Source organism: Mytilus trossulus, unplaced genomic scaffold, assembly GCF_036588685.1.
Source record: "Mytilus trossulus isolate FHL-02 unplaced genomic scaffold, PNRI_Mtr1.1.1.hap1 h1tg000373l__unscaffolded, whole genome shotgun sequence".
NCBI lineage: Eukaryota > Metazoa > Mollusca > Bivalvia > Mytilida > Mytilidae > Mytilus > Mytilus trossulus.
The window spans coordinates 1,571,829-1,643,917 of record NW_026963340.1 but is presented as its reverse complement, the minus strand read 5'-3'; the positions used below and the strand labels follow the sequence as shown (position 1 = coordinate 1,643,917).

Below are 72,089 nucleotides of genomic sequence, written 5' to 3'. Positions count from 1 at the left end.
AGCATTAGTTTGAGCTATAATATACATCAATGGCATTTCTGGGCGGTGCTGGGGGAAGATTTTCAATATAATTGATATTTGCCTTTATGAATGTTTTCTTGGCTTTTATGATGGTTTTTCGTGTTTCCCGCTTAATGAGGCACTTATTTATGTTGGAAAACACATGTTAAAGTTAGTCAAGGCCTTCACGGTAAAAATGACACCTTGTATAGACCAATGACATGCTCAATTTGGTCTCTAGGGTGAAAAGATCCGGGGTAGGTATGGTCAATATTGGCGTCTGGCTATCCAAAGGAGTAGGTCCGATAAGACCCCTTTTTGGCCCCAAAATATGGCAGTTTTACAAAATTTGTAAAAATGTAAACTTTTAGTTATTTATTGGACAGTTGAATACTTCTGCTACATAAATATGAGCTGTTTTTGACAATACAATGCAAATATATCGGGTTGTAGCACCATTAAGTCATGCTAAATTACTGAAATCTTGAAAATTCTATCATTTTAGTTAAATTTTAGACGGTTTCTGTGTAAAACGAAAGTGGCTGCATTCGTGTTCATCCTTAATATTGAAATGTAAGTTGTATTTTATAATAATACATAACATATATAAAGGTTATTGATGAACACGGTTGCGGCCACTTTCATTTTTGACAAGAACCATCTGAAAAGTGACGTGTTTTGACATTTTGAGAGATTTCTCATATTTGAGCTTGAATCGGATCGTTTTTAATGACTAAATTAATTAAAATCTCTCACAAAAACTAATTGATAGATTTACTCTGACGCCATTTCTTTTGGTCAAGGTATCATTATTGTTACAGGAAAAATCATCTGACTGTGATAGATTGACTCTGACACCATGTCTATAGGTCACAGTATCATTATTGTTACGGGATAAATCATCTGACTGTGATAGATTGACTCTGACATCATGTCTATAGGTGACAGTATCATTATTGTTACAGGATAAATCATCTGACTGTGATGGATTGACTCTGACACTATGTCTATTGACCACAGTACCACTAGTGGTACAGGATAAATCATCTGACTGTGATAGATTTACTCTGACGCCATTTCTATTGGTCATGGTATCATTATTGTTACAGGATAAATCATCTGACTGTGATAGATTGACTCTGACACCATGTCTATAGGTCACAGTATCATTATTGTTACGGATAAATAATCTGACTGTGATAGATTGACTCTGACACCATGTCTATAGGTCACAGTATCATTATTATTACGGGATAAATCAACTGACAGATATAGATTGACTTTGACACCACGTCTTTAGGCCACAGTGACACTATGTCTACAGGTCACAGTATCATTAATGCTATAGGATTAACCATCTGACTGTGATAGATTGTCTCTGACATCATGTCTATAGGTGACAGTATCATTATTGTTACAAGATAAATCATCTGACTGTGATAGATTAATTCTGACATCATGTTTATAAGTCACAGTATCATTATTATTACAGGATATATCATCTGACTGTGATAGATTGACTCTGACACTATGTCTATTGGCCACAGTACCACTAGTGGTACAGGATAAATCATCTGACTGTGATAGATTTACTCTGAATCCATTTCTTTTGGTCAAGGTATCATAATGGTTACAGGAAAAATCATCTGATTGTGATAGATTGACTCTGACACCATGTCTATAGTTCACAGTATCATTATTGGTACGAGATAAATGATCTGACTGTGATAGATTGACTCTGACATCATGTCTATAATTCACAGTATCATTATTGTTACAGGATAAATCATATGACTGTGATATATTGACTCTGACATCATGTCTATAGGTGACAGTATCATTATTGTTACAGGATAAATCATCTGACTGTGATGGATTGACTCTGATACTATGTCTATTGGCCACAGTACAATTAGTGGTACAGGATAAATCATTTGACTGTGATAGATTTACTCTGACGCCATTTCTATTGGTCAAGGTATCATTATTGTTACAGGATAAATCATCTGACTGTGATAGATTGACTCTGACACCATGTCTATAGGTCACAGTATCATTATTGTTACGCGATAAATAATCTGACTGTGATAGATTCACTCTGACACCATGTCTATAGGTCACAGTATCATTATTGTTACAGGATAAATTTTCTGATGGTGATAGATTGACTATGACACCATGTCTATAGGCCACAGTACCATTTTTGTTACAGGATAAATCCTCTGACTGTGATAGATTGATTCTGACACTATGTCTATAGGTCAAAGTATCATTATTGTTACAGGATAAATCATCTGACTGTGATAGATTGATTCTGACACTATGTCTATAGCTCACAGTATCATTATTGTTATAGGATAAACCATCTGACTGTGATAGATTGTCTCTGACATCATGTCTATAGGTGACAGTATCATTATTGTTCCAAGATAAATCATCTGACTGTGATAGATTAACTCTGACACCATGTTTATAAGTCACAGTATCATTATTATTACAGGATATATCATCTGACTGTGATAGATTGACTCTGACACTATGTCTATTGGCCACAGTACCACTAGTGGTACAGGATAAATCATCTGACTGTGATAGATTTACTCTGACGCCATTTCTTTTGGTCAAGGTATCATAATGGTTACAGGAAAAATCATCTGACTGTGATAGATTGACTCTGACACCATGTCTATAGGTCACAGTATCATTATTGTTACGGGATAAATCATCTGACTGTGATAGATTGACTCTGACATCATGTCTATAGGTGACAGTATCATTATTGTAACAGGATAAATCATCTGACTGTGATAGATTGACTCTGACACTATGTCTATTGGCCACAGTACAACTAGTGGTACAGGATAAATCATCTGACTGTGATAGATTTACTCTGACGCCATTTCTATTGGTCAAGGTATCATTATTGTTACAGGATAAATCATCTAACTGTGATAGATTGACTCTAACACCATGTCTATTGGTCACAGTATCATTATTGTTACGCGATAAATAATCTGACTGTGATAGATTCACTCTGAAACCATGTCTATAGGTCACAGTATCATTATTATTACGGGATAAATCAACTGACAGTGATAGATTGACTCAGACACTACGTCTATAGGCCACAGTACCATTTTTGTTACAGGATAAATCATCTGACTGTGATAGATGGACTCTGATACTATGTCTATACGTCAAAGTATCTTATTGTTACAGGATAAATCATCTGGCTGTGATAGATTGATTCTGACACTATGTCTATAGCTCACAGTATTGTGATATGTTTACTCTGACGCCATTTCTTTTGGTCAAGATATCATTATTGTTACAGGATAATTCATCGGACTGTGATAGATTGTCTCTGACACCATGTCTATAGGTCACAGTATCATTATTGTTACGGGATAAATCATCTGACTGTGATAGATTGACTCTTACACGATGTCTATAGGTCACAGTATCATTATTATTACGGGATAAATCATCTGTATGATAAATTGATTCTGACACTATGTCTATAGGCCACAGTACCAGTATTGCTAGAGAATAAATCACCTGACTGTGATAGATTGACTCTGACACCACGTCTATATGCCACAGTGCCATTTTTGTAACAGGATAAATCATCTGACTGTGATAGATTGACTATGACACCATGTCTATAGGCCACAGTACCGTTTTTGTTACAGGATAAATCATCTGACTGTGATAGATTGACTCTAACACTATGTCTATAGGTCAAAGTATCATTATTGTTACAGGATAAATCATCTGACTGTGATAGATTGATTCTGACACTATGTCTATAGGTCACAGTATCATTATTGTTACAGGATAAATCATCTGACTTGTGATAGATTGACTCTGACACCATGTCTATAGGTCATAGTATCATTATTGTTACGGGATAAATAATCTGACTGTGATAGATTGACTGTGACACCATGTCTATAGGTCACAGTATCGTTATTATTACGGGATAAATCATCTGACTGTGATAGATTGACTCTGACACCATTTCTATTGGTCACAGTATCATTATTGTTATAGGATAAATCATCTGACTGTGATAGATTAACTCTGACATCATGTCCATAGCTGACAGTATCATTATTGTTACAAGATAAATCATCTGACTGTGATAGATTGACTCTGACACCATGTTTATAGGTCACAGTATCATTATTGTTACAGGATATATCATTTGACTGTGATAGATTGACTCTGACACTATGTCTATAGGCCACAGTATCATTATTGTTACAGGATAAATCATCTGACTGTGATAGATTGTCTCTGACATTATGTCTATAGGTGACAGTATCATTATTGTTACAGGATAAATCATATGACTGTGATAGATTGACTCTGACACTATGTCTATTGGCCACAGTACCACTAGTGGTACAGGATAAATCATCTGACTGAGATAGATTTACTCTGACGCCATTTCTATTGGTCAAGGTATCATTATTGTTACAGGATAAATCATCTGACTGTGACAGATTGACTCTGACACCACGTCCATAGGTCAGAGTATCATTATTGTTACGGGATAAATAAACTGACTGTGATAGATTGACTCTGACACCATGTCTATAGGTCAGAGTATCATTATTATTACGGGATAAATCATCTGACAGTGATAGATTGACTCTGACACCATGTTTATAGGTCACAGTATCATTATTGTTACGGGATAAATCATCTGACTGTCATAGATTGACTCTTACACCATGTCTATAGGCCACAGTATCATTATTATTACGGGATAAATCATCTGACTGTGATAAATTGACACTGACACTATGTCTATAGGCCACAGTAGCATTATTGCTACAGGATAAATCACCTGATTGTGATAGATTGACTCTGACACCACGTCTGTAGGCAACAGTGCCATTTTTGTTACAGGATAAATCATCTGACTGTGATAGATTGACTATGACACCATGTTTATAGGCCACAGTATCCTGATTGTTACAGGATAAATCATCTGACTGTGATAGATTGACTCTGACACTATGTCTATTGGCCACAGTACCACTAGTAGTACAGGATAAATCATCTGACTGTGATAGATTTACTCTGACGCCATTTCTTTTGGTCAAGGTATCATTATTGTTACAGGAAAAATCATCTGACTGTGATAGATTGACTCTGACACCATGTCTATAGTTCACAGTATCATTATTGTTACGGGATAAATCATCTGACTGTGATAGATTGACTCTGACATCATGTTTATAGGTGACGGTATCATTATTGTTACAGGATAAATCATCTGACTGTCATGGGATGACTCTGACACTATGTCTATTGGCCACAGTACCACTAGTGGTACAGGATAAATCATCTGACTGTGATAGATTTACTCTGACGCCATTTTCTATTGGTCAAGGTATCATTATTGTTACAGGATAAATCATCTGACTGTGATAGATTGACTCTGACACCATGTCTATAGGTCACAGTATCATTATTGTTACGCGATAAATAATCTGACTGTGATAGATTCACTCTGACACAATGTCTATAGGTCACAGTATCATTATTATTACGGGATAAATCACCTGACAGTGATAGATTGACTCTGACACCACGTCTATAGGCCACAGTGCCATTTTTGTTACAGGATAAATCATCTGACTGTGATAGATTGACTATGGCACGATGTCTATAGGCCACAGTACCATTTTTGTTACAGGATAAATCATCTGACTGTGATAGATGGACTCTGACACTATGTCTATACGTCAAAGTATCTTATTGTTACAGGATAAATCATCTGACTGTTATAGATTGACTCTGACACTGTGTCTATAGGTCACATTATCCTTATTGTTACAGGATAAATCATCTGGCTGTGATAGATTGATTCTGACACTATGTCTATAGCTCACAGTATTGTGATATGTTTACTCTGACGCCATTTCTTTTGGTCAAGGTATCATTATTGTTACAGGATAATTCATCGGACTGTGATAGATTAACTCTGACACCATGTCTATAGGTCACAGTATCATTATTGTTACGGGATAAATCATCTGACTGTGATAGATTGACTCTTACACCATGTCTATAGGTCACAGTATCATTATTATTACGGGATTAATCATCTGTCTGTGATAAATTGACTCTGACACTATATCTATAGGCCACAGTACCATTATTGCTACAGAATAAATCACCTGACTGTGATAGATTGACTCTGACACCACGTGTATAGGCCACAGTGCCATTTTTGTTACAGGATAAATTTTCTGATGGTGATAGATTGACTATGACACCATGTCTATAGGCCACAGTACCATTTTTGTTACAGGATAAATCCTCTGACTGTGATAGATTGACTCTGACACTATGTCTATAGGTCAAAGTATCATTATTGTTACAGGATAAATCATCTGACTGTGATAGATTGATTCTGACACTATGTCTATAGGTCACAGTATCATTATTGTTACAGGATAAATCATCTGACTGTGATAGATTGACTCTGACACCATGTCTATAGGTCACAGTATCATTATTGTTACGGGATAAATAATCTGACTGTGATATATTGACTCTGACACCATGTCTATAGGTCACAGTATCGTTATTATTACGGGATAAATCATCTGACTGTGATAGATTGACTCTGACACCATTTCTATTGGTCACAGTATCATTATTGTTATAGGATAAATCATCTGACTGTGATAAATTGTTTCTGACATCATGTCTATAGGTGACAGTATCATTATTGTTACAAGATAAATCATATGACTGTGATAGATTGACTCTGACACTGTGTCTATTGGCCACAGTACAACTAGTGGTACAGGATAAATCATCTTAATGTGATAGATTTACTCTGACGCCATTTCTATTGGTCAAGGTATCATTATTGTTACAGGATAAATCATCTGACTGTGATAGACTGACTCTGACACCATGTCCATAGGTCAGAGTATCATTATTGTTACGGGATAAATAATCTGACTGTGATAGATTGACTCTGACACAATGTCTATAGGTCACAGTATGATTATTATTACGGGATAAATCATATGACAGTGATAGATTGACTCTGACACCATGTTTATAGGTCACAGTATCATTATTGTTACGGGATAAATCATCTGACTGTGATAGATTGACTCTGACACTATGTCTATTGGCCAAAGTACCACTAGTGGTACAGGATAAATCATCTGACTGTGACATATTTACTCTGACGCCATTTCTATTGGTCAAGGTATCATTATTGTTATAGGATAAATCATCTGACTGTGATAGATTGACTCTGACACCATGTCTATAGGTCACAGTATCATTATTGTTACGGGATAAATAATCTGACTGATAGATCGACTCTGACACCATGTCTATAGGTCACAGTGTCATTATTATTACGGGATAAATCATCTGACTGTGATAGATTGACTCTGACACCATTTCTTTTGGTCAAGGTATCACTATTGTTACAGGATAAATCATCGGACTGTGATAGATTGATTCTGACAATATGTCTACAGGTCACAGTATCATTATTGTTATAGGATAAATCATCTGACTGTGATATATTGACTCTGACACTATGTCTATATGTCACATTATCATTATTGTTACAGGATAAATCATCTGACTGTGATAGATTGACTCTGACACCATGTCTATAGGTCACAGTATCATTATTGTTACGGGATAAATAATCTGACTGTGATAGATTGACTCTGACACCATGTCTATAGGTCACAGTATCGTTATTATTACGGGATAAATCATCTGACTGTGATAGATTGACTCTGACACCATTTCTATTGGTCACAGTATCATTATTGTTATAGGATAAATCATCTGGCTGTGATAGATTGTTTCTGACATCATGTCTATAGGTGACAGTATCATTATTGTTACAAGATAAATCATATTACTGTGATAGATTGACTCTGACACTGTGTCTATTGGCCACAGTACAACTAGTGGTACAGGATAAATCATCTGACTGTGATAGATTTACTCTGACGCCATTTCTATTGGTCAAGGTATCATTATTGTTCCAGGATAAATCATCTGACTGTGATAGATTGACTCTGACACCATGTCCATAGGTCAGAGTATCATTATTGTTACGGGATAAATAATCTGACTGTGATAGAATGACTCTGACACAATGTCTATAGGTCACAGTATGATTATTATTACGGGATAAATCATCTGACTGTGATAGATTGACTCTGACACCATGTTTATAGGTCACAGTATCATTATTGTTACGGGATAAATCATCTGACTGTGATAGATTGACTCTGACACTATGTCTATTGGCCACAGTACATTTAGTGGTACAGGATAAATCATCTGACTGTGATAGATTTACTCTGACGCCATTTCTATTGGTCAAGGTATCATTATTGTTACAGGATAAATCATCTGACTGTGATAGATTCACTCTGAAACCATGTCTATAGGTCACAGTATCATTATTATTACGGGATAAATCAACTGACAGTGATAGATTGACTCAGACACCACGTCTATAGGCCACAGTACCATTTTTGTTACAGGATAAATCATCTGACTGTGATAGATGGACTCTCATACTATGTCTATACGTCAAAGTATCTTATTGTTACAGGATAAATCATCTGGCTGTGATAGATTGATTCTGACACTATGTCTATAGCTCACAGTATTGTGATATGTTTACTCTGACGCCATTTCTTTTGGTCAAGATATCATTATTGTTACAGGATAATTCATCGGACTGTGATAGATTGACTCTTACACGATGTCTATAGGTCACAGTATCATTATTATTACGGGATAAATCATCTGACTGTGATAAATTGATTCTGACACTATGTCTATAGGCCACAGTACCAGTATTGCTAGAGAATAAATCACCTGACTGTGATAGATTGACTCTGACACCACGTCTATATGCCACAGTGCCATTTTTGTAACAAGATAAATCATCTGACTGTGATAGATTGACTATGACACCATGTCTATAGGCCACAGTACCGTTTTTGTTACAGGATAAATCATCTGACTGTGATAGATTGACTCTAACACTATGTCTATAGGTCAAAGTATCATTATTGTTACAGGATAAATCATCTGACTGTGATAGATTGACTCTGACACCATGTCTATAGGTGACAGTATCATTATTGTTACGGGATAAATAATCTGACTGTGAAAAATTGACTCTGACACCATGTCTATAGGTCACAGTATCGTTATTATTACGGAATAAATCATCTGACTGTGATAGATTGACTCTGACACCATTTCTATTGGTCACAGTATCATTATTGTTATAGGATAAATCATCTGGCTGTGATAGATTGTTTCTGACATCGTGTCTATAGGTGACAGTATGATTATTGTTACAAGATAAATCATATGACTGTGATAGATTGACTCTGACACTGTGTCTATTGGCCACAGTACAACTAGTGGTACAGGATGAATCATCTGACTGTGATAGATTTACTCTGACGCCATTTCTATTGGTCAAGGTGTCATTATTGTTACAGGAAAAATCATCTGACTGTGATAGATTGACTCTGACACCATGTCTATAGTTCACAGTATCATTATTGTTATGGGATAAATCATCTGACTGTGATAGATTGACTCTGACATCATGTTTATAGGTGACGGTATCATTATTGTTACAGGATAAATCATCTGACTGTCATGGAATGACTCTGACACTATGTCTATTGGCCACAGTACCACTAGTGGTACAGGATAAATCATCTGACTGTGATAGATTTACTCTGACGCAATTTTCTATTGGTCAAGGTATCATTATTGTTACAGGATAAATCATCTGACTGTGATAGATTGACTCTGACACCATGTCTATAGGTCACAGTATCATTATTGTTACGCGATAAATAATCTGACTGTGATAGATTCACTCTGACACAATGTCTATAGGTCACAGTATCATTATTATTACGGGATAAATCACCTGACAGTGATAGATTGACTCTGAAACCACGTCTATAGGCCACAGTGCCATTTTTGTTACAGGATAAATCATCTGACTGTGATAGATTGACTATGGCACGATGGCTATAGGCCACAGTATCATTATTGTTACGGGATAAATCATCTGACTGTGATAGATGGACTCTGACACCATGTCTATAGGTCACAGTATCATTATTGTTACGCGATAAATAATCTGACTGTGATAGATTCACTCTGACACAATGTCTATAGGTAACAGTATCATTATTATTACGGGATAAATCACCTGACAGTGATAGATTGACTCTGACACCATGTCTATAGTTCACAGTATCATTATTGTTATGGGATAAATCATCTGACTGTGATAGATTGACTCTGACATCATGTTTATAGGTGACGGTATCATTATTGTTACAGGATAAATCATCTGACTGTCATGGAATGACTCTGACACTATGTCTATTGGCCACAGTACCACTAGTGGTACAGGATAAATCATCTGACTGTGATAGATTTACTCTGACGCAATTTTCTATTGGTCAAGGTATCATTATTGTTACAGGATAAATCATCTGACTGTGATAAATTGACTCTGACACCATGTCTATAGGTCACAGTATCATTATTGTTACGCGATAAATAATCTGACTGTGATAGATTCACTCTGACACAATGTCTATAGGTCACAGTATCATTATTATTACGGGATAAATCACCTGACAGTGATAGATTGACTCTGAAACCACGTCTATAGGCCACAGTGCCATTTTTGTTACAGGATAAATCATCTGACTGTGATAGATTGACTATGGCACGATGGCTATAGGCCACAGTACCATTTTTGTTACAGGATAAATCATCTGACTGTGATAGATGGACTCTGACACTATGTCTATACGTCAAAGTATCTTATTGTTACAGGATAAATCATCTGACTGTTATAGATTGACTCTGACACTGTGTCTATAGGTCACATTATCCTTATTGTTACAGGATAAATCATCTGGCTGTGATAGATTGATTCTGACACTATGTCTATAGCTCACAGTATTGTGATATGTTTACTCTGACGCCATTTCTTTTGGTCAAGGTATCATTATTGTTACAGGATAATTCATCGGACTGTGATAGATTGACTCTGACACCATGTCTATAGGTCACAGTATCATTATTGTTACGGGATAAATCATCTGACTGTGATAGATGGACTCTGACACCATGTCTATAGGTCACAGTATCATTATTGTTACGCGATAAATAATCTGACTGTGATAGATTCACTCTGACACAATGTCTATAGGTAACAGTATCATTATTATTACGGGATAAATCACCTGACAGTGATAGATTGACTCTGACACCACGTCTATAGGGCACAGTGCCATTTTTGTTACAAGATAAATCATCTGACTGTGATAGATTGACTATGGCACGATGTCTATAGGCCACAGTACCATTTTTGTTACAGGATAAATCATCTGACTGTGATAGATGGACTCTGCCACTATGTCTATACGTCAAAGTATCTTATTGTTACAGGATAAATCATCTGACTGTTATAGATTGACTCTGACACTGTGTCTATAGGTCACATTATCCTTATTGTTACAGGATAAATCATCTGGCTGTGATAGATTGATTCTGACACTATGTCTATAGCTCACAGTATTGTGATATGTTTACTCTGACGCCATTTCTTTTGGTCAAGGTATCATTATTGTTACAGGATAATTCATCGGACTGTGATAGATTGACTCTGACACCATGTCTATAGGTCACAGTATCATTATTGTTACGGGATAAATCATCTGACTGTGATAGATTGACTCTTACACCATGTCTATAGGTCACAGTATCATTATTATTACGGGATTAATCATCTGTCTGTGATAAATTGACTCTGACACTATATCTATAGGCCACAGTACCATTATTGCTACAGAATAAATCACCTGACTGTGATAGATTGACTCTGACACCACGTGTATAGGCCACAGTGCCATTTTTGTTACAGGATAAATTTTCTGATGGTGATAGATTGACTATGACACCATGTCTATAGGCCACAGTACCATTTTTGTTACAGGATAAATCCTCTGACTGTGATAGATTGACTCTGACACTATGTCTATAGGTCAAAGTATCATTATTGTTACAGGATAAATCATCTGACTGTGATAGATTGATTCTGACACTATGTCTATAGGTCACAGTATCATTATTGTTACAGAATAAATCATCTGACTGTGATAGATTGACTCTGACACCATGTCTATAGGTCACAGTATCATTATTGTTACGGGATAAATAATCTGACTGTGATATATTGACTCTGACACCATGTCTATAGGTCACAGTATCGTTATTATTACGGGATAAATCATCTGACTGTGATAGATTGACTCTGACACCATTTCTATTGGTCACAGTATCATTATTGTTATAGGATAAATCATCTGACTGTGATAGATTGTTTCTGACATCATGTCTATAGGTGACAGTATCATTATTGTTACAAGATAAATCATATGACTGTGATAGATTGACTCTGACACTGTGTCTATTGGCCACAGTACAACTAGTGGTACAGGATAAATCATCTTACTGTGATAGATTTACTCTGACGCCATTTCTATTGGTCAAGGTATCATTATTGTTACAGGATAAATCATCTGACTGTGATAGACTGACTCTGACACCATGTCCATAGGTCAGAGTATCATTATTGTTACGGGATAAATAATCTGACTGTGATAGATTGACTCTGACACAATGTCTATTGGCCAAAGTACCACTAGTGGTACAGGATAAATCATCTGACTGTGACATATTTACTCTGACGCCATTTCTATTGGTCAAGGTATCATTATTGTTATAGGATAAATCATCTGACTGTGATAGATTGACTCTGACACCATGTCTATAGGTCACAGTATCATTATTGTTACGGGATAAATAATCTGACTGATAGATCGACTCTGACACCATGTCTATAGGTCACAGTGTCATTATTATTACGGGATAAATCATCTGACTGTGATAGATTGACTCTGACACCATTTCTTTTGGTCAAGGTATCACTATTGTTACAGGATAAATCATCGGACTGTGATAGATTGATTCTGACACTATGTCTACAGGTCACAGTATCATTATTGTGATAGGATAAATCATCTGACTGTGATAGATTGATTCTGACACTATGTCTATATGTCACATTATCATTATTGTTACAGGATAAATCATCTGACTGTGATAGATTGACTCTGACACCATGTCTATAGGTCACAGTATCATTATTGTTACGGGATAAATAATCTGACTGTGATAGATTGACTCTGACACCATGTCTATAGGTCACAGTATCGTTATTATTACGGGATAAATCATCTGACTGTGATAGATTGACTCTGACACCATTTCTATTGGTCACAGTATCATTATTGTTATAGGATAAATCATCTGGCTGTGATAGATTGTTTCTGATATCATGTCTATAGGTGACAGTATCATTATTGTTACAAGATAAATCATATGACTGTGATAGATTGACTCTGACACTGTGTCTATTGGCCACAGTACAACTAGTGGTACAGGATAAATCATCTGACTGTGATAGATTTACTCTGACGCCATTTCTATTGGTCAAGGTATCATTATTGTTACAGGATAAATCATCTGACTGTGATAGATTGACTCTGACACAATGTCTATAGGTCACAGTATGATTATTATTACGGGATAAATCATCTGACTGTCATGGGATGACTCTGACACTATGTCTATTGGCCACAGTACCACTAGTGGTACAGGATAAATCATCTGACTGTGATAGATTTACTCTGACGCCATTTTCTATTGGTCAAGGTATCATTATTGTTACAGGATAAATCATCTGACTGTGATAGATTGACTCTGACACCATGTCTATAGGTCACAGTATCATTATTGTTACAAGATAAATCATATGACTGTGATAGATTGACTCTGACACTGTGTCTATTGGCCACAGTACAACTAGTGGTACAGGATGAATCATCTGACTGTGATAGATTTACTCGGACGCCATTTCTATTGGTCAAGGTGTCATTATTGTTACAGGAAAAATCATCTGACTGTGATAGATTGACTCTGACACCATGTCTATAGTTCACAGTATCATTATTGTTACGGGATAAATCATCTGACTGTGATAGATTGATTCTGACACTATGTCTATAGGTCACATTATCATTATTGTTACAGGATAAATCATCTGACTGTGATAGATTGACTCTGACACCATGTCTATAGGTGACAGTATCATTATTGTTACGGGATAAATAATCTGACTGTGAAAGATTGACTCTGACACCATGCATGTCTATAGGTAACAGTATCGTTATTATTACGGAATAAATCATCTGACTGTGATAGATTGACTCTGACACCATTTCTATTGGTCACAGTATCATTATTGTTATAGGATAAATCATCTGGCTGTGATATATTGTTTCTGACATCGTGTCTATAGGTGACAGTATCATTATTGTTACAAGATAAATCATATGACTGTGATAGATTGACTCTGACGCCATTTCTTTTGGTCAAGGTGTCATTATTGTTACAGGAAAAATCATCTGACTGTGATAGATTGACTCTGACACCATGTCTATAGTTCACAGTATCATTATTGTTACGGGATAAATCATCTGACTGTGATAGATTGACTCTGACATCATGTTTATAGGTGACGGTATCATTATTGTTACAGGATAAATCATCTGACTGTCATGGGATGACTCTGACACTATGTCTATTGGCCACAGTACCACTAGTGGTACAGGATAAATCATCTGACTGTTATAGATTTACTCTGACGCCATTTTCTATTGGTCAAGGTATCATTATTGTTACAGGATAAATCATCTGACTGTGATAGATTGACTCTGACACCATGTCTATAGGTCACAGTTTCATTATTGTCACGCGATAAATAATCTGACTGTGATAGATTCACTCTGACACAATGTCTATAGGTCACAGTATCATTATTATTACGGGATAAATCACCTGACAGTGATAGATTGACTCTGACACCACGTCTATAGGCCACAGTGCCATTTTTGTTACAGGATAAATCATCTGACTGTGATAGATTGACTATGGCACGATGTCTATAGGCCACAGTACCATTTTTGTTACAGGATAAATCATCTGACTGTGATAGATGGACTCTGACACTATGTCTATACGTCAAAGTATCTTATTGTTACAGGATAAATCATCTGACTGTTATAGATTGACTCTGACACTGTGTCTATAGGTCACATTATCCTTATTGTTACAGGATAAATCATCTGGCTGTGATAGATTGATTCTGACACTATGTCTATAGCTCACAGTATTGTGATATGTTTACTCTGACGCCATTTCTTTTGGTCAAGGTATCATTATTGTTACAGGATAATTCATCGGACTGTGATAGATTGACTCTGACACCATGTCTATAGGTCACAGTATCATTATTGTTACGGGATAAATCATCTGACTGTGATAGATGGACTCTGACACCATGTCTATAGGTCACAGTATCATTATTGTTACGCGATAAATAATCTGACTGTGATAGATTCACTCTGACACAATGTCTATAGGTCACAGTATCATTATTATTACGGGATAAATCACCTGACAGTGATAGATTGACTCTGACACCACGTCTATAGGCCACAGTGCCATTTTTGTTACAGGATAAATCATCTGACTGTGATAGATTGACTATGGCACGATGTCTATAGGCCACAGTACCATTTTTGTTACAGGATAAATCATCTGACTGTGATAGATGGACTCTGACACTATGTCTATACGTCAAAGTATCTTATTGTTACAGGATAAATTATCTGACTGTTATAGATTGACTCTGACACTGTGTCTATAGGTCACATTATCCTTATTGTTACAGGATAAATCATCTGGCTGTGATAGATTGATTCTGACACTATGTCTATAGCTCACAGTATTGTGATATGTTTACTCTGACGCCATTTCTTTTGGTAAAGGTATCATTATTGTTACAGGATAATTCATCGGACTGTGATAGATTGACTCTGACACCATGTCTATAGGTCACAGTATCATTATTGTTACGGGATAAATCATCTGACTGTGATAGATTGACTCTTACACCATGTCTATAGGTCACAGTATCATTATTATTACGGGATTAATCATCTGTCTGTGATAAATTGACTCTGACACTATATCTATAGGACACAGTACCATTATTGCTACAGAATAAATCACCTGACTGTGATAGATTGACTCTGACACCACGTGTATAGGCCACAGTGCCATTTTTGTTACAGGATAAATCATCTGACTGTGATAGATGGACTCTGACACTATGTCTATACGTCAAAGTATCTTATTGTTACAGGATAAATCATCTGACTGTTATAGATTGACTCTGACACTGTGTCTATAGGTCACATTATCCTTATTGTTACAGGATAAATCATCTGGCTGTGATAGATTGATTCTGACACTATGTCTATAGCTCACAGTATTGTGATATGTTTACTCTGACGCCATTTCTTTTGGTAAAGGTATCATTATTGTTACAGGATAATTCATCGGACTGTGATAGATTGACTCTGACACCATGTCTATAGGTCACAGTATCATTATTGTTACGGGATAAATCATCTGACTGTGATAGATTGACTCTTACACCATGTCTATAGGTCACATTATCATTATTGTTACAGGATAAATCATCTGACTGTGATAGATTGACTCTGACACCATGTCTATAGGTGACAGTATCATTATTGTTACGGGATAAATAATCTGACTGTGAAAGATTGACTCTGACACCATGTCTATAGGTCACAGTATCATTATTATTACGGAATAAATCATCTGACTGGTATAGATTGACTCTGACACCATTTCTATTGGTCACAGTATCATTATTGTTATAGGATAAATCATCTGGCTGTGATAGATTGTTTCTGACATCGTGTCTATAGGTGACAGTATCATTATTGTTACAAGATAAATCATATGACTGTGATAGATTGACTCTGACGCCATTTCTATTGGTCAAGGTGTCATTATTGTTACAGGAAAAATCATCTGACTGTGATAGATTGACTCTGACACCATGTCTATAGTTCACAGTATCATTATTGTTACGGGATAAATCATCTGACTGTGATAGATTGACTCTGACATCATGTTTATAGGTGACGGTATCATTATTGTTACAGGATAAATCATCTGACTGTCATGGGATGACTCTGACACTATGTCTATTGGCCACAGTACCACTAGTGGTACAGGATAAATCATCTGACTGTTATACATTTACTCTGACGCCATTTTCTATTGGTCAAGGTATCATTATTGTTACAGGATAAATCATCTGACTGTGATAGATTGACTCTGACACCATGTCTATAGGTCACATTATCATTATTGTTACAGGATAAATCATCTGACTGTGATAGATTGACTCTGACACCATGTCTATAGGTGACAGTATCATTATTGTTACGGGATAAATAATCTGACTGTGAAAGATTGACTCTGACACCATGTCTATAGGTCACAGTATCGTTATTATTACGGAATAAATCATCTGACTGTGATAGATTGACTCTGACACCATTTCTATTGGTCACAGTATCATTATTGTTATAGGATAAATCATCTGGCTGTGATAGATTGTTTCTGACATCGTGTCTATAGGTGACAGTATCATTATTGTTACAAGATAAATCATATGACTGTGATAGATTGACTCTGACGCCATTTCTATTGGTCAAGGTGTCATTATTGTTACAGGAAAAATCATCTGACTGTGATAGATTGACTCTGACACCATGTCTATAGTTCACAGTATCATTATTGTTACGGGATAAATCATCTGACTGTGATAGATTGACTCTGACATCATGTTTATAGGTGACGGTATCATTATTGTTACAGGATAAATCATCTGACTGTCATGGGATGACTCTGACACTATGTCTATTGGCCACAGTACCACTAGTGGTACAGGATAAATCATCTGACTGTTATACATTTACTCTGACGCCATTTTCTATTGGTCAAGGTATCATTATTGTTACAGGATAAATCATCTGACTGTGATAGATTGACTCTGACACCATGTCTATAGGTCACAGTATCATTATTATTACGGGATAAATCACCTGACAGTGATAGATTGACTCTGACACCACGTCTATAGGCCACAGTGCCATTTTTGTTACAGGATAAATCATCTGACTGTGATAGATTGACTATGGCACGATGTCTATAGGCCACAGTACCATTTTTGTTACAGGATAAATCATCTGACTGTGATAGATGGACTCTGACACTATGTCTATACGTCAAAGTATCTTATTGTTACAGGATAAATCATCTGACTGTTATAGATTGACTCTGACACTGTGTCTATAGGTCACATTATCCTTATTGTTACAGGATAAATCATCTGGCTGTGATAGATTGATTCTGACACTATGTCTATAGCTCACAGTATTGTGATATGTTTACTCTGACGCCATTTCTTTTGGTCAAGGTATCATTATTGTTACAGGATAATTCATCGGACTGTGATAGATTGACTCTGACACCATGTCTATAGGTCACAGTATCATTATTGTTACGGGATAAATCATCTGACTGTGATAGATGGACTCTGACACCATGTCTATAGGTCACAGTATCATTATTGTTACGCGATAAATAATCTGACTGTGATAGATTCACTCTGACACAATGTCTATAGGTCACAGTATCATTATTATTACGGGATAAATCACCTGACAGTGATAGATTGACTCTGACACCACGTCTATAGGCCACAGTGCCATTTTTGTTACAGGATAAATCATCTGACTGTGATAGATTGACTATGGCACGATGTCTATAGGCCACAGTACCATTTTTGTTACAGGATAAATCATCTGACTGTGATAGATGGACTCTGACACTATGTCTATACGTCAAAGTATCTTATTGTTACAGGATAAATCATCTGACTGTTATAGATTGACTCTGACACTGTGTCTATAGGTCACATTATCCTTATTGTTACAGGATAAATCATCTGGCTGTGATAGATTGATTCTGACACTATGTCTATAGCTCACAGTATTGTGATATGTTTACTCTGACGCCATTTCTTTTGGTAAAGGTATCATTATTGTTACAGGATAATTCATCGGACTGTGATAGATTGACTCTGACACCATGTCTATAGGTCACAGTATCATTATTGTTACGGGATAAATCATCTGACTGTGATAGATTGACTCTTACACCATGTCTATAGGTCACAGTATCATTATTATTACGGGATTAATCATCTGTCTGTGATAAATTGACTCTGACACTATATCTATAGGCCACAGTACCATTATTGCTACAGAATAAATCACCTGACTGTGATAGATTGACTCTGACACCACGTGTATAGGCCACAGTGCCATTTTTGTTACAGGATAAATTTTCTGATGGTGATAGATTGACTATGACACCATGTCTATAGGCCACAGTACCATTTTTGTTACAGGATAAATCCTCTGACTGTGATAGATTGACTCTGACACTATGTCTATAGGTCAAAGTATCATTATTGTTACAGGATAAATCATCTGACTGTGATAGATTGACTCTGACACTATGTCTATAGGTCACAGTATCATTATTGTTACAGGATAAATCATCTGACTGTGATAGATTGACTCTGACACCATGTCTATAGGTCACAGTATCATTATTGTTACGGGATAAATAATCTGACTGTGATATATTGACTCTGACACCATGTCTATAGGTCACAGTATCGTTATTATTACGGGATAAATCATCTGACTGTGATAGATTGACTCTGACACCATTTCTATTGGTCACAGTATCATTATTGTTATAGGATAAATCATCTGACTGTGATAGATTGTTTCTGACATCATGTCTATAGGTGACAGTATCATTATTGTTACAAAATAAATCATATGACTGTGATAGATTGACTCTGACACTGTGTCTATTGGCCACAGTACAACTAGTGGTACAGGATAAATCATCTTACTGTGATAGATTTACTCTGACGCAATTTTCTATTGGTCAAGGTATCATTATTGTTACAGGATAAATCATCTGACTGTGATAGACTGACTCTGACACCATGTCCATAGGTCAGAGTATCATTATTGTTACGGGATAAATAATCTGACTGTGATAGATTGACTCTGACACAATGTCTATAGGTCACAGTATGATTATTATTACGGGATAAATCATATGACAGTGATAGATTGACTCTGACACCATGTTTATAGGTCACAGTATCATTATTGTTACGGGATAAATCATCTGACTGTGATAGATTGACTCTGACACTATGTCTATTGGCCAAAGTACCACTAGTGGTACAGGATAAATCATCTGACTGTGACATATTTACTCTGACGCCATTTCTATTGGTCAAGGTATCATTATTGTTATAGGATAAATCATCTGACTGTGATAGATTGACTCTGACACCATGTCTATAGGTCACAGTATCATTATTGTTACGGGATAAATAATCTGACTGATAGATCGACTCTGACACCATGTCTATAGGTCACAGTGTCATTATTATTACGGGATAAATCATCTGACTGTGATAGATTGACTCTGACACCATTTCTTTTGGTCAAGGTATCACTATTGTTACAGGATAAATCATCGGACTGTGATAGATTGATTCTGACAATATGTCTACAGGTCACAGTATCATTATTGTTATAGGATAAATCATCTGACTGTGATAGATTGATTCTGACACTATGTCTATATGTCACATTATCATTATTGTTACAGGATAAATCATCTGACTGTGATAGATTGACTCTGACACCATGTCTATAGGTCACAGTATCATTAGTGTTACGGGATAAATAATCTGACTGTGATAGATTGACTCTGACACCATGTCTATAGGTCACAGTATCGTTATTATTACGGGATAAATCATATGACTGTGATAGATTGACTCTGACACCATTTCTATTGGTCACAGTATCATTATTGTTATAGGATAAATCATCTGGCTGTGATAGATTGTTTCTGACATCATGTCTATAGTGACAGTATCATTATTGTTACAAGATAAATCATATGACTGTGATAGATTGACTCTGACACTGTGTCTATTGGCCACAGTACAACTAGTGGTACAGGATAAATCATCTGACTGTGATAGATTTACTCTGACGCCATTTCTATTGGTCAAGGTATCATTATTGTTACAGGATAAATCATCTGACTGTGATAGATTGACTTTGACACCATGTCCATAGGTCAGAGTATCATTATTGTTACGGGATAAATAATCTGACTGTGATAGATTGACTCTGACACAATGTCTATAGGTCACAGTATGATTATTATTACGGGATAAATCATCTGACAGTGATAGATTGACCCTGACACCATGTTTATAGGTCACAGTATCATTATTGTTACGGGATAAATCATCTGACTGTGATAGATTGACTCTGACACTATGTCTATTGGCCACAGTACAACTAGTGGTACAGGATAAATCATCTGACTGTGATAGATTTACTCTGACGCCATTTCTATTGGTCAAGGTATCATTATTGTTACAGGATAAATCATCTAACTGTGATAGATTGACTCTAACACCATGTCTATTGGTCACAGTATCATTATTGTTACGCGATAAATAATCTGACTGTGATAGATTCACTCTGAAACCATGTCTATAGGTCACAGTATCATTATTATTACGGGATAAATCAACTGACAGTGATAGATTGACTCAGACACCACGTCTTTAGGCCACAGTACCATTTTTGTTACAGGATAAATCATCTGACTGTGATAGATGGACTCTGATACTATGTCTATACGTCAAAGTATCTTATTGTTACAGGATTAATCATCTGGCTGTGATAGATTGATTCTGACACTATGTCTATAGCTCACAGTATTGTGATATGTTTACTCTGACGCCATTTCTTTTGGTCAAGATATCATTATTGTTACAGGATAATTCATCGGACTGTGATAGATTGACTCTTACACGATGTCTATAGGTCACAGTATCATTATTATTACGGGATAAATCATCTGACTGTGATAAATTGATTCTGACACTATGTCTATAGGCCACAGTACCAGTATTGCTAGAGAATAAATCACCTGACTGTGATAGATTGACTCTGACACCACGTCTATATGCCACAGTGCCATTTTTGTAACAAGATAAATCATCTGACTGTGATAGATTGACTATGACACCATGTCTATAGGCCACAGTACCGTTTTTGTTACAGGATAAATCATCTGACTGTGATAGATTGACTCTAACACTATGTCTATAGGTCAAAGTATCATTATTGTTACAGGATAAATCATCTGACTGTGATAGATTGATTCTGACACTATGTCTATAGGTCACAGTATCATTATTGTTACAGGATAAATCATCTGACTTGTGATAGATTGACTCTGACACCATGTCTATAGGTCATAGTATCATTATTGTTACGGGATAAATAATCTGACTGTGATAGATTGACTGTGACACCATGTCTATAGGTCACAGTATCGTTATTATTACGGGATAAATCATCTGACTGTGATATATTGACTCTGACACCATTTCTATTGGTCACAGTATCATTATTGTTATAGGATAAATCATCTGACTGTGATAGATTAACTCTGACATCATGTCCATAGGTGACAGTATCATCATTGTTACAAGATAAATCATCTGACTGTGATAGATTGACTCTGACACCATGTTTATAGGTCACAGTATCATTATTGTTACAGGATATATCATTTGACTGTGATAGATTGACTCTGACACTATGTCTATAGGCCACAGTATCATTATTGTTACAGGATAAATCATCTGACTGTGATAGATTGTCTCTGACATTATGTCTATAGGTGACAGTATCATTATTGTTACAGGATAAATCATATGACTGTGATAGATTAACTCTGACACTATGTCTAATGGCCACAGTACCACTAGTGGTACAAGATAAATCATCTGACTGAGATAGATTTACTCTGACGCCATTTCTATTGGTCAAGGTATCATTATTGTTACAGGATAAATCATCTGACTGTGACAGATTGACTCTGACACCACGTCCATAGGTCAGAGTATCATTATTGTTACGGGATAAATAAACTGACTGTCATAGATTGACTCTTACACCATGTCTATAGGCCACAGTATCATTATTATTACGGGATAAATCATCTGACTGTGATAAATTGACACTGACACTATGTCTATAGGCCACAGTAGCATTATTGCTACAGGATAAATCACCTGATTGTGATAGATTGACTCTGACACCACGTCTGTAGGCAACAGTGCCATTTTTGTTACAGGATAAATCATCTGACTGTGAGAGATTGACTATGACACCATGTTTATAGGCCACAGTATCCTGATTGTTACAGGATAAATCATCTGACTGTGATAGATTGACTCTGACACTATGTCTATTGGCCACAGTACCACTAGTGGTACAGGATAAATCATCTGACTGTGATAGATTTACTCTGACGCCATTTCTTTTGGTCAAGGTATCATTATTGTTACAGGAAAAATCATCTGACTGTGCTAGATTGACTCTGACACCATGTCTATAGTTCACAGTATCATTATTGTTACGGGATAAATCATCTGACTGTGATAGATTGACTCTGACATCATGTTTATAGGTGACGGTATCATTATTGTTACAGGATAAATCATCTGACTGTCATGGGATGACTCTGACACTATGTCTATTGGCCACAGTACCACTAGTGGTACAGGATAAATCATCTGACTGTGATAGATTTACTCTGACGCCATTTTCTATTGGTCAAGGTATCATTATTGTTACAGGATAAATCATCTGACTGTGATAGATTGACTCTGACACCATGTCTATAGGTCACAGTATCATTATTGTTACGCGATAAATAATCTGACTGTGATAGATTCACTCTGACACAATGTCTATATGTCACAGTATCATTATTATTACGGGATAAATCACCTGACAGTGATAGATTGACTCTGACACCACGTCTATAGGCCACAGTGCCATTTTTGTTACAGGATAAATCATCTGACTGTGATAGATTGACTATGGCACGATGTCTATAGGCCACAGTACCATTTTTGTTACAGGATAAATCATCTGACTGTGATAGATGGACTCTGACACTATGTCTATACGTCAAAGTATCTTATTGTTACAGGATAAATCATCTGACTGTTATAGATTGACTCTGACACTGTGTCTATAGGTCACATTATCATTATTGTTACAGGATAAATCATCTGGCTGTGATAGATTGATTCTGACACTATGTCTTTAGCTCACAGTATTGTGATATGTTTACTCTGACGCCATTTCTTTTGGTCAAGGTATCATTATTGTTACAGGATAATTCATCGGACTGTGATAGATTGACTCTGACACCATGTCTATAGGTCACAGTATCATTATTGTTACGGGATAAATCATCTGACTGTGATAGAATGACTCTTACACCATGTCTATAGGTCACAGTATCATTATTATTACGGTATTAATCATCTGTCTGTGATAAATTGACTCTGACACTATATCTATAGGCCACAGTACCATTATTGCTACAGAATAAATCACCTGACTGTGATAGATTGACTCTGACACCACATGTATAGGCCACAGTGCCATTTTTGTTACAGGATAAATTTTCTGATGGTGATAGATTGACTATGACACCATGTCTATAGGCCACAGTACCATTTTTGTTACAGTATAAATCCTCTGACTGTGATAGATTGACTCTGACACTATGTCTATAGGTCAAAGTATCATTATTGTTACAGGATAAATCATCTGACTGTGATAGATTGATTCTGACACTATGTCTATAGGTCACAGTATCATTATTGTTACAGGATAAATCATCTGACTGTGATAGATTGACTCTGACACCATGTCTATAGGTCACAGTATCATTATTGTTACGGGATAAATAATCTGACTGTGATATATTGACTCTGACACCATGTCTATAGGTCACAGTATCGTTATTATTACGGGATAAATCATCTGACTGTGATAGATTGACTCTGACACCATTTCTATTGGTCACAGTATCATTATTGTTATAGGATAAATCATCTGACTGTGATAGATTGTTTCTGACATCATGTCTATAGGTGACAGTATCATTATTGTTACAAGATAAATCATATGACTGTGATAGATTGACTCTGACACTGTGTCTATTGGCCACAGTACAACTAGTGGTACAGGATAAATCATCTTACTGTGATTATTGTTACAAGATAAATCATATGACTGTGATAGATTGACTCTGACACTGTGTCTATTGGCCACAGTACAACTAGTGGTACAGGATAAATCATCTTACTGTGATAGATTTACTCTGACGCCATTTCTATTGGTCAAGGTATCATTATTGTTACAGGATAAATAATCTGACTGTGATAGACTGACTCTGACACCATGTCCATAGGTCAGAGTATCATTATTGTTACGGGATAAATAATCTGACTGTGATAGATTGACTCTGACACAATGTCTATAGGTCACAGTATGATTATTATTACGGGATAAATCATATGACAGTGATAGATTGACTCTGACACCATGTTTATAGGTCACAGTATCATTATTGTTACGGGACAAATCATCTGACTGTGATATATTGACTCTGACACTATGTCTATTGGCCAAAGTACCACTAGTGGTACAGGATAAATCATCTGACTGTGACATATTTACTCTGACGCCATTTCTATTGGTCAAGGTATCATTATTGTTATAGGATAAATCATCTGACTGTGATAGATTGACTCTGACACCATGTCTATAGGTCACAGTATCATTATTGTTACGGGATAAATAATCTGACTGATAGATCGACTCTGACACCATGTCTATAGGTCACAGTGTCATTATTATTACGGGATAAATCATCTGACTGTGATAGATTGACTCTGACACTATTTCTTTTGGTCAAGGTATTACTATTGTTACAGGATAAATCATCGGACTGTGATAGATTGATTCTGACACTATGTCTACAGGTCACAGTATCATTATTGTTATAGGATAAATCATCTGACTGTGATAGATTGATTCTGACACTATGTCTATAGGTCACATTATCATTATTGTTACAGGATAAATCATCTGACTGTGATAGATTGACTCTGACACCATGTCTATAGGTGACAGTATCATTATTGTTACGGGATAAATAATCTGACTGTGAAAGATTGACTCTGACACCATGTCTATAGGTCACAGTATCGTTATTATTACGGAATAAATCATCTGACTGTGATAGATTGACTCTGACACCATTTCTATTGGTCACAGTATCATTATTGTTATAGGATAAATCATCTGGCTGTGATAGATTGTTTCTGACATCGTGTCTATAGGTGACAGTATCATTATTGTTACAAGATAAATCATATGACTGTGATAGATTGACTCTGACACTGTGTCTATTGGCCACAGTACAACTAGTGGTACAGGATGAATCATCTGACTGTGATAGATTTACTCTGACGCCATTTCTATTGGTCAAGGTGTCATTATTGTTACAGGATAAATCATCTGACTGTGATAGATTGACTCTGACACCATGTCCATAGGTCAGAGTATCATTATTGTTACGGGATAAATAATCTGACTGTGATAGATTGACTCTGACACAATGTCTATAGGTCACAGTATGATTATTATTACGGGATAAATCATCTGACAGTGATAGATTGACTCTGACACCATGTTTATAGGTCACAGTGTCATTATTGTTACAGGATAAATCATCTGGCTGTGATAGATTGATTCTGACACTATGTCTTTAGCTCACAGTATTGTGATATGTTTACTCTGACGCCATTTCTTTTGGTCAAGGTATCATTATTGTTACAGGATAATTCATCGGACTGTGATAGATTGACTCTGACACCATGTCTATAGGTCACAGTATCATTATTGTTACGGGATAAATCATCTGACTGTGATAGAATGACTCTTACACCATGTCTATAGGTCACAGTATCATTATTATTACGGTATTAATCATCTGTCTGTGATAAATTGACTCTGACACTATATCTATAGGCCACAGTACCATTATTGCTACAGAATAAATCACCTGACTGTGATAGATTGACTCTGACACCACTTGTATAGGCCACAGTGCCATTTTTGTTACAGGATAAATTTTCTGATGGTGATAGATTGACTATGACACCATGTCTATAGGCCACAGTACCATTTTTGTTACAGTATAAATCCTCTGACTGTGATATATTGACTCTGACACTATGTCTATAGGTCAAAGTATCATTATTGTTACAGGATAAATCATCTGACTGTGATAGATTGATTCTGACACTATGTCTATAGGTCACAGTATCATTATTGTTACAGGATAAATCATCTGACTGTGATAGATTGACTCTGACACCATGTCTATAGGTCACAGTATCATTATTGTTACGGGATAAATAATCTGACTGTGATATATTGACTCTGACACCATGTCTATAGGTCACAGTATCGTTATTATTACGGGATAAATCATCTGACTGTGATAGATTGACTCTGACACCATTTCTATTGGTCAGAGTATCATTATTGTTATAGGATAAATCATCTGACTGTGATAGATTGTTTCTGACATCATGTCTATAGGTGACAGTATCATTATTGTTACAAGATAAATCATATGACTGTGATAGATTGACTCTGACACTGTGTCTATTGGCCACAGTACAACTAGTGGTACAGGATAAATCATCTTACTGTGATAGATTTACTCTGACGCCATTTCTATTGGTCAAGGTATCATTATTGTTACAGGATAAATCATCTGACTGTGATAGACTGACTCTGACACCATGTCCATAGGTCAGAGTATCATTATTGTTACGGGATAAATAATCTGACTGTGATAGATTGACTCTGACACAATGTCTATAGGTCACAGTATGATTATTATTACGGGATAAATCATATGACAGTGATAGATTGACTCTGACACCATGTTTATAGGTCACAGTATCATTATTGTTACGGGATAAATCATCTGACTGTGATATATTGACTCTGACACTATGTCTATTGGCCAAAGTACCACTAGTGGTACAGGATAAATCATCTGACTGTGACATATTTACTCTGACGCCATTTCTATTGGTCAAGGTATCATTATTGTTATAGGATAAATCATCTGACTGTGATAGATTGACTCTGACACCATGTCTATAGGTCACAGTATCATTATTGTTACGGGATAAATAATCTGACTGATAGATCGACTCTGACACCATGTCTATAGGTCACAGTGTCATTATTATTACGGGATAAATCATCTGACTGTGATAGATTGACTCTGACACTATTTCTTTTGGTCAAGGTATCACTATTGTTACAGGATAAATCATCGGACTGTGATAGATTGATTCTGACACTATGTCTACAGGTCACAGTATCATTATTGTTATAGGATAAATCATCTGACTGTGATAGATTGATTCTGACACTATGTCTATAGGTCACATTATCATTATTGTTACAGGATAAGTCATCTGACTGTGATAGATTGACTCTGACACCATGTCTATAGGTCACAGTATCATTATTGTTACGGGATAAATAATCTGACTGTGAAAGATTGACTCTGACACCATGTCTATAGGTCACAGTATCGTTATTATTACGGAATAAATCATCTGACTGTGATAGATTGACTCTGACACCATTTCTATTGGTCACAGTATCATTATTGTTATAGGATAAATCATCTGGCTGTGATAGATTGTTTCTGACATCGTGTCTATAGGTGACAGTATCATTATTGTTACAAGATAAATCATATGACTGTGATAGATTGACTCTGACACTGTGTCTATTGGCCACAGTACAACTAGTGGTACAGGATGAATCATCTGACTGTGATAGATTTACTCTGACGCCATTTCTATTGGTCAAGGTGTCATTATTGTTACAGGATAAATCATCTGACTGTGATAGATTGACTCTGACACCATGTCCATAGGTCAGAGTATCATTATTGTTACGGGATAAATAATCTGACTGTGATAGATTGACTCTGACACAATGTCTATAGGTCACAGTATGATTATTATTACGGGATAAATCATCTGACAGTGATAGATTGACTCTGACACCATGTTTATAGGTCACAGTGTCATTATTGTTACGGGATAAATCATCTGACTGTGATAGATTGACTCTGACACTATGTCTATTGGCCAAAGTACCACTAGTGGTACAGGATAAATCATCTGACTGTGACATATTTACTCTGACGCCATTTCTATTGGTCAAGGTATCATTATTGTTATAGGATAAATCATCTGACTGTGATAGATTGACTCTGACACCATGTCTATAGGTCACAGTATCATTATTGTTACGGGATAAATAAACTGACTGATAGATCGACTCTGACACCATGTCTATAGGTCACAGTGTCATTATTATTACGGGATAAATCATCTGACTGTGATAGATTGACTCTGACACCATTTCTTTTGGTCAAGGTATCACTATTGTTACAGGATAAATCATCGGACTGTGATAGATTGATTCTGACTGTGATATATTGATTCTGACACTATGTCTTTTGGCCACAGTATCACTAGTGGTACAGGATAAATCATCTGACTGTGATAGATTGACTCTGACGCCATTTCTATTGGTCACAGTATCATTATTGTTACAGGATAAATCATCTGACTGTGATAGATTGACTCTGACACCATGTCTATAGGTCACAGTATTATTATTGTTACGGGATAAATAATGCATTTACGTTGGATAACTGTATATTGATTTGGGGTATGATCTACATATCATATAAGAATAAGAATAAGAATAAGAATAATTTTATTGCATCATACACCCAAAAGAGGGTCAACGCAAAACAAACAAGTTCACAACATAAAGAACATAGACAATTATAGTCCAATGATAATCACAAGATAACAAAACAAATACAAATATTGAATAAAATTGAAAATCTTACATTATTAATGGTCAATTATTATATTAAATTTAATCAATTCATTCAGATTCTTGAAAAAAAAACTAATTTGTCCAGACAACGGCGACGACAAAGTATTTTTAAGTATCCTATATGACTGTCCATTTTCAATGGATAGTAACATGTAAAATTTAAAAGAAAATATATTTTTGAGATCTGAAAAATAAACCAGTTAAGACTTTTGTCGTGTTCTAAAAAAATGGTATTGCTAAAAGTTACTAGGAAAATGAGAAGGCTTTCTTCATATGTAATCCCCGTTTCAGAATCCTTGGAATTGACCCAAAAGGGGTAAGAGAAACAAAATTCAAAATCATGCAGTTCAAAAGAAGGCTCGCAATATATTTGTTTAAATCTAATGAAGTGTACATTACATTTATGGATTTTTAGGGTCATCGGACGCAAAAATGAAAATTGAAATGTCAAAAATTCATACGCATTTAAACAACAAGCGTGTTAAATATAATGACTCCTAAAGGACACCGTAATTAACACCCCTGAAGAAATCAGTAGAGGACTTTGCTATGCACTTCACGTTACCCGTAGCAAAATACTGAACATCCATTTTAAGTGAACTAAGATGATCATATTCTGTGAACTATAGACATTTTGGTATTAAATGAGACTCTAGTAGGGATCATCCTGCTTGCCCTACATTCTCAGTTTTAGATTTTAATAGATAGTGGCCAAATTTTATGCAGTGTTTCTCCAGCCAGTGGAGGAATTTACAGAACAACAACACCCCCAGAAAGGATACGTTACAGGTCAGACATTTTAAAAGTTTTTGTTGTCTTATTTTGGTTTTCATTTTTTTTTTTTATTAAATTTGACTATATACTGCACAATTATTGTAAAAAAAAACACAGCAAAAGCGTACTTGGTATGTCCTACGTGGTGATTGTAAGTTCTCGTTGATGTTACAAGAAACAGTAAAATCATAAAAAAAACTTCAGATCATAGATTTATTATCTATGTTCAGATTTACTGATTACTCGAATTCATGTCAATTTTTTCATGCAAGTGGCTCCCCGTACGAACAATTCGTACAGCGAGTCCCAGGGCTCCTAGTACGAACTGCCATATAGATGAAACGGATACGAATTTCCAAATTTCGGTCTTGGAATAAATCCCATGAATGGTGCATTGACTTTGACCCAAAAAAATCATTATGTCGAAATATAAAATCATTCAATTGATAGACTAGCCTGATGTTTAGTGACTATATGGACATGTATCCTACAAAATTTTAGATGAAAATGCCAAACACACTAAGAATACGCAAACATCTTAACTGACGATGGCTGGTTATTGTTAAAAGAATTGATGATTCAGAATAAGGAGCATCATGAATGGGATTGTTTTGCTTGTAAACAAAAACTTGGTGTTAAGGAAACTCTGGCATGTGATTGCTGTCTAGAGTGGCACCATCTGCAAATGTGTCCATCTGAAATGTGTGCCCAAACAAACGTATTGGATCTGTAAATCTTGTAAGTAGTTTCATGCGTTTAAGGCAAAATACAGATTTGAACTTAATATATTTAAATGTAAATTATATGTCTATTGTAACATTGAAATTAAATTTCCTACTTCCATGAACCCCATAGTACGTAAGTTAAATGATGGCTGATAATTATTTTAAGTAATTTATATTTCTTATTTGATATGAGCATGTTTATATTGATTCTATATTCATTATGTTTCCTTCTATTTCTCTCATTGCATGAATTTGTTTTCATTTTAAGTCATGTTTAAAATTTATTGACTGTTTTACATTTTATTTAAATTGTTAAAGACATTTTAATCTGTGGCTCTATGTGGATTCTGCATATTTTAAGTATTTGATTTTAACTGGGATCAATATAAAACGATTGGGATTTGAATCTCTCAGTATTTCTATGATACAACAGTAAATTTTCTACGTCGTGTCTCAAACTTTCACCTATAACTTTTGATTTACTCATCATAAAATTATTCTAAAAATTTTGCAGGGAAGCTGATTTATTACTGATTTGCAAGATTAAATTTTCTTTCGCATAACAATAAAATCCTAATTTTAGAAAAAATATAAAGGCATGAGGGGTAGTTTTCTTGTGAAAAGAGGTCGTAAAAATGTCAAGAAACCTTCCAATAAACAATTGAAGTTATCGATGATTAACGAGCGGCGGAATACTAGAAATCAAGAAAATTGCGTAACTTTAACTGGTTAGTTTACCTGTTAAATTCCACACTACTATTATGAAATTTAACCTGGATAAAGCTCTTAATATTGGCTTTGTAACCATATACAATTTATGCAGGTGAGAATATTTACAGTGTGATTTTAGTTTTACTGACGTGACCCCACTAACGGAAATTTACATCAAATTTTTGGGGTTCAAAAACTGAACTTTTCATCATATATTTTTGAACTAAATATTCAACTAAATTTAAAGAAAAATATATCATAGGATGCCTCGAAGTTTCCTCTTTTCAGTCATATAATTTTAAAGTATGAAATATTTTTGGGAAAAATAGAGAGTGTTCCCAAATTCACGCCAACCAATCTCTCTCATTCACCACCAAATGTGATGCAAAGAAATTAATGAGAGAGACACCCGGTGCTGAATGAGAGAGATAAATTTTAGATCAATTAGAGGTAAGTACGTAAATTAAGACCCCTTATTCAATTTGTTTTAAAAATCAGAGAATGCTATTCTGTGGCAAATTCATTTCTCTATACGTTGGTATTCATTGCTTGCATGTAAACACAAAACTGACAACGTAAGACGTTTTCTCCTACAAACATGTCAATGGAAATACAAGAAAAAAAGTCAAACAATTGTCCAGAAATCAATGTTAATCTAATCTTATCTTACCAATTTCACTGTTGTAGAAAGTTTACCAGCAAGGTATCACTACCATGTCATATCAAGTGTCAGACTCTATCCGTTTTCTCTCAATCATTCTTTGAAGTTAGTGGTGATGCATGAGAACTAGTGGTGATGCAGGAGAAAAGTGGTGGTGCATGAGAGGACAACAAATTTCTTTATGCTTATATCAAAGTGTTCGACAATTATCATGTGAAATGACTGTTTCAAGTTTCAGTTATTCATCAAAACCTGAAATTGTCTTTCTGGGGACCTTAATTATCATGTTTACCTGGTTCAGTCGACATTGCGAAAGCAATGCGATGTCTGCCTTTTTGATTTTCTCTATTTTCTGATAATAAAGTTACCATTTTCATGTAATTTATCAAAATAGAGGAAGATTACCAAGAGCAATTTTTGTCCGTCCCGCCTGCAACAAAAGTCATGAAGGCGAGACGTAGCACTCCTTAATTTCGTCGTCGGCGTTGTGATGATCAACATCTGGTACACCCTGTGTTTAAATTCCTTTAAACATTAATAACTTAATCAAATTATTATGAAATCATTTGAAATTTAGACAGTGACTTTATGTTGAGGAGGCACTATCTATAACAATATTTTGAGAGAAAAAAAAGTTTTATTATTTTTTCTGAATTTTATTGGCAAATGGACAGTATGTTGCACATCATATTTTGTACACGCTATGGTTAAAAAAAAATTCAAACATCAATGACTTCATCAAATCTTAATCAAATCATTTGAAACTTGGATAGCAGCTTCTTCATGATCAAGAGATATAGCATGTTTCAAAACTAAATTTTGAGAAAAAAAAAAGATTTTCTTTCTGAATTTCACTGGTAATTGGAATAAGTTTTTTGCACTTTACATTTAGGTTCAGTCTGTAGTTAAAGTTCTTTAAACATCGTTTACTTTATCGGCATGTCTCTTTGGAATTCCTTCTAAATTGGATCGAGGCACCTTTATGATCAAGAAATTGTACCTAAAAATATTTATCTATTTTTCCACAATGTACTGATAAATGGACTAAGGTTTGTTTTTTTTTAATTTTTTTTTTTGCATTTCACATTAAAGGGTAGTGTATTGTTAAAGTTTTTAATTATCAATATTTATATCAAACCTTCATGAAACTAACTGAAACTAGTACCAAAGCTTTTAGTGATAAAAGTACAGTGTTTTTATCAAAATTTAACAACAATATAGATTTTTCCAAAATTGATTGATAATAAGACTTATTTTTTGTCAATTTACATTCTGGTACAGTCTGTTGTAAATCTTTCCGTCATCAGAGACTCTTATTAAGTATTATGAGGTGGGGAATATTTTTCTTCAGGACAGTTTTTGAAGATCAACAAATTAAGAGTTACATGTTATCACTGATTCCATGGAACCTTAACGAATTTTTATAGTATGGATTTATTTTTCCAAAGGCCTCATCTGTCTAACCCCTCGCATGCATATGCACCAGTTCAAAGGCAGGAAAATATTGGCCATGGGTACATTTAGTAGTTCTATTTTGTATGTTTGTTGATGTTGTGACAAACTAATGTGTTATACTGTTTTTTTTAAATCTTGTCGGGGTCATTCAGAGCTTGATACCCTGTTGAAAAACTTGAGGTGACCACAGTGAATTTGTGTCTTGTATTATGACCGTTTTTTATTCATGCCTATGCCGTTCTAAGCCAAGTCACCATTCATGCAAAAGTTACCTTTATCAATGAGCAAATTTGAAAATACTGATCATATATTATACACCATTGGAAAAATAAAACCATATTATAAAAAACACTCCAGGTATTCTTCCTCTATTTTTACAAATTGAGATGCAAATGGTAAAGTTATACCGAAAATAGAGAAAAATCAAAAAGGCAGACACCGCATTGCTTTTGCAATGTCGACTGATTCAGGTAAACATGATAATTAAGGTCTCCAGAAAGACGATTTCAGGTTTTGATGTATAACTGAAACTTGAAACAGTCATTTCACGTGATAGTATAGAGAAATGAATTTGCCACAGAATAGCATTCTCTGATTTTTAAAACAATTTGAGTAAGAGGTTTTAATTTACACACTTACCTCTAATTGATCTAAAATGTATCTCTCTCATTCAGCTCCGGATGTCTCTCTCATTAATTTCTTTGCATCACATTTGGTGGTGAATGAGAGAGATTGGTAGGCGTGAAATTGCGTCATGAAGTGAAAAATTCTGCGGTAGATTTCTATAAAAACAAAAATTACCCAACTTTTAGAGCAAAATTTCTGTACTTTGGAATAAAACTCTCTGTCAAAAAACTATATCATCCCATGCAGGAATCTTTTCTCTTTAAAATTTTCGGATTAATCAGATGAAGCATTTTTGAGTTACTGTACGACATTCAAGAAATATGGCATTTTTTTAAAAATCAAAGTCCCATAACTCTGGACACATCGCAAAATTGGAAAAAAAAAGGTAACCAGACATTACCAGCCTAATTTTAAAATTTCAGTTCAATTGGATGAAGCATTTTTGAATTCATGAACGACATACAAGAATAAAGAGCTTGGCCGAGTGCACCATGATATGACCGCAATGATCGACAAGTGTTGACACTTCTAAAGTGGACACAATAATATGTTTGACACAGTAATTTGCTGGACACAGAAATTTCATTAGTACTAAAAAGCACCACTTTGGCCTTTAATAGGTTGGAAAAACTGCAAGTCCTAGCTAAAATTCTCTGTTGGAAATTTCATAAGGACTCTAAAGAAAAAAAAAACCTTTGAAATTGGACGAGAAATAAAAAAGTTTGTTTTTTGGGATTGAGCACCACTTTGGCCCCAAATAGCTCGGAAACGGTACAAGCTACGTTAAATCCTTCGAGACTCTATCAGTGCAGAAGTTCATAAGGAAAACAATGAAAAAATCAAAATGAAAATAAGATGAAAAATAAAAATTTCATGAAAAAAAAAGAGAAGTCCGTTTTAGCCCCTTTTAGCTCTGAACCCTTAAGTCCTAGCTCAGATCTGTAAAAATTCACTTATTTTCTATGATACTCTTTGATCTCACCAATCTTAGTATTTACAATTACGTGTATTTCATTTCTCAAACAAAATCTTCATATTAAGTAGTGTTGTCAAATTGAACAATTATGCCTAACCGGTTAACCGAATAATCGTTCGACCGATTAACCGGTTAACCGGTACTTATGTTGATGTTCAAAGTCTTATACAAAGTACTTCACGAATGACTGGTTTTATGATACAATAAATTGACATTTATCCCAGGGTATTATAACACAATAATGCAAACACTAACACAATTAGGATTTCAATATGTAATAAATTACAAAAAAACCAAATTTATAAGTATGTACATTTAGAAAGAACGAAAGAAGAGTTATTCACATTTTTCCTCAGGTACATAGTTTTTATTCAGGAATATTATCTGGTCGATTACAGAGGAAGATAGTCGATTTCTCAGTTTAATAACAATGAGACCCGCGCATGAAAAGATTCGTTCTGACGGAACAGAGGTAGCAGGAATACTTAAATATTGTCTAGCTAACACAAAGAGTCTGGGGAATTTACAATTATTTTCTTTCCACCACTCGAGTGGGTTTGAATCTTGCACAGCACACTCCTTGATGTATAAGGACATTTCCGATTCATCTTGAAAGGACGTATCTTCGTCCGTGTCAAACAAAAGAAAGTCCAAAGATCGTTGGACTCTTTGTTTCTTGGCTGGTTGCTTGTCAACTTCAGTTCCAAGGTTTTTTTATGACGTTTTAACTGCGGGCTTTAATGGCACATCGTCTAACTTGGACTCTAACATTTCAATGGCGACTTTTTTTTGTTCTGGGGAGAAAAAGTTAAGTGTTCTATGCCTCGGATCAAGTAAGGACGCTAAAGCATGCTGTGTAGATGCAGTTTCAATGTCATACGGTTTAAAGCGGGTGATGAGTTCTTCCGAAATACTTGCTTTCATTTTATGCGCAAGAGCACTATCCTCTTCAGAGTTTTTTAGGTGTTTTTTTAAGAGTCCGTTGACAATAGGAAGCATTACAGAGGCTGATACGTCCTTTTCCAGACACATGTATGTTGTAACATGAGACATTTGCTTCAATACTGCGGAAATTTCAACCAGATAATCCCACTCATGATCTTTGAGAAGCATATGTGTGTCACATTTCTTAGTAACAGTTGTATCTAGCATTACATCAGTAATAACTCTGCGTTGTTCACATAGGCGTTCAATCATTAGCTGAGTCGAATTCCATCTCGTAACTACGTCTTGTATAAGTTCGTTCTGTCTTAGTCCGAACAACTTTTGTCTTTTCCTCATTTCTGCAGTTATTGTAGTTGAATGCTTGAAATGTCCCACTAACTTACGAGCACGTGAAGTAAGTTTGGCAATAGCGGGTATTTCCAAGCATGGTTTAATGCAAAGCTGAATGGTATGACCAAAGCATCTCATATCGTCAAAGTCACATTTCTCTGATGCACAATTCATGTTCCTAGCATTGTCATGTACAGAACTCACAATTTTACCGTCCAATTCAAACTCTGAAATTGTAGATTTCAGTCGTTCAGCAAGATTTTCGCCTGTATGGCGTTCAGGCATTTCACGAGTAACAAGCACATTTGACTGTAAATTCCAGTCTTTGTCAACGTGATGTTCTGGACTGTTAAAAAGCTTTTTGTAGCATTCGATGTCCATGTATCAGAAGTAAGGGATACGCTGTCAATGAGATTTAACTCTTTAATCAAACTCTCTTTTTTGTCACTATATGACTTTTCTATTCTGGATTTTATAGTATTTCTAGACGGAATTTTAAATTCTGGAGCTATTATCGACATAAGTTTTGAAAATCCTTTTCCCTCAACAATGCGAATGGGTAGGTAATCCAATATAATCATATCCACTATTGAATTTGTTATTAGTTCAGATTGAGTAGACGAAAATCTTCTAGATCTGGGTGTCTGAACAAAGTCTAAAACCGATGACTGCTTAACTTTCTCAGGCGTTTCAGAAAAGTCATTGGGATGCTTTAACTTCAGATGATTCAGCATATTACTTGTACCACCAGTATAGACTAATTCCATTTCACATAGTTTGCATTTCACTATTTTGGAGTCGGCATTACGTTTAAAAAAAGACCAAGCCTTAGATGACGGAGGTGGCATATTTACATGTACGCACACACAATATAAAGTCAAAGTGAAGAAATAAACTAAATCGTAAAATTTATTCAGCATGTTCAGCTTACAACTGTTCAAAATAAACTTAATATGCTAATTATGTTTACATTATACTTGCCCGGAGCTGACAGACAAGTTGTCTATGTGCTAATTAAGTAATAAAATTTAAATGTTTTCAAGGTTAACAAGATTAATCAATAAACTGAACAATTGATCTGTCTAATCAAGTACCAATCAATTCGTACAATCATTTCACATTATTTACTAATGATTTCAGTACACATTTACATCAATTTTATTAAAATTTTAAAAAGGTCCGGTTAACCGGTAAGCGTTTTTGGTATTCGGTATTCGGTCGTTCGACCAGTTAACCGTTGACAACACTAATATTAAGTGATCAATGACTTGTTTGTAGAGCTTTTATTGCTGATCATTTTTGCAATTTTTAATTTTTTTTCTATCTATTAAAACTTATTAGATAATAGCCAAAAACATTAAAATTGGCCAAAAATAGTCTTTTATATGCAATAACCCCTATGCGGGGGCCATCCGACAATTTTAACTCAAAAGTAACTAAGGTAGATCTTGTCAATCTGAACATTTGTCACCCTGTCAGATTTTCTCAATCTGTTACAGTTTCCAAGATGGCAGTTAATATTTGCATTTTACCCCTATGTTCTATTTTTAGCCTTGGCAGCCATGTTGGTTGTCCGGCAGAAATGTCGTTCACAACATTTAAACTAGTTACCCTAAGGATGATTGTGGCCAAGTTTGGTTCCATTTTGGCTTGGCAGTTTCAGAGAAGAAGATCTTTGAAAAAGTTAAAGGACTGACGATGACGGACGCCAAGTGATAGAAATAGCTCACTAGGCCCTTTAGGTCAGGTGAGCTTAAAACTAGAAATTTATATACCTATAAATTTGCTTCCATTTGGTCTCATCAGTCAGGGTAGGAATCAAATTCATGGTTTCAAGAAATATCTATATCATCTGACTTTCCCTGAGACCTTCCTGGTTCTAAAAGTTAGTACATAATTGTTAATGTACAAAACTATTCCAAACTTGAGCTTTTAATTTTTTAAAAATCATCAATTTTTATTTTCATTTCAAAAATTGTATTCAGAGGATATTTAATATTTGACAACAAATAAAAATAAATAATTCTAAGTTTAATTTAAACTGAACCAGGAAAGTTTCGACCTGCCAGTTAAGCATTAGGACATGCAAGTATTTACATATATATATGAACATAAATACAATAAAAATTTGATGCCTGAAAACTGTAGAAGCAAGACAAAATACTCTACCAACTGAGGATTACCCCATACAATTTAGCTAATCTATTGGGAGTCCTCAAAACAAAATTATATACATAAAATAATATACAAAAAGGTGAGTTGACCAAAGAAATAAAAAACAATACCTTATACACAACAAACAAGCAAGTAAAATGTCATATGAAACAAGTATTAACTATTATATTAATTTTACACAGTATTTTCAGAAAATTTCCAAATCTTCAACTGTCCATGTTTTATGGGTGAACAGAACTTCAGCTGATAATGTGATTAAACTTTTGTCGTATACATCCTTTGTATAGTGTAATTCATTAGTTTGAAGTGCAGATTTTGAATATTCTATAGGAAAAGTATGATTTAAGGCGTATAATACAAGCATATCAATAACAATATAGACTAGCTACATCCCTTTTTGATATTTATCCCATGGCTTTTTTTCAAGATGCACTTTATATTTTCTTATCAAGTTAGTTATAAGAATAGAGGATGTGGTATGATTGTCAATGAGACAGTCATCTGGAAAGGTTCCAAGTACAAATAAAAATTTATCTACAGGTTACCGTACGGCTTTCAACAATGGACAAGAATCCACAACATAAAGTAAGCTGTAAAAAGCCCATAAACAAGAAAATGTGACACAATTCAAGATAACAACAAACCTTTATAAATTTAGATTCACCTTTATAAATCAAGGCATCATGCATCCCCTGTAGGTCGATATTAACAGAGATTTTCATATACAATGCTATAAACCTCTTTATATAAGCAAAAGTAATACATGCATATAACTGCCAATAAGTGCACTCTAAATCTAAGACTACTTTTTAACTCATGTAATTTATATCAAAAGAGCAAAACCTAAGAAGATATAATTGTAACAGGATGCTGTTATAGATGTCCAAAGAAACACAAATTGAATTCTCCTTCAAATCAAAAACTATCTCCAGGGCCTGTATAATTCTAGAAATGCCCCTCAGGGCACTAACCTTGTATGATCAGTGAATGTGCCTTGCTAAAACATAGGGTAATCCATGATTACAAAGTTCGCCTCATCTGCAACATTCTTTGTACCTAAGACAAACCTATAAAACACAATAATTCATAAAAGTAAGAGCTTTAAGCTAAGGAGGGTCAACTATGCATGAAATGTAGGTCAAATTACATGATCCTAGACCATATAGTGACTGAGAAATGAACTCGACATAAACTTTAACCAAAGTCAATCAAGCATGAAATGTAGGTCAAATTGACCTATTTTGGTATGGATGCTGACAGGCTCCCAAAGTTACATCCCCACATCAAGTGACACGATCCTAGGTCATAAAGTATCCGAGAAATGAACTCGGATGTAAACTTTAACCAAAGTCAATAAAAGCATGAAATGTAGGTCAAATTGACCAATTTTGGTATGGATGCTGACAGGCTCCCAAAGTTACACTCCCACATCAAGTTATATGATCCTAGGCCACATAGTATCTAAGAAATGAACTTCGACGTAAACTTTAACCAAAGTCAATCAAGCATGAAATGTAGGTCAAATTGACCTATTTTGGTATGGATGCTGACAGGCTCGCAAAGTTACATCCCCACATCAAGTTACATGATCCTAGGCCACATAGTATCTGAGAAATGAACTCGGACGTAAACTTTAACCAAAGTCAATCAAGCATGAAATGGAGGTCAAATTGACCTATTTTGGTATTGATGCTGACAGGCTTGCAAAGTTACATCCCCACATCAAATTACATGATCCTAGGCCACATAGTATCTGAGAAATGAACTCGGACGTAAACTTTTAACCAAAGTTAATCAATGTGTACTTACATTTTTGATACTTACCAATCACTTGGTGTGAAAGTTGAAGGAGCCTTCCTTTTTCTCTTGCCAGTTTTGAGTGATACAACTTCTATTAATTCATTATTATTATAGGTTCAAGATAGGAATTAAATATTAAACAAGATGAACTGTGAGCTATTACTCACAAAAGTCTACCCCCGCTAACCATATCATTATAGGATCTGCAAGTTCGTAAACAGGAAGTAGAAGAGCAGCAGACCTGAAAACCACTTAAACAATACAGCACCCCAACCTGATACTTGATAACAAATATCTAATAGCTGTAATACATAGTAGTTGAGAAAAGTGTTACGAAAATTTTTCATTAATATCCCTGTCTAATTTATGTACTAAGTCCGTAAACAGGAAGTTAAAGAGCGACAGACCTGAAAACCGCTTACACAGTACAGCACCCCAACCTGATGCTTGATATCAAATATCAAATAGCTGTGATTCATAGTAGCAGAGAAAAGTCTTACGAAAATTTTTCATTAATACCCCTATGTCTAATATATGTACTAAGTCTGTAAACAGGAAGTAGAAGAGCGACAGACCTGAAAACCGTTTACATGGTACAGCACCCCAACCTGATGCTTGATACCAAATATCTAATAGCTGTGATACATAGTAGTTGAGAAAAGTGTTATGAAAATTTTTCATTAATACCCCTATGTCTAATATATGTACTAAGTCTGTAAACAGGAAGTAGATGAGCACCAGACCTGAAAACCACTTACACGGTACAGCACCCCAACCTGATGCTTGATACCAAATATCTAATAGCTGTAATACATAGTAGCTGAGAAAAGTGTTACAAAAAAGTGTTACGGATGGACTGACAGAGGACGGACTGACTGACGGACGGACGGACAGAGGTAAAACACTATACCCCCCCTCTCCTTCGGAGCGGGGGTATAATTATTACTGTTAATTTACTTAGCTGGCACTGATAACGGTAATTAAAGAGAAATTTAAAATATGACAGGTGTGTTTTTTCTTTTATATTGTCTTAATTACATGTACTTAGCCAAGTGGCATTTATAACCATGCTAATTTTTATTCCGATTAAGTTGATGCCCTGACCTCTTTTGATCTCTAGTTAACACTTGCCAATAATATAAACATACAGACCATGAAAAGAAAACTTGTTAAGTATGAAAATGGGAAAGAACAAGAGCAAAGTCGGCTCTGGACCTGCAGCGCTGGCACTTCATGGAAACATAGGTGCTTACCAATCGCAGCATAATAGTATGTAGCATTGGATAATAAAGGGAATTGTGAAAACAAAAGGAAATTGAGTACAGGTTTTTTATATATAAAATGCAAGAAATATGACAATTTTAGCATGATATACATCTATTAAATTTTGGCCTTGGCAGCCATGTTGGTTGCCCGTCAAGGACTACGGATATAATTTTAAAAATAGATACCATAAGGATGATTGTGGCCAAGATTGGTTCCATTTGACCTGGTAGTTTCAGAGGAGAAAATTATTATTTGCGAAATTTTAACCCTCGCTAACACTCGGGATTAAAATTTTACACAAACAATGCAACCCATGTTAAAATCTCCAATAAACCATGGCTGCCATGAATTATTTCTTAAATAGTCAAAAACGTTAAAATTGGCCAAAAATCATCATTTATGGGCAATAACCCCTTTGCGAGGGCATCCGACAATTTTGGCATAAATGGAACTTAAGTAGATTTTGACATTCTGAACATTTTTGCCTATGTCAGATTTTCTCTATCTGCAATGGTTTTCAAGAAATTAGTCAATATTTGCATTTTACCCCTATGTTCTATTTTTAGCCCTGGCGGCCATCTTGGTTGACTGACATGGACATCATACCCTAAGGATGATTGTGGCTAGGTTTCGTTCCATTTGGCCTGGCAGTTGCAGAGGAGAAGATTTTTGTTAAAAGTTAACGGACGGCGACGACGGACGCCAAGTGATGGGAATAGCTCAGTTGATCTTTCAGGTCAGGTGAGCTAATAAAAAGTGAAAGGGAACCAGGCATTACAAATTCCAGCCTAATTTTAAAATTTCAATTCAATCGGATGAAGCATTTTTGAATTAGTGTACAACATACAAGAAAAACGCATTTTTTTAACACCAAAGTCCCACAACTCTAGAACAACATATAGAAAAATCAGAAAAAAAACGAAAGAGAACCAGGCATTACCTATTCTAGCCTAATTATAAAATTTCGGATTAATCAGATGAAGCATTTTTGAGTTACTGTACGACATTCAAGAAAAATGGCATTTTTTGTAAAAATCAAAGTCCCATACTCTGGACACATCGCAAAATTGGAAAAAAACAAAAGGTAACCAGACATTACCAATTCCAGCCTAATTTTAAAATTTCAGTTCAATTGGATGAAGCATTTTTGAATTCATGAACGACATACAAGAATAAAGAGCTTGGCCGAGTGCACCATGATACGACCGCAATGGTCGACAAGTGTTCATTTGGGCAAGTGTTGACACACTTCTAAAGTGGACACAATAATATGCTTGACACAGTAATTTGCTGGACACAGAAATTACATTAGTACTAAAAAGCACCACTTTGGCCCCTAATAGGTTGGAAGAACTGCAAGTCCTAGCTCAAATCTGCTAAAATTCTCTATATTGGAAATTCGATAAGGACTCTAAAGAAGAAAAAAAACCCTTTGAAATCGGACGAGAAATAAAAAAGTTTGTTTTTTGGGATTGAGCACCACTTTGGCCCCTAATAGCTCGGAAACGGTACAAGCTACGTTAAATCCGTCGAGACTCTACCAGTGCAAAAGTTCATAAGGAAAACAATGAAAAATGAAAAAATCAAAATGAAAATATGAAAATTAAAAATTTCATGAACAAAAAAGAGAAGTCCGTTTTAGCCCCTTTTAGCTCTGAAACCTTAAGTCCTAGCTCAAATCTGTAAAAATTCACTTTGTTGGAAAAAATATGACTACTTTTGACATAACTGAAAATCGAAATTGTCAATTTTATTTAATATAAAAAGAAATTCAGGTTTAAAGATATTTTTTAGCCTACAACTTTTGAAAATTTACTGGATTTTTTTTCCTTAAATTGACGATTGTTGTTGGAAGGGACTTGGACAATATTCATGACATGGTCAAATTACAACTAGATGGAAAATTAGACGCCTTTTTCGTGCCACCGTGACAATAAGTGAAGGGCATATTGTTTATACTGATCCATCTGTCCGTTTGATGTTTTAGAACAAAATAAAACATAAATTATGGATGGATGGACAACAGACAGACGATAAATAATGGATGAAAATGCTTAGTGATGGCAAAAACTTGCAAGCCTTTCAGGCTAAGTGACCAAAACAGAAACCAATAATACAAATCAGCAATTCTTACTTTTCTTGTTTTCTTGCTTTTCAGCTACTTTACTGCTGCTTGGAGTATATATTTTTCTAGGAATTCTTTTCCTTTTTGGATAGGAAATTGGAGTTTCCATTGTTGGTAGATCTGCAAAAGATGAATATCATATTTGACAGATGTTTCACTATCAACTGTTTCATTACCAGGACCAAAATAAAAAAAATAATGTATGATCTGACAAAAAAAAAAAAACAAGCTGTGTCAAGTCTTGTATTGCTGTTTTATATTTCAGAATATTTATGTGTCCGTGTCGTTACCAATTCCACTCTGAATGTAAATCATAATAATTTTGCGCTTGACACGAACCAGCTAGTAACTATTGCAAGAAAGGTAACTAGAGGCTCCAAGGAGCCTGTGTCGCTCACCTGTTTTCAAGTTTGTCTAAATCTTCCTTTGAGGATGATTTCAGACCCACTGGCTGTATTTTTTAGATCTTGTCCTACTTAACATTTTTGCTGTTCAAACTTTCAATATATCTATAACAGTTTAAAAGATACTTTTTAAAGCACTAAAATCGGTGAAAATATAAAAATAGAGGATATGGTAATAAACAAGTAATAAACATTTAAGGGCAATAAATCCAATAACAAGTGGTAATTTGAACTGTGTGTAGAGCTTTTATTGCTGAACATATTTGCAATCTAAAATATTTTTTTTTCTATCTATAATCACTGTGCTTAAACAGCTGTGGGTAACTTAAGTTACCCACAGCCCAAGATGGCGCAAGACATCTTCTGTTTATATAGATTTTAGTTATTTTAAAGCAAAACAAAGTTGTTTAACGAAGATAAAGCTTTCAAGAAGATGTATATCAGTTTCGCCCGCACTAATAAAAGTAGAAATAACTCAAGTATAAAACAATAAGTCGAAAAACAACTGATTTTAAAAGTCCAAAAGAGGTACGTAACTTTTACAAGAGATATCCGTAACTTTTTTTACGTAATTTACAGAGATGTCCGTAACTTCATGATGTGTCTTTAACTTTTCTCAGAATTTATATTGTTATACACAAAAATATAAAGGTAAGCTATGAAATATCGTAAGTTGGTATACAACTACATTTAGTTACAGTAAAGAGTAAAGGTTAACGCCTTACTTATTCCCAAAAACGGCAAGGGGAATTCATAGTCAGAAGTTCCAATTTTCGAAACGATCCCTTAAAGCAAAACACTAAACCCCTTCAACATTTTTTATTCTAGATTATATGTGATATCACTCTGTCTGTTTTACTCATAAAATTACAGCAACACAGTACTGCAACATACATTTTTACAATAACAAACCACGGCTGTCCTTAATCAACTAGTTTAAGATGAATATTAAGAAGCCGAAAAATCTGAACATGTAGCTTAAATGTTTTTCTTCTATGCGGTGCCAATATTCAAATTTTCAGATGAAATTACAAAAGGGAATAAACCGTACATTAATACTGAAACAATGAAAATATCTTAGCCTTATTTTTTAAGAAACCAGGACTAGTTGGGTTAATAAACTTTCTTCATTATTTACTTGTGTTACTCATCGAAACATAGTGCAATTACATATATGTAATTTCAAATAGATTTGCCAGGATCACATTGTTGTTTTTCTTCAAACAGTTGAAAATAAAATTTCTACTTGGATAATGATTTATTGAGTTCTTTGAAACCCTGTCTCTCCTTCGGTAGCTGTTAATAGTGGAAAATCACTGGTATAAAGCCGATGCCCGTAAATGCAGTTACGGTTAGCCGTAGATGGCATACGAAAATATGGGCATTATATTTTCTAGCTTTTAAGCCTATAAAATTGTTACAATTGTTGAATTTTGCAATTTAGGAAAAGGTCAGTGTCTCAAGATTTAATATAGACCAGAATCATGTTTATTACAAAATGTATATGTCTAGCTATTTCATTTTTAAAGCTCTTAGTGAGCTGTAAGATGCGTGTACCTGCTGCTTTTTCTACAGTTTAGATGCCCTTAACTTGTAAAGCGGATGCGTGTAACTTGCAGATCTAATGATTGTAAATTGCAGTAGCTGAAATGCTGAAGTTTATTGCATGTTTAATGTACAAATTATCCTGTATTGGTACGCAATTTTATGTTATATTTTCATGAACGTAGAGAGCGTGGCACTCTTCCTATACGAGGCATCGGATTTAATGTCCCTAATCTGACCGGACCTGACTGTGTATTTGTACATCCAGCACAGCTAAACGGACCAAAGTTAAGCGCTTAAGTTGGTATTATCCCCATGTTTGTGAGTGTCATTTTCTTCGGTGTCCGTGGAAAAGGAAAACAAATGTCAGATCATTATGTATAAAGAATCCTTATATACGCAAAAATTATGCATCCAAAGGCTACAACAGAAAAATTACCCACGGCCAGAGTTTTCGGTTAAGAAAAGTTACGGACATCTTTTGCCATTTTTAAAATTGTTCTTAGGCTAAGCTAAGACAAAATGCATTACATTTTTTGTTTTCAGTTGATTATTTTGCCTTAGATACAATACATTGACAACTTGTAAAGAATTATTAATGCGTAAATCTAAAGATATTTGATAAAATTAAAATCGCATTATTTTACGCCGCCATATTGGGCTGTGGGTAACTTAAGTTACCCACAGCCGTTTAAGCACAGTGATAATAGTTTATGAGATAATAGCCAAAAGCATTCAAATTTGCCAAAAACTGTCATTTATGGCCAATAACCCCTATGCAGGAGTATCCAACAATTTTGACATAAATATAAATTAAATAGATCTTGTCATTCTGAACATTTTTGTCCTTGTCACATTTTCTCTGTTTGCAATGAATGGTTTTTGAGATATTAGTCAATACAGTCGAACATGTTTTTCATTAACAGCCATATGTTTAATATATGTACTAAGTCCGTAAACAGGATGGCTTAGTATGACGGACGAAGGGACAGACAAAGTCCATGATTTGCTATTGGAAACCGCAGAAATTGGTAGGATCAAAATCTAAATTAGGAGGTGCACAATGGGAACATGTAACAAAGATTCTCTGACAGTTTCATGGAATTCCCTTCAGTAGTTTAGGGACGGAAGGATGAACGGACGGACACAACGAATACTATATACCCCGTTTTTTTAAGCTGGGTAAAACTAAATAATGTATCAAATTATTACAATAAAATATCAATGAAAGACTCATTTTTTTTTTTACAAAATTTTAAAAATAAAGATTGATAGTCATGTTACTGTAAAGGACAGTTGAAAGTATAATTAAAGAAATTGTTCATTGAAACTTTAGGCCAAATTGTAATATATGGACTGGCAGGCCACTCCAAAAGGCCCTCAGTGTCTTGAACTATTTCTTAAATATTGACCTTAATCACATGAAATATTTGTACAAGGTAAATAAATCCTTGTATCCACCTCATCAAAAGTCATAAATTGTATAATATACAATTATGACCTTCATGGAAAGTTAATACAGTCAAACCTGTGAAAACCGGACCCTGAGTAATCCGGTTTCCTGTCAATTCCGGCCGAAAATTAAAGTCCCACTTCCTTCCCTTAATATTCTTTGCAAAAATGTCCCTTGTAAACCGGACCCTGTCTATTCGGAATTCCGATCTAATTATCTAGTCCCAATACAGTAAATTACTTTAATTATTACCTGTCAAAACCGGTTTGGCCTTTTATCATAACGGTATTGATTGATGTCAATCAACTGATCACGAAATAACTGCTATGGAAAATTAATCTTCAATGCCTACGGAGGAAACTTATGATGGACAGAAAAACAACTCGTGTTTATCAATTCAAACAATGTGGAGATTCCGACGCAAACAAAATCTGCGAAAGTGAAAATGAAGCGGACGAGCCAGAAACTTTAACTTCATATGAGTATTTCTTCACAAACATTAAATGTATGAATCATTTTTCAAATTCCAAAGATGATGGATTTCTTAACTTTCTCATACCAATGAGAGCAATGATTGAAGATGTTTCGTTCGTAGAAAAATGGTAAAAAGCAGGGACATGTCCAAATATATATTGTGTTCAAATCATCGGCACTCTAGGTTAAATAAAATTAGTTTCAGAATTTTCTATTATTCAATACACTAATTTATAATATGTCAGTAATCTACTGTCATGACTGTACTATACAAGCTTATTATTTGTTAATTGCATGAAATATGCAGTTCTGTAAAATATCTGACGTCATGAACCACTGACTTCCTGTCAATCTGAAAACCTGAATAAACCGACCCACTGCCTAAACCGGCCCTTTTTGACGGTCCCAGAGGTGGCCGGTTTACACAGGTTTTACTGTATCCAAAATTGATAAATCGAGGAAGAGGTTATTTCCTGCGGGCATAGCCAAAGGGAAATTCCCCCTTTCAAGATTTAACAATTTTGGATATTAACTTTTCATGAAGGACATAATTGTTTTATTATACCACACTAAACATTGGACTTGTTTTAACCCATTTTACAAGCATCAGCGTAAAAGTTTCATTTCAAAAACTAACTAGTCTTTGAGACTTTCAGGAAATTTACCAAAGTTGGAATTGCAACTTTTGGAATCAGAGCATTTCAAAACATTTCATTAGTTTTTATGATATATATATATGGTAAGTCTTGTAGAATGATTCCAAAAATCAAGCAGTCTTTTTAAGACTTTCAGAAAATTTACAAAACTTGGAATTGCAATTTTTTGAAATCTTAGTGTTCCATGTAATTCCAATAAATAAAATGTAGCAAAAGAGATTAATTGCAAGTTAAATTTTGAAAAATTAATGAGTCTTTGAGACTTTCAGGAAATTTACCAAAAATGGAAATCTGAACATTCAAAAATATTTTGTTTGTTTTTGCAATGTAAGAATAGTAAGTTTTGAAGAACATTTTCAAAGATTTGCCAGTCTTTGAGACTTTCAGGAATTTTCTTAAAACTGGAATTGGCATTTTTTTTAAATCCAAGTGTGCATATCTTTTTATATGTTATTGTAAAACACAATTAGTTTCAAGGAACATTTCCAAAATTTAAACAGTCTTTGAGACTTTCAGGAAATTTACCAAAGTTGGAATTGCCATATTTGGAATCCAAACTTACAGTATTGTTCCAACTGTTATACTAATACATAATAAAAAGCTTCGCCGAGCACAGCATGATACGACCGCAGTTGTCGACAAGTGTTCATTTGGGCAAGTATTGACACACTACTAAAGTGGACACAATAATGTGCTGGACACAGTAATTTGCTGGACACAGTAATTTGCTGGATACAGTAATTAGCTGGACACAGTAATATACTGGACACAGAAATTTAGACCCTTGTAGCAGGGAAACTGTAAGTCCCAGCTTAAATTTGGAGAGAATCAAACGGGTTGGAAATTTGTTAAGGAATCCAAACAAAAAAAATGTTGTAATTTGACGAGAAATAAAAAAGTTCTATTTTTGGAGTTAGCACCACTTTGGCCCCTAATAGCTCGGAAACGGTAAAAGCTATGTTAAATCCGTTGACATACTATCGGTGCGGAAGTTCATAAGGAACATAATGAAAAAAACAAAACCAAAATAATATGAAAAATAAAAATTTGACAAACAAAAAAGAGAAGTTCGTTTTAGCCCTTTTAGCCCCTTGTAGCTCAGAAACCGCAAGTCCTAGCTCAAATCGGTAAAAATTTTCTGAGTTGGAAATTTCATAAGGAATCCAAAGAAAAAAAAACCGTTGAAATCGGACGAGAAATAAAAAAGTTTTTTTTTTTTTATTTAGCACCACTTTGGTCCCTAATAGCTCGGAAACGGTAAAAGCTACGTTAAGTCCGTTGACATACTATCGGTGCGGAATTTCATAAGGAACATAATGAAAAAAACAAAATGAAAATAAGATGAAAAATAAAAATTTGACGAACAAAAAAGAGAAGGCAGTTTTAGCCCCTTTTGGCCCCTTGTAGCTCCGAAACCGTAGGTCCTAGCTCAAATCGCTTAAAATTTCATGAGGAATCAAAAAAAAAAACCCATTGAAATCGGACAAGAAATAAAAAAGTTCGTTTTTTTGGATTTAGCACCACTTTGGCCGCTTATAGCTCGGAAACGGTAAAGGCTATGTTAAATCCGTTGCAATATTACAGTTGCGGGATTTCATAAGGAACATTATGAAAAAAATTTGATTAAAATTGAACAAACAAGAATGTGTCCTCAGTACACGAATGCCCCACTCGCACTATCATTTTCTATGTTCAGTGGACCGTGAAATTGGGGTAAAATCTCTAATTTGGCATTAAAATTAGAAAGATCATATCATAGGGAACATGTGTACCAAGTTTGAAGTCGATTGGACTTCAACTTCATCAAAAACTACCTCGACCAAAAACTTTAACCTGAAGCGGGACAGACGGACGAACGAACGAACGGACGAACGAACGGACGCACAGACCAGAAAACATAATGCCCCTCTACTATCGTAGGTGGGGCATAAAAATAAATCCTCTACATCATATTTAATATAAACACTTATTTTGCCCTTTTTGGCCCCTATTTCAGGAACCGGCGGGGGCATAACCCCAAAAACAATCCTAAGCTGTATTTTGTGGTTATATTCCTTGTGTTAAAATTTCGTAGCATTTCCTCTATCAGAACTTAAGTTATTGTCCGGAAACCATTAATCTGGACGACGACGACGACGACGACGACGCCGACACCGACGACGCCAACGGACAGGGGCGATACCATTATAAGAACGCAAAATTTTTGCGGTTGTATAAAAAGTTAGTTGCTTGGATCATAATCATACCAAAAGATGTCGCATATTAATCATTTGGTGGGAAATCATTTTGCCCTAAGGGCAAAGTTCAAAATTCCGAAACCTTCGACACAGACAACTTTCATAGTACTACTTATACACTTATAATTTTCATGTTTCTACCATGAAAGGTGTAAGAGGAGTTCGTGCAGAATCAATTTTGTCATTATTTTTAACCCTTAGGAAAATGCCCTCAGGGCTTGCAGGCAAAATACCATGCCACTGCTATACTTGGTACCCATAATGGGAGGTCATACTGTTGGAACCAACTTCCTATTGTAAATAGTTTGGAAGATTTCACCATTTTCTGCCTATCTCAAAAACGAAATTTCGCTCATAAATTTGCCCTAGGGCATGAATTTCATACCCTGATCACATACTCTAACATGCTACCAAGTTTCAAGTTTCCATCATTTCTAGTTTCTGAGATTTTGCATGACATTACATACATACAAACAGACGGACTGCATTACATACATGACATAATCCCCCCGCTTTCGCTTAGCAGGGGGGATAAAAACAGCACTTGACAATATTTATACCCTCTTCTTCATTGATAATATTCTCTTCTGAATCGATGAACTGTTCCCTCTCAAAATCTTCTTCTGCCTCTACACCTTCCATCTGAGTATTTCTATCTTCTTCTCTGTCTATTTCTAACTCTTTCTCTGAATAAGGAAAGATATTTCATTAACTAACATAAATTGCTTACCTGGATAGTCTTAACCAAACATATCAATGGCTAAATATAGCAATTTTAATGCCGTTTTAATTTTTTGTGTGTGATCTATGCATTCTTTTAGTAACAATTTTGAAGATGACTGAATAAAAAAAAAACTAGAGGCTCAGGTGAGCATCAAGAATTGCCCATGGCAGCCAATTTTGTTGTCCAATCAGGACGAAATGAGGCAATTTTATAACAGACCTTACATAGATGCATCCTGCCAAGTTTGATTCCATTTAGCCCAGCGGTTTCAGAGGGGAAGATTAAAGTGTGATAAGTTATGATAGATGTTTCATGGTGGCAAAAGCTCACATTACCCTAATAATAATCTATAAAGCAATCAACAATGCTCATCTTTCATACATGTTGTCTGAAATAAATTAAATATTCTGCAATCATGGACTAATGCAAAACATATTACAATTAATCATTCAATTATTAAACAGAAATCAAAAACACATGTTTCTGAATTCACAATTCCATTTGTTTCTTTGGTAAAACTCTAAATTTACCTGAATCAGAGTCCAAAATGCATTGCAGTTGTTCTATTACCCTGGGCCTACTTATGACGTACTGCATCACCACAGATGGATTTGCATCTGCAAATCTGGTCCATTTTTCTTTAACTGAAAATATAAGATTTTCATCCAATGATAAACAGAGGACAGGTCTGAGCTTTTTTTTTGCAAAGGTTTATTTTGCCTCTCAAGCTTAAAATGACTTAATTGACAGTCCAAAATAACATTTGAAATTACAGATAAATTTATCAATACAAACTGAGGTGCTCAACAACCTACTTTGTTGACTACTCAATAACCTATATTGTGGTCAACACAGGAATTGTGTTACCAGTAGCTTGCTTCATACAGTAATGTGTTTGATATGCTTACTTTCTTGACAGTCTAACTTGCTTGCCACGATTATGTTGGTAGTTCACTATTATTGAAATATATTGGAAATCAGAATTAGAATAAACAGCTGCGCCACAAGTGCAATATACGCCCATTCCGAATTTTTTTTATAGTTCATTTCAAAACATATGCAGTGGAACCTGTCTTATCCGACACACCTTGGGACCAGAGAAATATGTCGGATTGGACAGGGTGTCGGAATACTCGGGTTTCACATTTGATAAAAGTGAAATAAGCATGTAAGATACAAACGTGGGCAATAACACCCAAAATAGGTTTTACTAAGGAGATCCTTTAAAGAAAAATAGTGTTTATGAAACATTACACCACGTCAAGTACGAATTCCCAAGATCTCGTAAATATTTAGTACGATAAATTTCAGTGAGATTGACAAGTTCTTAGAACATTTACAGTGTTAGTCTTCATCAATTGTTTAACTATTTTCCCAGTCATGGTTATTTGTATCATTTAGTCAGAATATTGTCTTCGACACTGGTTACATAAAGTAAACTGTCAAAATGAAATCGTTTCACAGTCCAATTAGCAATATTTCTTCGTCTGGATTTTTTTCCCCAACAATTTACTCACATTGAATTAAGAAAGACATTATGAAAAGTATGTATTAAGATTTATATATTTTCCATATGTTGTAGAAATGTTTTTATCCCGTACTGAGCCTCAAATTTCCTATCCGATCAATAAAAAATAACAAGATATTTGTGTACACAGGTAATGGATTAAATTACCTTTAATAAAAATGCATGAAATACACCTGACTGAATTATGATTACCTTGTTTATAAATTGATTAAGGAGATCAAAGGGTCGGATTAAACAAGTATAATTAGAGTACTTATGAAGGCTGGGACTTGAAAATGCTGTCGGATTACGGAGTAGACGGGTGACGGAATACAGAAGATTTTTTAACAAAGAATGTTAAAGAAAACTTTCGGGACCAGTAAATTTTGTCAGATTTCACAGGATGTCGGAATATTCAGGTGTCGGATTAAGCAGATTCGACTGTAATTATCAGATCATGTCTATTTCAAACAAAACAAAAGAAGAAACACTATGTGAATTTTAAAAGCAAACAGACAATTATTTTTATAAAAATAAAATTTAATAAAATAATGAAAAAAATAATAAATTAAATATAGAACCAAAAAAAATCTAAATGAAAATAGGAAAAAAATATTCTTTAGTTATTCACAAAAAAAAAGTAAGTTACTTAGTCCGCTCCCAACTCCAGAACTCTAAAAGGACAATAGGGAAAATAACAAAAACCAAAGGCATTTACTCTACATAGGACCTACATGTAACATCATGTTAAAATTTAGTAAGAATTGGTCAAAGTAAACTTGAGTTTTTGTGAAAAATGTCAATTTTCAATGAACAAAGTCCCATAACTCTTGAACGACAAAAGTGAAAATCAATGAACTGTAACAAGACTCAAACTCAATCTGTAACATCAATAAATATCTATATACCAAAAATCAGTTCAATATCTCAAGGTGTTTAGTAAAAAAGTCTGGAAAACTGGTTGTTGCGCAACAAGTCAGAATGACAAACAAGGCAGTGTTCTCCTTTTTTCACTCAGGTAAGGTGGGTGTTTTGAAAAAAAACACTTGCAACCGGTTGATTTTTTTAACGTTTTCAGCGGGGTTGATTTTTTTCAGTTTTACTGTGGGTTGGGTCACAAATGGAAGGATAAGTATTGTATTCACATTTAATGGAATTGAACCATTCTTCTTCTATCACTACCAGCCTTTCATTAAATGATTTGACAAATTAGTTTTGTGCATATCGGATAGCAGTTCATAATTGCTGTTGCAGGACTCCCTCTTCCTACGAAGTCTGCTAATGCATGGCCTATCGAAACAAAGTGTCTGTTCTGGGTCTCGCTTTAGTGCTGTATTTTTGGCACACAGAACAGTAATATCCTTCTGTGACGATTATCCATTAAAAGTCCTGTTCATATTTATCACCCCCTCAAATGAGGGGGTAACCTCTCAATGTAATGACTATCCCTTTAATGAGGGGTGCATTTAAAAAGAAACAGATGAGGGGAAACCTTTTAATGAAATGACTATCCCTTTTGTGGGGTACATTTAAAGAGAAACAAATTAGCACATACTTGTTTTTGGCCATTTTATCATTATGGACACTCTTGTAGAAAAGTTGTACCAAATAAAACGATTTCCCCCCTTTTAAGGTAATAAATCTAAGTTTTTCTTTTCTTCAACAGTAATATGACCCCTTGCCTGATGGACAGTCCCTCATTTGAGGGATATCCCTCATTTTGGGATTGTTCCCAACCTGTTTATTTTCGCGATCACCTGTGTGCCGTTTCTGTTGTTTTGATACTTTATTTTCAATTTCAACAATTTCAATTCAACTATCCGTTTAGGTTGACTTATATGGCTTAGAATTTTCCTTATCACCATCGTCATCTGCCTTTCCATTCACCCGATTAATATAAGAAAACATTGAAATTTGACGATCCGCCATTTTTTTTAATGAAAACAAACTAACAGGCGCGTTAAGTATTTAAACTTTTACGGTGCGGAACCGAAAAAAATCCGGAATTTTGAAAAAAAGCCGACCACCTCCTAAAATGGAAAGGTGGTCGGCTTTGAAAAGAAGGTGGTCGGCAAACCCGGCTTAAATGCCGAATGGAAAACACTGAAACAAGGGTAAAACTATATGTCCCGACCACTTTGTGGCGGGACATAAAAAAGTGCTGAAAACTTCAAATTCACTGTAATTTTCTAAGTCCGAGGGCGTAACTTCCGTAAAAATTATTCAACCACAACCAAAGTAGAACTTAATCTGTAACTTCTCATGATAAGACCACATACCAAAAATAAAATCAATTGGTTGAACATTACAAAAAAAAGTGTGGAATACTTAAAATTCACTGTAATTTTGTATGTATAGAAATATTTTATATTTTGGGCCACTTTTACCTTTAACCTATGTCTTTTACTTTTTATTGTTTTGTATGTTTTATATTTGGTTTGTTTAGCCCCACTGCCAGTGGTTTTACATTTACAATTTCTTTGATATTGAATTTTTCTATGTCCAAGGGCTGTAGCTTCCGTGAAAATCATTGAACCGTCACCAAACTCTAACTTAATCTGTAACTCTTCATAATAAGGCTTCATACCAAAGATATTATCATTTGGTTGAAGCATTACCAAAATAAAGAGCTACGCCAAGCGCAGCATGATACGACCGCAGTGGTCGAACAGGTGTTCATTTGGGCAAGCATTGACACACTACTAAAGTGGACACAATAATATGCTGGACACAATAATATGCTGGACACAGTAATATGCTGGACAGAGAATTCTGATTAGTAATAAAAAACTTTTTTTTGTTTTTTTTTTTATTTAGCACCACTTTGGCCCCTAATAGCTCGAAAACGGTAAAAGCTATGCTAAATCTGTCGTACTCTACTGTTGCGAAAGTTCATAAGGAACATAAAGAAAAACTAGAAAATGTGTCTGTAAGCCACAGATGCCCTGCCATTAAGATCAATATGAGGTTCCATGTTGTCTCATGTAAAAATTGACCAAAATGCTGCTGAAAAGAGCTGTATGGCAAATTTAAACCAAAGTCACTCAAGCATAAGATATGTCAAAGTGACCAAAAAGAGGTCAAACTGTGCTGCACTGTGCAAGAATACTACAACAGTGTAATATCATTGATACACTACCACAGATTCCGAGAAATGGCAGTAAATGCAAAACTTAACCAAAATCATTCAAGCATAAAATGTAGGTCATGGTATTCTAGAAGATGCTGAACTGTGCTGCACTATGCAAGGACACTACAATACATTAATATCATTGATATACTACATTAGGTTCTTGAGAAATAATCCTCGACACAAAACTTTACCAAAATCACTGAAGCATAAAATGTAGGTCATAGTGACCAAAAAGATGCTGAACTGTGCTGCACTAAGCAAGAACACTACCAAAAGTCTAATATCATTGATACACTACCATAGGGTTCTGAGAAATGGACCTATACACAAAACATAACCAAAACCACTGAAGCATAAAATGTAGGTCATATTGACCAAAAAGATGCTGAACTGTGTTGCACTAAGCAAGAACACTACAACAGTCTAATATCATTGATGCACTACCATAGGGTTGTGAGAAATGGACCTAAACGCAAAACTTAACCAAAATCACTCAAGCATAAAATGTAGGTCATAGTGACCCAAAAGATGCTGAACTGTTGAACTGTGTTACACTACATAGGAACACCACAGTGGTGAAATATCATTCATATATTACAATAGGTTTCTTCACAATGGTCATTTATGAAAAAAGTTATTGAAGTCAATCAAGCATGAAATGTAGGTCAAATTGACCCAAATGTTGTTGATCAATGTAGTACTATTTAAGAAGAATATACTGATGAAATATCATTGGTACATCATTATCACATTCTGAGAAATGGACCTTAACGCAAAACTTAACCAAGATCGGGACAGACGGACGTACATACGTATGTACGGACGGACAAGGGTAAATCTATATGCCCCTTTCACTTCGTGGCGGGGCATAAAAAACAAAACCAAAATAAGATGAAAAATAAAAATTTGACGAACAAAAAAGAGAAGTCTTTTTTAACCCCTTTTAGCCCCTTATAGCTCAGAAAATGTAAGTCCTAGCTCAAATCTGTTAAAATACACTATGTTGGAAATTCATAATTTGCTGTTATACATTTTGAAATTGTTTAAAACACTAAGGTTTTTCTACTTCAAGGCATAGGATTTCCTTGGTCTTATTTTGGTGCCCTGTTTCGGTATATTTTGGGTTTATAAGCTCTTCAACTTTATAGTGATTTTGGATTTGCATAGTTTTAGATACATGTAAGAGCGTCACTGATGAGTCTTTTATAGACGAAACACGCGTCTGGCGCAGAAAAAATCTTGCCTTGAACTTTGATGTGATTTTTTTTTTTAACACCATGATGGTTTTCACTGCTGGTGGAGGTATTCTTCCTAGAGGTTAACCCGCTCCGCTAGTCAACACTTCGGTGCTGACGTGATTCATCAAACTAAATGTGCTGTTATAAATTTTGAAATTGTTTAAAACAATAAAGTTTTTCTACTTCAAGGCATAGGATTTCCTTGGTCTTATTTTGGTTCCCTGTTTCGGTATATTTTGGGTTTATAATCTCTTCAACTTCATAGTGATTTGGATTTGCATAGTTTTAGATAAGAGTGTCACTAATGAGTCTTTTATAGACGAAACACTCGACTGGCGCAGAAAAAATATTGCCTTGAACTTTGATGTGATTTTGGTTTTTTTTTGACTGGAAAATGTAATTTTAAGAATTGAATGCAGATTTTTTGCATTTTATGGGCGTGTAAAAGCGTTGACCGTGCGCACATTTTTTGTATGAAGCGCTTCCACGCTTTATATAAAATGTGCTTCGGTCAACGCTTTTACACGCCGATTAAGTACAAAAAATATGCATTCAATTCTTAAATCAATGTGCATATAAACATGATAAACATCATAAACTCACAAGATTCCACAGTTGCACACGTCTTTCTTGTTATGAAATTTTTTATCCAGGTGTAAAGTCTATTCTTTTCTTTCCTTTTCCTTGAATTCTGTCCACAACTGTCCTTCTCATCTAGAGGGGGACTGTCATACTTGGTTCCTACTTCCTAAAGATAACACACATGAAAATCAATATTCAGCAGTTACAAAACTGTACACTAAATAATAATATATGTATGCAAGAGCAAAACAAGAAATCTGTGTGAACTGATGCTTATTAGTGATACTCCGCTCCTGAACTTTGGCGCTAAATACGGAAAATTGAATAATAGATAGAAATAAAATTGTATAATAATAACATCATGAAATAATGGGTGAGATATCACTGATGAAGATGCGTGTCAAAATTCTTTCAAATCTCCTTCCCAAGGGTATGAAGTTAAACTTGTAAATGTATCATGTGTATTGAGTCTGCAATGAAATTCTTGTTCCATATTAAATCTAACTTGAAACTATGAGCACAACTCTATACCCCACCCCTTTTTCCCTCTCACTTTCCTAACCCTATAAGTCATGAGACTTACATCTGATATCGCAAGAAGTTCATCTTCCAATGATACAACCACCTAGGCTCTACAGTACAAAAGCTATGCCAATGATACAACCACCTAGGCTCTACAGTACAAAAGCTATGACATGAAGAACATGAAGAAGAAAAGCTTTAAAAATTATAAAGAAAAAAGTGGATGACATTTTACTATCATGAAGGTCAAGGGTCACATTGACCTAAATTTGGTACGTGACACATCATCTTCGTTTTGCTATCATGAAGATCAAAGTCAAGGTCATTGTGACATAATTTCATTCGTGACACATCCACCTCCCGTATATGATTCATCCACATACCAAGTTTGATAATCCTACAATGTAGGTACTAAGGTACAAAAGTTCTGCTCAGGACAATGAGCAGGACGGATGGACAGACAGACAGACAGACAGAGGTGATTCCTATATACCCACACAAACTTCATTTGATGGGGTATAAAAACGTCAAATAATGCCTTCAAGTTTTTACATGATGTTAACAGTCTACAAACAAACATTTGGGACCATCTTATATTCTTACAGGGTATAAAAAATTGTCATGCATGTCCATCAGACAAACATATATTCCTAAAATTGAACAACCCGTCAACAGTAAAAACAGCAGTCTACATGTAGTCAAAATCTTTTTACTACCTGTCTATATCCTACTATAGTACAAACCTGAACAATGTCAGTTTCTGTTTTCATTTCCAGATATATTTTTAAAATATATATCTCCAGGGGTGATGTCTTTGGTGTTTTTTTGATGACTTCCATCAATTTTTCTTCAAACAAGATAAATGGGGATGTAGGTGCCATGCTCATAAACTATAAAAAAAATAAACACAGATTTGTTACAACAATCATGACAATATCATCTTTTGAGGAGAAAAACGTCACATTTTAGCAATGCGTATTGCACACATATTTGTGTCAGGATGTTAATGCTACAGATACATGTAGTGAATGGGCTATTCCAGAAATAATCCATACCCCCCCCCCCCCCCCTATAGAGGGTACATGGGGTTCAGAAAAAAATCCATGGAAAATTTGGGATGTGGTTCAGAAAAAAATCTGGAATTCCATGTCGGTCCTATAGAAGGCAAAAAGATAAATTAAAATATTCCATGGAAAATTATGCTGTTGTTATTAGAAAATTTCTGGAAATCCAGAGCATCCTATAGAAGGCAACAATAAAAGTTTAAAAATTCCATGGAAAATCTGGATTCTAGTCGCTTTCAGTAAACTTAAGATAAATTTGTGCTTGTATGTATATCTGTAGTTCATTAGGTAATTCTAAAGCCCTATGTATCTTTACAAACAATGTACCAGAAATTTAAAGTGGTTTAATAGGTTTTTGCTCGTTGTTGAAGGCTGTACGATATTCTTAAGTGGTTAATTTTGTATCTTTTGATCTCTGGTGGGGAGTTAGTACAAATAATTATGATGTCTAGGAAAGCTATTTTAAGCTTTTGCTTTGACGCCTTCCAGTGGATCAAAAGATGTGAAAATTGAAAAATACCCACAGCAGATGGCATGATTATCTTAACTATTGGAGAGTAGTCTTATTGGCAATTTGGAAATGATACCACATTTTATTATTTTAATACTACATGTATAAAGTGTGTCCATACATGTTGTAAGCCAGAGTTGTCAGTACTGAACTTAAGTCTGAGAGTTGTAAATTTGAAATTGTTTGCAATAGGACCTAAAAAAAAATAAAAAAATGTACATTTGTTCATGTACCTCAGCTTCTAACATAACATTCAGGGGATATGATATTCATGTAGATATTGATAGTGATAATACTTCAAAAGAAATGCATACTTTCAACACCACATGACATGTTTACTATTACATTTGTAATCTTATTGGGACAATTCACAACTTCTAATTGGAGATTGAGATAATAATATTTCCCCTCTTTTCTTTTACCATGGAAGTTACATGTACATGCATGTATATCAGTATATTGGTATTATAGAACTTGTTTGCTTTTTTGCATTTTCATAAAACATGTGTTATCATGGTTATGGTCATGGCATAAGGGAAAAAATTCTCAGAAAATAAATGCCTGTGATTAAAAAAAATATTTTGAAACTTGCATTTCTAGAACTAAGTGAAATTAAATTGATATGAATACTGTGTATATTATAATTTATTCATGACAAAAATGATAAAAAAAAAAACCTTTATAAACATAACAAATGGTTCTAACATCCAAATTCCACTAATTATATTTAACTTTTGATTTTGTAATCAAACTTGATTATAGACCCATAGTTATCTTTTTGTTTCAAGTTTGTTTTTTATTGTGAAGGAGTCATATTTTAATGCAGCTATAAGGTTTATGATAAAAAATGTAAAACATCCATACTAAGAAATGAAGAATCAAAAGAAATGACTAAGTAAAAATACTGGATGTTGATAACAAATCAAGATTTTTACAACTATTTACAAGTCAGTGTTTTAATGGTTTTAAAATAAAAACAAAATCATAGTTCACTATCTGGATTTATAGGGTTTTATTTACAATGATTTATGTTCTCTACAAGTATGTTTGTATTGAAATTTGTGAGAAACCACACACCAGGACCTACTGCTTTTCATAGTTGTTGAGGTTGAAGATTATTTTATCTAGCCATCTAGTTGACAAACAATCAGTAATTAAAAAGCTTTAAAGAAGTCCCACTGTGAACACATGGCCATTTCTGTGGACTTTAATTATATCATAATATACTACATGCAATTACTTGAACCACATGTTATAAGACAAAGGAGATAAATACTAGGAACTATGTATCCACAATCCCTTGCTCTGCAAAAATAAATATTTAGTCTCAGTTTTAAAATTAGAAAAGTTTATTTTTTTATTATTTAAATTGTTATTTTTTCCGTTTATTTATCAATCATTATAATACATTGACTCTATTTGTCTAAGTGGATTAATATGATTACATCTATTATATGAATATGTTTTGAATATATATACATAATGTATCATCTTTCAGTTCCATAACTTATCTTAACTTTAAAAATGTTAAACATGTATACATTTAAAAAATCAAATGTCATTCATATTATACAAATTTAGAGTTTAACAATTGTTTAAAAGTTTTGTAATTTTCTTTAATTTCATGATGTTTTAGGAAATTATAACATGTAAAGAAATACAGGAATTTGAAAACAATAAGAAATTATATAAATCGTTCCCCAAAGAAGGATTGTTAGATGTCTAGATTTGGCGACTTTAGTTGCAGGCGACAAATAGAAAATTGTAAAACTGCATGTACAGGAAATTATATGAGATTAGAGACACATTTATTTTGTAATGTATTGTGAACTAATTTATAATTTTTTTAAAAACCATTTGTATTTGGAGAAAACATTTTCAAATTGTGACTGTGGTATGAGAACATTAAAGGAGTAGGTCCGGTAAGGGCCGATTTTGGCCCCAAATTTCAGTTTCATCTAACGAGATATTTAGGACACTTTTTAAACACTTAAGTGTATATTTCAATTGATTCGATTAGTTTATGTAAAAGATTTTAACTGATCAGTCATTAAAAACGCTCCGATTGAAGCTTAAATATGAAAAATCTAACAAATATGCCAAAAAACGTCACTTTTCAGATGGTTTTCGTCAAAAATGAAAGTGGCCGCATCCGTGTTCATCCTCAACCTTTATATATGTTATGTATTATCATCAAATACAACTTACATTTTAATATTATGAATGAACACGAATGCGGCCACTTTACAATACGCACATTTAAAATTCAGTTCAAGAGAAGTCCGAGTCTGATGTCAGAAGATATTACCAAAGAAAATATTTAATCTCCTGAATAAATGTCTCAGAATATTCACATGACATTCATATTTACCAAGCCAAAATATGAAGAAACTCGCCCCTTTACCCTCGTTACCCGTAATGCTGTATACATAACTTCTCTTCATTAGAGGCTGCATTATCTAAGCTTTAGACGGAAACTGTCTAAAATTTAACTAAAATGCTATAATTGTGAAGATTTCAGTAATTTAGCATGACTTTATGATGCTAGTACACGATATTTGTACATTGTATTGTCAAAAACAGCACATATTTATGTAGCAGAAGCATTCTACTTTCCAAAAAATAGCTAAAAGATTACATTTGCTCAATTTTGCAAAGCTGCTTAATTTTGGAGCCAAAAAGGGGTCTTACTGAACCTACTCCTTTGATAACTTCTCAAATTTCATTCCAGTATACAATTTTTTTTTGTAGAAAATCAGTCATTTCTTATTCAAATTTATATTGAAGATTTTATAATATAAATATAAAGATAACATACATACTAAACAAAAATTTTGTTTTACAAAAAAAAGGGGGAGATGTCTGGAGCTTATAAAATTCAAAACTCAGAAGATTTTGCCACTAGCTGATTTTGATAACCAATATAACAATCTATTTATGTTGAACCATGGAAGTATTATATTGACAGGAACTACAACGATTTGTTAGCACTTATTTATAACCCGGGGAGCTCTGTAGAAAAGATATGGAAACTGACTAATTAGTATGTTATCGTTAATAGCCCTTTGTGACCATGTGCGATGCCGCCGTCCTAAATTGACCAGACATACTTCTTATCATCACGTGGTTTTTATTGCGAAAGGTTATCTCTAATACCTGTCGGAAAACCCCTTTGTTTATTTCAATCTCGTCTGTGGTCTTTCAGAATTATTCAATTTTTCAAAACAAATCGACTAATGTACAAAACAAGAAAATCGGACGAGAACTTTGAATACTACAACGTTTTGAAGTGGTGAGTGACAATATTTCATTAGTTTGTGGGTTAAGTTTAAATCGTAATTAAGGTGTGTTCCGGTTACCGCCGGTTAAAAATAAATATATTTGATAAAAATAATTACTGTGAAGTTTCGAGTAGTCTATATAGTTAAAGTACTGGATAACCCTGGAAAGTAGAAATTTCCAGTTTAAAATACGAAAATTAATCGAAACAAGTACCAACATCAACAAAATACAGAAGAAGAAAACAGAGATCTCACTTCGTTGTGTAGCTATTTATATAATGTTGGTTAATATCTTTTTAATTGTGAATATAAAAACTTCATGTCTACCCGCAATTGAAAGACCTTTCCGATCATATAAAGCCATGGTCAGTATTTTATCATTTGAACATGTATGACTATGCCAATATATATACTAGCCAAGATTTAAAAAAAGTCTTTATGACCCGAGTATTGTTTTCTCACAAGGACAAATCTTAAAGTTATCAACTTCTACTGTAAATCTTATACTTTATATATGCACTTAAAAAACAAGGTTTAATGTCTATTTCAAAAACGTAAACTGAAACTGTTTTACAGTGCACTTAACATATACATGTCCATGAAATCAGAAATCAGTGATGTATATTTGGCAGTCAGGATATTTCATATATCAGTGGCGGATGCAGGAATTTTCGAAAGGGGGGGTGCTAGCCCAGGGCAAAGGGGGGGTGCAAAACATATGTCCCGATTCAAATGCATTGATCTGCCAAAATAAAGGGGGGTGCGCACCCCCGGAACCCCCCTCTGGATCCGCCACTGTATATAATAATATACGTAAAGCCTTATTTAACATGGTGTTAAACCAGCCCTGGATTTGGAGTAAGTCTTATAATTGCTCTATAATAAAATTGTCTTTTTTTAAATCTTGATTAAATCGGCTCAATTTTCAATATGTACAGTCCCGAAATATGAATGAAATACATGCCACTGGACATAAGACAAACAACTTTCAATCACAACTTATGATGTGCTTTTTCTACCCTTCAACCCTTTAAAACAAATCCAAAATAGTCTTTTTTTGTCAACAGATATGGTAAAAAATGGACCCAGACTATAACTGTCGTTTATGTGGAACTACAGAAAAGAGAACTGCTCACCACCTATCATACGAAAAATCAAAATATGCTAGAGACATTAAACTCTCACTAAACATTGATATTCAAAATGATCCAAGTGATTTTCCAAAATTTATTTGTATTAGTTGTCAATCTAAGTTGTATATATGTTGAATCATTGCAAACTAGATTTCGCAAAAAGACTTGTTTTTGACATTAGTGCCCTTGAATCTTTCTCTTTTGTTCCATCGCGCTTTAGCGTGCTGTACCATCGTACTTTAGGGAACAAACAAACATCGCACTTTAGTGTGAGACACTGTCATACTTTAGCGTAGACCATTGCACTTTAGCGTGACCATCGCACTTTAGAGTACCATCGCACTTTAGAGTCCTACATGTATAAACAAGAAGATGTGGTAAGAATACCAATGAGACATCTCTCAACCCAAATCACAGCGCATAAAAAGTTAACAGGTATAGGTCAAAAACATGGAGCCTTGGCTCACACCAAGCAACAAGTTATAATGGGCCCCAAAAATAACAGAAAACCAACTGTGGAATCTATATGAAAAAAAAAGAAACCAGAAACATGAACAAGTTACTACACCAACAAATGACAACCACTGAACAATGTCAATGGCATCTGACTTAGAAAAGGTGCATAAAAAAATGTAGTGTTTTAAACATTACAACAGGAGCCAACCTTCACCCTTACCAGAGACCGTAATGTATCATAACAATATAAAAAGACCCAAGATAAATTATCCATTGAATGATTGTACATTTGAAATGGATGAACTTGATCACAAAGACATTTAAACAAAAACAAGTAAGCATACAGCTGCCATACACTGAATGAATGCCAGTTTGATCTAATCATCTACATGTATGACACAAAAAAAACAATATTAAAACTTATATGTTTCATGAAAATTGTTTATCTGGAATTTTTCTGTTGGAAATTAAATTTGTCTGGAAATATTTATTTCCACAGGATATTTTCTTGGAATTTTTAGTATTATTCTCATTTTTTTTCCTGGAATATTTTTTAGAATTTTTGAAATAATCTGGAAATTATTGACAACTTACAGAATATTTTCTTGAAAATCTGAGATTTTAACAGATTTTTTTTCTAGAAATCCTTAACCTTCTATAGGATGATAGGGGGGGTATGGATTATTTCTGGAATAGCCCAATACGGCAATAGTGAATAATCAACAATAAGGGATTCTACACTTCAAGAGGATTTTCCAACTGAAGTGGTTCATCTGGTAAAGGTGGAAAATACGGGGGGGGGAGGGGTCCGCCACTGTCTCACCATTCCTCCATAATTATTTTTATGGTTGTGTTTCCTATTCTTATCGTTGCGTTTTGTTGTTAGCGCCTTATGACAAATCCATTAAATATGTGCATGATGTGTACACTGGTTTTGCTGACGTATCTATTATACAATAAACTGCATATCGGAATCGGTTTTTGAGATCCGGATTGGACACGACTGGTGTGCGACTAAACCCGAGACTCGCCGAGCGTTTTACACTCCTACCTAGGAGTCTACTCCCGTATTCGGAAGAAGAAATATTTAAAATTTAACTGTCGAGAGTGGATAAATATCGTATTACACGAGATTTGGTGGTGGAATCTGTTTATCTAATGATTTTCTAACAATACGCAGGCAAACTTATTCCTTCTTTGCGACTGATCTGCAAAAAGATGTGTTCTTTCTATGTGATGTCATCAGGCATGGTCGCCTTTTTTTCATGCCGTCACAATAGGAAATTCGGAGGAAAACAAGAAAATTCGACGTCATAATCGGATTTTAACCAATCAAGAACTGAGATCAAACGAAGCACACGTGGATTTTTTTTATACAATGGGTGCACTAGAAAGGGATAAATTGACTAAAAATTAGAGAAAAATATTTATAAAACTTCTGAGTAGTTGCTATTGTAGAGGGGGAGGACAGGGGGTATCCTTCTCCCTTCTTCCACCCCTCTTCTCCTTTCTCCTACCCCTCTTCTCCTTATTTTTTTTTTAATTTACCGGAAAAAAGAGAGATATTTTATTTTGTCATATTTTATTTTTTTGTCCAACTTTTTCTCCTTTCTCCCAGCCTTCCTCTCCTTTCTCCTACCCATTTCTCCTTTCTCCCACCCCCTTTCTCCTTTCTCCTACCCCCTTTCTCCTTTTCTCCCTTACCCCTGTCCTCCCCCTCATTGTACGTATTTTAAAAAATAACGATTTTTTAAAATAAAAAAACATTTAAATAATTGTTGAAACTTCATTTAAAAAAAACGGCTATTTTTAGGTTGTCCCGCGTAACATATTTCAGTTATTGTAACCACTAAACTATGATTTTCGTCAAAACTATTTAATATTTTGAAAAACGTGTTTTTCCATTATTAAACAGAATAGTTCCTCCATTCCTTTATGCATTTTTATGACGTTATGATGACGTCATAGAAAAAAAAACGCGTTCAATACTAAAAGGGCAAATCTGTCCCGCGGGAAAAAAAATTGGGATTCCAGATTTGAGAATCAAAAAATATTTATCTAAAATGAAAAAAGTGTAGTATTTGTATTTACTACATCAATGTTAATTTGCTTAATTTTATGAATTTAAAGACAAATATCCTGAAACATGATATATGGTAATTTATGAGCGATTTTTCAAAGGCTAACAAGTTTGTCGCACCGCCATTTTTTAACTTAAAAACGAACTCAACTCAAATTTACGTCAATTGTTTGCTTATCACTGCTCTTATAATGGTAGAATTTATGATTTTTTAAAATGTTATTTTTCTTAAATTTTCAAAAAACTGAAATACATCAATTTTCGATAAGTAGTTAAAAAGCACCGTCGATTTTGCCGAGTCTTACAAGAATGTCGCACTTGCTTAAAAACAACGTTTCAGTCGAATTTTCGGTTTGAACGTTACGAAATATTCGCGACGTTGTGTTACGCTTACATGTACGAACATATCGCGCGTAACGCCTTAGACATATCCTATCATATATTTTTTTCACTATGTCTGACGGTATTTTGTACAGAATATTCTACAATCAGACAAAACTATATAAACCATAATTAAAAATTTTAAGATGTGCAAATCACAATGACATTGGTGTCCTGTATACTGACAGTGTAGTATATTCTTCAGGATGACAGTGTTCAATGATTTAATTGTTTGCATCTTTTTGTTGACGGTTTACCGTAGCGGTTGTTCAGGTGCAGAATGGTCGTTCGTTTAGATTAGTTGCCCTTGGAAAAACGCGTACACAATATTTTCCCAAAAGGTGTAAAGCAATTTTCAAAAACATTTTTTAATGTGTGGCAACATGTCAACATGTCATATTTGCTGTATTTGAAGATGTTTTTGATAATCAAATATCAAATGTGTATTTATTTGCCCTTGTGAAAAAATAAATTTACCAATATCTGTCTAATAGACCACAATAGATAAAAATATAGCTTGACTATACATTAGACAGGTCTGTGCTGATGATTTGCCATTAATTTTGTATATAGTGTACGGAAGTCATCGGGGTCGTTTGACCTCCAAAAAAATAGAAACACAAAATTAATATGCTATTTAATCCATGATTTTCAGCCTTAGTCTTCAGAGATCTCAGAAATATTCTTGACAACTTCACCAGTATCATATGAAGAGATACAGTACGAAAGAGGAGTGACCCGGCCTAGCTGTTCATCTCTTGCAACAAGAGCAAAGAATGAATAACCATAGGCAGTTAATCCTTAAACAAACAAAAAATATGTTTTAAGTTTATTGTCACACAGTTCAATTTTTTTAAACGTATCAATATTTTAAATTGAAATTTCCATGATTATATATAAGTATATAGTACCTTTATATGTAGCATCTAAAAACACCCCATTTTCTGCTAGTTTCATCATTCTTTTTCTTTGTGCTTCATTCCGGTAAATAATTATTAATGGCTTTACTCCCCTACAATATAAATGTAACATATTTAATGTCCAGAAGTATGAGTATGAATTATATATTTTATGTTGAAATCATGTGCATTTAATGGAAGAGAAGACGACAAACTAGCTACATTGTACTCATATACTCATATTAAATATCCTCAATTTAAACTGAAAAGACAAAAGTGTAGAATCTATTGACAAAATATATGACTTGTGAACAAGTGTAGCACTAAAAACAATCAAAAGGATAAAAAAACAAAAATACAAAGCATCTATTATAAGAAGTCAGATATACGTTCAGCCTATAGAAAACTCATCTGTACAGCTTTCATTAAATCATTTTACGGACAAAAACATAAACGAAATTGGACAGACGAGTACTATAAAAAAATATGTCATTTGAACATAAGGCAATCCAGTCATGTCTGAAGATCAAAACAGGGTATCAATCAGTTATTTCTGAATTACTCTTTATCAGCATTATGCTTATCTCAGTCATTAAAATTTACAAAAGTATATTTTTATATAAGAATTATTACTCTTTCAATTCTTGCTAGAAATTTATCTCTTCCTTCAGTATTTGTTTGCATAGTTCGTTATCAGCTACAGCATCATCCTGATGAATTCTAAAACAAATGAGGAAATATAAAATTTAACTAACTTTTGTAGAAATATCATAAATCAACACCAGTACCAATGTCAACAGTACATCTGTATAATTTGACCAGAAAACACCAAAGTTCATTTACTGTGTAAAATGTTGCGGGAAGTGTTAACCAAATTTAACATCTGTATAGTGTGATACGAGATAACCGATTCCAATGAAGATTCATTAATAATGCATTGTGACCAGAGGTTACCAAATCCAATATTTTTGAACGGTGACCGGAGGTTACTAAAATTAATATCTGTGTATGTTGACCAAAGGTAACCACATTCCAAATCTGTAAAGGGTGACCAGAGGTAACTTAAGTTAATATATGTATACGATGACCGGAGGTAATCTCATTCAATAATATGAAAGGGTTACCCAGTTCGAAATCTGTGTAGGGGGACCGGAGTCAAACATATTTAATATCTGTGTAGGGTGACCAGAGGTAACCACATTCAATACTATGAAAAATGAATATGACCCACATGAATTATGAGGCACAGTGCTTGGTCCAATTTTATTTTTAATCTTCATCAATGATTTGGCAGAATATATTGAACACAGTACATTAAGATTGTTTGCAGATGACAGCATTATTTATAGGGAAATTAAAAAACCAGATGACACACTTAAATTACAGTCTGACTTAGAAGCGGCCGGCAGGTGGGAGCAGGACTGGCTCATGCATTTCCACCCTGACAAGTGCAACATTCTCAGTGTAACTCAAAAACGCAAACCTTTAGACTTTACCTATAAATTACACAATCACTCTTTAGAAAAAGTTGACTCTACAAAATATTTAGGCCTAACTCTTCAATCAAATTTAAAATGGGACAAACATATAGATAACATGACATCAAAAGCAAACCAGTCCCTTGGATTTATTCGTAGAAACCTAAAAATAGCATCACCGAAAGTTAAAGCTCATGCATATAAAGCTCTTGTCCGACCAAAATTAGAGTACTGCTCAACAATTTGGGACCCACATCAAAAACAACAAAATTTACAAATTGAAAAAGTTCAGAGAAGAGCAGCACGCTTCTCATGCAACCGCTTCCATAACACCAACTCAGTAACTGAAATGATGACAGACCTGAATTGGTACCCACTCGAAATTAGGCGTTTACGATACAGACTTGTTTTCTTTTACAAAATTATTCATGAAATTGTTGCAGTTCCTACACATAATCTTTTGATCCCACTTGACAATAGAACCAGACATAGCAATCAACACTCATTTAGCCAAATACAAACATCTAAAGACAGTTATAAATATTCATTTTATCCACGAACAGTTATAAATTGGAATCATCTGACACAACAAATAGTATCATGCAGTACGGTAGAGGGATTCAAGAGTATGATCTCAGAATCTGCTCTAATCCCCATATTCTATCCCTAACTATTCTGTTATCAAATGTATATAGTTTTATCACATTTTTTTTTTTCAAATGTACATACGTTATGTTGATTTTTTGATTTTGTTATTTTTGATTTTTTGTTGCTAAATTAGTGTAAATTATAAATTTTATAGTCGACGGCGACGCCCGGCGAATAATCTTCAATAATTGAAGGATCGCTAGAAACCAAAAGAAGAAGAAGACCCCTTTTCTTAGAATTTAAACATCATCAATAAATTATCTGTGATTTGTGTTACGTTATGTTATCAGTATACAGTGTCTGCGAAGATAGAATAACGTTGCACTATTTTGTGGGTATGGTTTTAATTTTTTTTTAAATTACATTGTTTCCGGGGGAAATTGTTTCTCAGGGAAATAAATTGACGAAAGCTTTAGTCAGCTGCACATAAACATGGCATCTGGAGTGAAAGCAGGCGGACAAAGAAATTGGTACTCGATATATTATTAACAGTGATATTCCTGTTTTTTTTCTTCAAAACTACCTCTCCCCTTTTTTATTGGGAAAACACAATTTTCATCAAATTGAAAAATTTAGAATAAACCATGAATTTGTCTGAAACTTCTATTTTAATTAATACAGACCACAGGGGTTTGTTCAGGGGGGGGGTCTCAACATGGGATTTTGGGTACAGGTGTGCAGCTGGGATTTTAAAAACACCCCCCATTCATATATTGAATAATTGTGAAATCCCTACCTATACATATATTTCACAGCGAAATCATAACCCATTCATATATTTATCAGCTCAAATAGTACCTATATGCGGTCAATTACTACCTATTGATATATTTCCTCGGTAAAATTTCACCCCATTGATATATTTGACGGACCAAAAAAGGGACCCATTCCAGCGGCACATATGTATATACCTTTATATAGGAAGAGACCCCCCTGTGGGTTTGTTACAAATTATTGCCGGGTTTACTATCCATACGAACTCCTAAAAAAAGGTTCGGATGGGTAGTAA

At 34.5% G+C, this 72,089-nt stretch overlaps 2 protein-coding genes across 2 annotated transcripts; both read right to left on the bottom strand.

Moving 5' to 3' along the window:
• Positions 1-36,747: 36,747 nt before the first annotated feature.
• LOC134702008 (zinc finger BED domain-containing protein 4-like) lies at positions 36,748-37,689 on the bottom strand. The gene has a single exon (XM_063563117.1). The coding sequence runs from the start codon at positions 37,687-37,689 to the stop codon at positions 36,748-36,750; it is 942 nt and encodes a 313-aa protein (XP_063419187.1).
• Positions 37,690-40,155: 2,466 nt separating this feature from the next.
• LOC134702007 (uncharacterized) lies at positions 40,156-66,526 on the bottom strand. The gene is made up of 8 exons (XM_063563116.1): positions 66,418-66,526; positions 59,893-60,039; positions 58,649-58,793; positions 52,698-52,811; positions 52,004-52,129; positions 44,684-44,794; positions 41,308-41,374; positions 40,156-40,550 (listed from the first exon to the last, which is right to left on the bottom strand). Exons 1-8 carry the CDS (start codon positions 66,418-66,420, stop codon positions 40,481-40,483), a joined length of 783 nt encoding a protein of 260 aa, XP_063419186.1. The 5' UTR covers positions 66,421-66,526; the 3' UTR covers positions 40,156-40,480.
• Between the last annotated feature and the right edge of the window lie 5,563 nt (positions 66,527-72,089).

Coding starts and splice junctions, on each gene's coding strand:
- LOC134702007 (XM_063563116.1), bottom strand. Junction 58,794..59,892: donor CAGAAACTGACATTGTTCAG/GTTTGTACTATA, acceptor TGTTATCTTTAG/GAAGTAGGAACCAAGTATGA. Junction 44,795..52,003: donor TATTATCAATGAAGAAGAGG/GTATAAATATTG, acceptor CATCTTTTGCAG/ATCTACCAACAATGGAAACT.
- LOC134702008 (XM_063563117.1), bottom strand. CDS start 37,689: ATGGACATCGAATGCTACAAAAAGCTTTTTAACAGTCCAGAACATCAC.